This window comes from Thamnophis elegans, chromosome 6 (assembly GCF_009769535.1).
Source record: "Thamnophis elegans isolate rThaEle1 chromosome 6, rThaEle1.pri, whole genome shotgun sequence".
Taxonomy (NCBI): domain Eukaryota; kingdom Metazoa; phylum Chordata; class Lepidosauria; order Squamata; family Colubridae; genus Thamnophis; species Thamnophis elegans.
The window spans coordinates 68,635,656-68,707,744 of NC_045546.1; the positions used below are offsets into that span (position 1 = coordinate 68,635,656).

General features: G+C 38.1%; 6 protein-coding genes and 1 pseudogene across 6 annotated transcripts in view; all 7 read right to left on the minus strand.

The window, feature by feature from the left end:
- The window catches only part of LOC116510750, a 16,403-nt gene extending 2,853 nt beyond the window's left edge, over window positions 1-13,550 (minus strand). The window contains 2 exon segments of the mRNA XM_032220398.1: window positions 2,093-4,641; window positions 10,950-13,550. Coding sequence (XP_032076289.1) covers window positions 2,093-4,641; window positions 10,950-13,380 — 4,980 coding nt within the window. The 5' untranslated portion in view covers window positions 13,381-13,550.
- Window positions 13,551-20,037: 6,487 nt separating this feature from the next.
- On the minus strand, window positions 20,038-22,690 carry LOC116510751 (protocadherin gamma-B5-like). Its single transcript, XM_032220399.1, has one exon. It carries the CDS (start codon window positions 22,540-22,542, stop codon window positions 20,038-20,040), a length of 2,505 nt encoding a protein of 834 aa, XP_032076290.1. The 5' UTR covers window positions 22,543-22,690.
- Window positions 22,691-26,617: 3,927 nt separating this feature from the next.
- LOC116510608 (protocadherin gamma-A6-like) lies at window positions 26,618-29,074 on the minus strand. The gene has a single exon (XM_032220222.1). It carries the CDS (start codon window positions 29,072-29,074, stop codon window positions 26,618-26,620), a length of 2,457 nt encoding a protein of 818 aa, XP_032076113.1.
- Window positions 29,075-29,911: 837 nt separating this feature from the next.
- Window positions 29,912-37,716, minus strand: LOC116510752 (protocadherin gamma-B5-like). The gene is made up of 4 exons (XM_032220401.1): window positions 37,681-37,716; window positions 36,545-36,586; window positions 33,943-36,255; window positions 29,912-29,962 (listed from the first exon to the last, which is right to left on the minus strand). The coding sequence occupies exons 1-4, from the start codon at window positions 37,714-37,716 to the stop codon at window positions 29,912-29,914; spliced, it is 2,442 nt and encodes an 813-aa protein (XP_032076292.1).
- Window positions 37,717-40,357: 2,641 nt separating this feature from the next.
- Window positions 40,358-43,022, minus strand: LOC116510701 (protocadherin gamma-A6-like). Its single transcript, XM_032220348.1, has one exon. The coding sequence runs from the start codon at window positions 42,949-42,951 to the stop codon at window positions 40,486-40,488; it is 2,466 nt and encodes an 821-aa protein (XP_032076239.1). The 5' UTR covers window positions 42,952-43,022; the 3' UTR covers window positions 40,358-40,485.
- A 3,432-nt stretch (window positions 43,023-46,454) lies between these two features.
- On the minus strand, window positions 46,455-48,117 carry LOC116510753 (annotated as a pseudogene).
- An 8,491-nt stretch (window positions 48,118-56,608) lies between these two features.
- The window catches only part of LOC116510754 (protocadherin-23-like), a 26,873-nt gene continuing 11,392 nt past the window's right edge, over window positions 56,609-72,089 (minus strand). Inside the window, 13 exon segments of the mRNA XM_032220402.1 lie at window positions 56,609-56,767; window positions 58,423-60,896; window positions 61,580-61,643; window positions 65,653-65,932; window positions 65,934-66,874; window positions 66,876-67,078; window positions 67,081-67,221; window positions 67,224-67,298; window positions 67,301-67,507; window positions 67,510-67,614; window positions 67,617-67,747; window positions 67,749-67,921; window positions 72,025-72,089. The exon segment at window positions 72,025-72,089 is cut by the window's right edge and continues 31 nt beyond it. Coding sequence (XP_032076293.1) covers window positions 56,609-56,767; window positions 58,423-60,896; window positions 61,580-61,643; window positions 65,653-65,932; window positions 65,934-66,874; window positions 66,876-67,078; window positions 67,081-67,221; window positions 67,224-67,298; window positions 67,301-67,507; window positions 67,510-67,614; window positions 67,617-67,747; window positions 67,749-67,921; window positions 72,025-72,089 — 5,018 coding nt within the window.

Consider the following 72,089-nt stretch of genomic DNA (forward strand, 5'->3'; position numbering starts at 1 on the left):
TTGTTCTCTGGTTGTTGTGGGGATAATAGGAAGATGATGTGTTGAATATATTTTCGGGCTTTTTTCAATGAACTGGAATTTTTTATAAAAGTAATTAGAGTTCCTGAATCATCAGAATTAATTTTGTTCTAGTATGGTTTATTAAGGAGAGAAGATAATTTAAATCTGATATTCTTATCTCTGTTGTTTGAGATCCTTAAATTTAATATAGTTGTTGTTTTAATGCTGAAGACTTAAAATATGAACCCTAGTTAGGAGGCTAATTCAGTAACTCAGAAGCTGGCCTTTGATTGTAATTTTAAACTGGTTGGTATATTATCCAGTATTAGTATAAAAGCAGGTTGTCTCAATTTTGAAAAGATATTCTTTTGGTTCAGAGCATTTGGAGATAGGAGATTCCATTGGAACAACAGCTAGGCTCAGAAAAGCATGGAATCCAAAGCAATAAAATACTGTGTGAAAAACATGAAATATGAAAGTTTTGCAGTTTTGTTACACTTAAAAACTAAACCAAACCTGATGTCCAAACCAAAAATTCAGCCGTATTGATGTACAGAATGGTTTAAAATACAGTTGCTCGCCATGTTGTCTGAGTATTTCACGAATTTATGTTCAGAATGTTTGGATTGAACCATTTACTTTAGTGCAAGAACCAAAATAATAATAATAATTCTACACCTGAGAAATTTACATTCTAAAATTCAGTGCAGGATTGAAACAGCAGATTTATGAAGAATATTAAAGAAATAAAGTAAGAGCAGAACAGTTATGCACAACTTAATCAGTAATGATGTTTTCAGAGAAGTAGCCCATTTCTTTTCGATTTCCGAGCTATACCTACACGGTTCCTGGTCCAACTGCATAGCAATTGGTTGCTGGTCCTTCAATCAAAAGTTGTAAAAAGTTGCATTTCCTCAGTTTTATTTCTTCCTTATCACATTTTTGTTTCTTTGATATGTTTTGGAATGCATTTTAGAGATTTTAACAAATATAAAAATTTGAGCAAATAGTAAAAATCTTGCAAAAACAACCAAGTTACTCTTAGTCTATCCTAGGCCTTTTGCAGGCTTCTTTCATTCCACACACATATATATAATCAAGATATACCCAATATTTTTGTAAGTGACTAGCATGATTAATTAGTATGGCCTAAACCCCCTGTTGGTCTGTATATCAAATGCCATAGCGAACAGTGTAAGCCACCCCAAAATTGTAATCCTTAGCCTGTACTTACTCATAATTTGCATATCCAAATTCAGTATTACTGGTATATAATGAAATGTAGTGAAGTGGGATTGGTTATTTTGTTATTTAAATGAAATTAATATTTAGACTTCTAAATTGCAAGCTGCCTTGACAACTTTATATTAAAAAGTGACATCAGAAAGGAAGGAAAGAAATCTATTTAAAAAGTTTTAAGTTGTTTTGTATTATCATTTCTTTCTTTGAAAAAAAGAGGTATCTGGTAAACTCTAATTTGCTTTTACAATTGTAACAATATTTTTACGTTTGCCAAATTGGATTAGTTCAGAAAATTAGGCTTATTCACATCACATTAATTCATATACCACAAGTGGTTTTAGATAAGCTGTTACATCTCAACCCAAGTTTCCAATAGAATTGAAAACTGCTACTGGAGAAGCATAAGAAATCCATCAATTGTTATTCACGCTTGTATGCTATTTTTGCTCGTTATTTTTCTTTTTCATTCAAAGCATTCAACATGTTATTTGAACTCACAATATTGGGTCCCTTTCCATTTATTTCATTAAATCAAAAGATCTATGAAATAAAGTTTCAAAGAACTGGTAGTCTAAGTAGCTCTCACTTTCCACAACTCTCTTATTTTAATACACAACCCGACATATATGCATTCATGTGTGTCTCTCTCTCATACACAATAAATAATATATTTTCAATTAGAAGGAAACTACACTTACTCCAAAATCTGATCCTGAAATAATTCCAATTTATAAAAGATACATTAGAAACCAATGAAACGGTAGAGGTTTTTCTGTGCCATAAAGCTATAAGAAACAACAGGTGAAAGAGATCGTAATATAAAGTAAAATGTGTATCTAAAGCAATATACCATAATATATTTTAAAGGACGGTTATGACTATAAAGGTAGTACTGGTAAAAAAGAAAAAGGAAGAAAAGAAAACTCACCAAACTAGATTTATCCATCTCAGAATTTAGGATATTGAATCCATTGCTGGCCAAAAGCTCATCAGACTTTTGGTTGCATGAAATATATTCTGTAGGTTGAACTTTGGGTGCTGGAAAAGTAATTTCATGTATCTTGGACTCGGACGATAAACAGAGCTGATAGGAATAAGGAATAGTCCCTTCCTCATAATTGGGTGGGAATATAATGGCATTGCTTGAATGGGGAATGGGAGCAAAGCATGGAAGAAATGTCAGATTCCCCGACTGTCGGAGTTTCATCATAATAACTAGAGTTACAGTCAAGAGGAACAGAAAGGAGATCAAAGTTAAGGCCAGCACTAGATAGAACTGGAGCTCAGACTGTTGCTCTGAATCCATGGTTTGGTTATTTATTTCTGGCAGTGCCTCTTGGAAGTTTTCAGCAAAGATCAGATTGAGACTGACTGTAGCAGAGAGCGGGGGTTGCCCATTATCCTTCACTAAGACCACTAGCTTCTGTTTCAGAGCATCCCTTTCCAGAAACGTCCGCAGTGTCCTGATTTCACCCGTGTGGGCCCCAATTGTGAAGAGTCCTGGCTCAGTAGCTTGCAGTAGATGATAAGACAGCCAGGCATTGTGCCCAGAGTCAGAGTCCACAGCCACCACCTTTGTAACCAGGTACCCCATCTCTGCCGAGCGAGGCACCATCTCAAAGGAGGCTGAGCCCTCTGCTCCTGGAGAGGGATACAGAATTTGAGGGCTTTGGTCATTTTGGTCCTGGATGAACAATCTCAATGTGGCATTGCTGCTGAGAGGTGGGGAGCCTCCATCTTCAGCCTTCACCTGTACTTCAAACTCCCTGAGTTGCTCATAGTCAAAAGACCTTTGAGAATAGAGGGTGCCACTTTCTGAGTTAATGGAGAGGTAAGATGGGAGAGGTAGTGCCTCTATTTTGCTAGTGAGCATGGAGTAGGTGATCCTAGCGTTGCCACCAAGATCGGGGTCTATAGCTTTGATGCTGAAGATGGAGGTGCTAGCAGGATTGTTCTCTGCCACATAAACAGTGTATGAGGATTTCTCAAAGGTAGGGGCATTATCATTGATATCTGAAATCTCCAGTGAGATGGTTTTCTGTGTAGAAAGAGGGGGCATACCTTTGTCTGTGGCTGTGATTGTAAGATTGTATGCTGGGGTGCTTTCTCTATCTAAGGGACCATCTGTTAGCAGCTTATAGTAGCTATTAGCTGCTGATACTATTCTGAATGGGGAAGCATTCTGTAAATGGCAGTTGACCTCCCCATTATCCCCCGAATCTTTATCCTTTATATTGATAAGGGCAACTAATGTTCCTAATGGAGAGTTTTCAGGAATTTCTCTGGATGAGGAAGCGAGAATCACTTCTGGGGCATTGTCATTCACATCTACCAGATTTACTTCAATGTTACAATGAGCCACTAAGCCACCTCCATCTCTTGCTTCTACCACCATTGTGTATTTCTCTGTTTCCTCAAAATCCAGCTCTTCCCTTATTGTTATAATTCCATTATGTGGCTCTAACTCAAATTTTTGATGCACATTATCATCAATGTTGCCAAAGCAATAGTTGATCTGGCCATTGGAACCATCATCTTTGTCTGTAGCTTTGACTTCTATTACAGTAGATCCCTTTGACACATTCTCTTTGAGGCTGATTTTGTACACTTTTTGACTGAAGACAGGTGGGTTGTCATTAGCATCTATGACTGTAATCAGTATTTTGGCTGTTCCAGTTTTTGCAGGGTTTCCTCCATCAAGAGCAGTAAGGGTTAAACTAACAGTACTTTCACTTTCACGATCCAATTGTTTTTCCAGTACTAATTCTGCATACTTGTTTAAAGAGTCTTGCTTGCTAATTGCTAAAATGAAATATTTATTAATGCTTAAATGATAATTCTGAAGAGAATTTGTTCCAATATCAGGATCTTCTGCTTGTCGAAGAAGAAATGTAGCTCCTGGTAAAGAGGATTCACTTATCTCTAGTTTGATATCATCATTTACGAAATGTGGTGCATTGTCATTAATATCCTGGATCTCTACTGTTATGTAAAATATGTCCATGGGGTTTGTACTCACCACTTCAAAACTGATGGGGCAAAGTGCAGTTTCCCCACAGATTTCCTCTCTGTCAATCCTGTCTTTTACATACAGATTCCCATTTTCAGCATTAATGGAAAAGTATTGCTTTTTGCCTAAAGAAAGGATATGCAGGTTGCGATTTCCCACTTCTGCAATACTCAGTTTCAGATCCTTGGCAAGATTCCCCACAACGGAACCCTTTCCCATTTCCTCTGGAATTGAATAGCGAAGATGCTCTGAGACAGTCTGGCAGACGAAAGACAATAAGAAGAGGAGATGTACTTGCCTTTTTACAAATCTGCTCTTAGCTTTGCTCCTGCTGTCCATCTCACCTGCGGTGAAAAGTGCTTTGTGCAATCCAGTAAACTGAGGAGTTTAAATTCCCAGTAGAAAGAAAGCATCAAGAGGTTCCTGGGATTCTCCTGAGTTTTATCCACACTGCAGTGGTTTTCTTTTCTCTGCCATGGTCGGTGAATGTCCCTCAATCCTCTCTTTGACTGCTCTGCACTTGGTGACTGGATAGTCAGAAGGCAGGAAGCCCCATTAGATTTCCAGCTCCTTTCTATGTTGGCCAACAGCGGCGCTCTGAGTCTCAAATGCAGAACTGCAAGAAGCATCTTAAATACATTCAGATTTTTCCCATTTTGATTATTTTGATTGTGATGGACAGCTGAATCTGTAGCGCTTATAGTAAATAATGTGTGTTCAAACAGTTTTTTGTGTACTTTTATCAATAGAACAAGCAATATTTCATCTCCGTATCTAGATAGCCACACTTCATTTCTACAGCATTCCTATCTCCAGTGACCCTTCTCTCCTGATAATCAATGTGCCACAAAAGCAAAATGTATGCAAGTTTCTGAGTGCTCCTGAGCATTTCATTGGATTAAATTCATATAACTGAATCACAATATTGGTGGTACCTGATTATACTGACTTTTCATGAAGAAAAGAAAGATTGTTGTGAAATTACAATGTAATCTATTGAATACCATTTTGCATCTAAAGTAAACTGAGGAAGAACACCAATGCCAGTGTCTAGAAGTGCTGTCCTTGTTATATTGCCTGTGGTGAGTTCACACATTATATGTTAGGGTATTTGGCTCAATTAGTAATTGTATAGTACACAGAAATTTGTAGCTGAAAGATCTTGATGGTGTTCTAATATATTTCATGACTGGTTCAGTGAAATTAAAACTTTGAATTTACAAATATGTATGCATGATAATACAATTCTATTAATAAATATATATTTCCTTGTGAAGGATTTTTAATAAACTTTGTCAAGGTGTTCATTTGAACTCTCTAAAGGCTTAGCACTGTGATGTAGGATAGAATTCCTCCAAACAAGCTGCTATGCACACATTCTATGGGGAAAAATGGAAATTATATCCTTTAAATATAGGATAATGAAATATAAAGATTTTCTTCAGCTTTGAACCCTGTTTTCATCATCTAGCATGTTTAGTTGTGTTGCCAATGCTTCGAACAAGTCTTAGGAAAGTTGGTTAGGTAATTTTAAATTACTTTTAAACCTAATCCTTAGATTTTTGGTTCTCACTTTATAAAGATGTAGAAGAAATGAAGTAATATTCACTTCTTGTCATTAAATTAAACCTTATTTATTTAAAACAGAATATTATAAGGAACAGGAATGATTTAGATCTTGCCAAAGTTTATTGTTGAGTGGTCATCTAAAGCAGTGTTTCTTGACCTCTGTAGCTGTAAGATGTCATAATTCCCGGGTCAGCATGCTGGGAGTTGAAATCCATACATCTAAAAGTTGCTGAGGTTGGGAAACACTGCTTTAAAATGATAGAGTTTTTCTTGGAACTAATCATATTCTTATTAGTGGCCCATCAATAATGTCTGGATGGAAAGAATGGAAGATTTCATCCTCTTCTTACTCTCAACCAGCTGCAGTGCAATCTTTGCCTGCTCCATGTTAAAAGTAGTGTTTTCTGGCTTTGGCAGCTGAAGTCCTGCAATCCAATTTATCTATTGGGGTTTAAATTTTGCTTTGAAGACCCCTTTATTTCAAATGGCTACTGTATGCAGTGACAGGAATATTTCGTCAACTGGGTTACAATAGTATGCTGCCAGTCCTAGGCTGCATCAAGGAAGGAATAGTATCAAGATCAAGTGAACCATTAGTATTACTTTACACTGCAATGGTAAGACCATACTTGGAATACTGCACCTACTTCTGGTCACCACTATACAAATATATATGCGTGCGTGTGTGTGTGTGTGTGTGTGTGTGTGTATGTATGTATGTATGTATGTATGTATGTATGTATGTATATAATTAAATATATATTCTTATTCTCCAAAGCACTAGAGGGCAGGACAAGAAGTAATGGATGGAAAATGTGACATCTGTGTCTCTCTGGGAGATTAAGAAAAAGTGGACTGCAGACATTATTCTGAGAGGTCTTATAATAACTTCCTGCAACCCCATTGAGCATCAGACCTGGATAGTTCCAAAACAAAGGCATTGTGTATGGTCTCTTAAGTGTGGCATGTATCGTAGCAAACATGGATGAATTATTTAACCAATCATTGTGAGTGACTAGACTCAAAAGAAGATTAAATGAGAAATAATATGATTGCTTCTTTTCTCCAAACATGGACTCTGTGCAGAGAAGTGGTGAAACAGTTTAGGAAAAGATGAGATGCACAACAATCCAACCTTCTCAGTCTGACCATTTGGCACATTTTGGGCGGGTAGCTAATGTGTCCCTAGTTTTTTTAAAAAAAACCCAGCAATAAATGATAAACGTCATGAATTGTATCCATTTTTAATCATATTCCTGGCAGATTGTGAAGGTTCAATTTCTTAGTTGGCAAAAGCTCTAATTAATAGATTCCTGAAGAAACTGCAACGACATCTCCAACTTTTCACCAGAATCAAGTTAGAAGCCTAGATGTCTTTCTTGGAGGGTGTTCAGGGTTCTCCGAGACACCTGATCCTTGTCTCAATATCCCAATGTGATTTTGATATCATGGAATGCCTCTGTAGGCATTCTAATGTGTGCAGATTCCAGATTCTCTGTTTCTCTTTTGCCCTTCTTGAAAAGGTCCAGTCTAAATTTCTAAGGGTTGTATTAATGCAGTTCTAAAGGAGGCAGGGCTGTTCAATATCGAAACTAGTGCATGGATCTGCATTATAACACATTGGCTGAAACTACTGTTCTTCTCGACAGGATTGAGCCCTTTCCTTATCAATATGGATTAGAACCATTTTATTAAAACTCCAGCATCTCACCTCTCCAAGAAGGAATTCCTAATGATGGGCTCTAAATATGCACTTAGTGCATTTAAACAAAGTATTAAATATCAGGAAGTTCAATAGGACAGGAAGAATGTTTTCTTGAACAGACAGGGCCCACTTCCCAAACCAGCTAAATATTTATATTATGGTATATAGCTGTCTCCAAATTTTGGAGGGCACTAACTATAGCATGCTGTAAATGCTCTGCTCAGAGCAATTCTGGAGGGCCTATAGAAAAAAGTTCCATATGATCTGGGTCTCTGTGGAAAAGGGGCCATTGAAAGTGCAACCAATATCCTGTTGTATTGTCCTCTCTACAGCGATCCATGGACTCTTAACTGATTAAATATTCCAGGAAACTCTGATTATTTTTATATAAAAGTTTATTGTTGGAGCAGTATGATTCAGTTTCTCTGAATTTAGCTAAGTTTTGTTGCAATGTCTATAAAATTAGGCAGACTTTGGTCACCCATTGATTTCTCCATCAATTGTAATATATTACTATGGCTTGTTCTGTTGTTTTGTTTTATTTTAATGTTTAATTTTTTTGTGCTGGTCCATTAACTGTAATAAAGATCAAATTAGACTGAATAATGCCTGCAGAGTTTTTATTACATGCAAAATGTCCAAGAACTCTGCTTATGTTAATGAGGACTTTATTTTAAAGTGACCAAGATCTGTTTTTTGAGATCTGCATGTTTTCCCAAGTCATTGCCAAATCATTTCATACAAATTAATCTAAATTGTTTTACAGTAGTGCTGTATTTGGTATGTAAAAGCTTCTAAACTATACTTTTTTGTCCTTTCTTCTGTATGAAATTTACATTTCCAGCCTTTGAAATTCATACAATGGCTTTATTGTTTAACTGAATTCTATTTATATCAAGCAGCTGTAATTAGGTTTTGTCACAAAAATCTTTTCACTGATTTTTTTTTCATGTATCTCAAAACTATCTTCTATATTTTAAATGTGGAAGTCTACAACTGCAATAGGCAAAAATCACTATATAGTTGCAGATGTTATAAATGCAACTCATATTTTGTCCCTCTTTGTGAGTTCCTAAGGTTGGGATGGCTTCAACCATTTTCATGCACGTGCAAATAAGAGAGTGATGAAGTGACACAGGTTCTTCTTTTCTTATAATCTGCTGCTTAAGTGTAGTGAATAATGAGGAACTGTCATTTACTGACTTAGACTTGTGAACCTATGTCACATGATCACTCTCTTATTAGCACTATAAAAAAGAGTTCCGAATTGTAAACTGCTTTGACAGATTTATCAGAAAGTGTGGAATATGTTAGGAAAAAAGGAGAACAGCTAACAAAAAGCCCAAGTTGTTTTTCATTATCATATATCACTTGAAAATCAGCATGCCTCCCTGGAGCCATCTTTGAGCATTTTCAGGGTTGCCACAGCAAGGCTTCCTGGAGCTGTGGGAACGGAAGCGGGTGGGGGGGAGTAGAGATAGCTGAGGGGGATATGAAGCCAAAATAACATTATTTCTTCTGGGAACCAAGGACACTCTCACCAGCACCTGGAGAGGTGTGGTAGGGAGGCATCCAGGGTGGAGAGAGAGACCTGTTTGGGGCATAAGATGGATGTGTGTAATGTAGGGGAGAACTTTGGACTGTGAATCGGTTGGGAAAACCTGGGGGATTTCAGATTTGGGTTTTCACCAGCTGTGCTAATAATAATATGCCTAATAAATCTATACTTTGAGAAACTCTGCCTTGGAGTTTTGATTTCCTATGGGTTATTACTTGGAACTCTGATAGCATGTACACTTGATATAGCATTTTTGAATTGTTTTTATGCCTCCTAATTTGTAACAAAATTTCTTCTGTGCTTGGTTGATTAGATTACTCTGTAACTCAAATATAATTACCGTACTATTCAGAGTATAAGATGCTCTGGAGTATAAGACACACATTAGTTTTTGTGTAGGAAAACAAGAAAAAAAATTCCGCCTCTGCCTGCTAGCATCCATCGATATTCATCTAGCTAGCGTCCTTGCAGCAAACAGCAAATAGCCTGGTTAGCTTCAGCATGTTATCACAGCCTGATTCAGCATGAGCAGCTGATTGGTGGTTAGATCGGGCTCCCAGAATACCACTAATCAACTGTTCCAAGTTGTGGGGATCGCCACAGACCATCACTGCCTCTGCATGTTATGTTTTTGACCTACATGCGTCACATTTTTGGCCTTTGTACGTAGCATTTTCTCCCTTTGCGCACTCTATTTTAGATCATTGCAGGCTGCTAGGATTGCCATACCACATCATTGCATTTTCGGCTCCTGCGCATTCCATTTTTGGCCTCTGCGCGTCACGTTTTCGGCTTCCGTATGCCCCATTTTGACCTCCACATGTCATGTTTTCAGCCAGTTCCAGGTGACAGGGATCCCTGTGGCCTGGAACGGGTCTAAAATGGAGTGTGCAAAGGCTGAAAACACGACACATAGAAGCTGAAAACAGTCAAAGATAAAGGCCAGTGGGTGGCCTGGGCTTTGACAACATTTGCTGTATATGATGCACAGTCATTTCCACCCGCTTATACTCCCCAAAATATGGTAATCTGTTAACATAAATATATAGAGAGCAGAAGTGATTTTAAACAAATTATAGTCACAATGGAAAACACGATGTGTTTTCATACTATTAAGTTCATAAAAATACCCAACACTCAATATTGGTATTCATTACTGAGATATTTCATATGTACTAAATAAGGTGAATCATTCTGAATGCTTCAAACGCTCTCTATATTATCAGAAGATTTGTTATAGTAGAAGCATTAAAAAGTTACCTTTCATTATTACTTATTACTTATTATTACTTATTACATTTCATTCAAAAGTTAGATATGATCAAATGTACTTATTTAATTCAATAGAAAAAAAACTACAAAAAACCCATCAATTCTAAGGTTTTTCAATAACTACTTATGAAATACCTATCTTTCTTTAAAAATGAATTAGTAATAAAGTGACAGATAGCTGCATGAACAAAACAGAAAATAATTTTCTTTCTATACAGAACTTAAAGAATTGGCTAATTGGTACAGACACTTGGCAACTGACTCGTAAGACAACTGTAATCCCACAAGGCACTGTGATAATCTTTTGCAAATTTCTGATAAACAAAGTCAATGGGGAAGTCAGATTCACTTGACAACATTAGTAAAGTGACAACTGCACTGATTCACTTACCAACTGTCTGCCAAGAAAGGTCACAAAATGCAGAAACACTTTCTCGCTTAGCAAAAGAAATTGCTGGGCTCAGTGGTGAAGGAGTACTTGTATAGAATAAAACAGATAACCTTATTTTTACACAGAAATCAAAGGATCTGGTAGCTTTTATAGAATCTTTTAACATTTTCAATTTCATTAACAAGATATATTAAGTTGTTACTCTTCAAAAGAAAACTCACCAAATCAATTTTCTCCATCTCAGAATTTAGGACATTAGTAGGCAGAAGAACATCAGAATTTTGGTTGCATGAAATATATTCTGTAGGTTGAACTTTGGGTGCTGGAAAAGTAATTTCGTGTATCTTGGACTCGGACGATAAACAGAGCTGATAGGAATAAGGAATAGTCCCTTCCTCATAATTGGGTGGGAATATAATGGCATTGCTTGAATGGGGAATGGGAGCAAAGCATGGAAGAAATGTCAGATTCCCCGACTGTCGGAGTTTCATCATAATAACTAGAGTTACAGTCAAGAGGAACAGAAAGGAGATCAAAGTTAAGGCCAGCACTAGATAGAACTGGAGCTCAGACTGTTGCTCTGAATCCATGGTTTGGTTATTTATTTCTGGCAGTGCCTCTTGGAAGTTTTCAGCAAAAATCAGATTGAGACTGACTGTAGCAGAGAGCGGGGGTTGCCCATTATCCTTCACTAAAACCACGAGCTTCTGTTTCAGAGCATCTCTTTCCAGAAACGTCCGCAGTGTCCTGATTTCACCCGTGTGGGCACCAATTGTGAAGAGTCCTGGCTCAGTAGCTTGCAGTAGATGATAAGACAGCCAGGCATTGTGCCCAGAGTCAGAGTCCACAGCCACCACCTTTGTAACCAGGTACCCCATCTCTGCCGAGCGAGGCACCATCTCAAAGGAGGCTGAGCCCTCTGCTCCTGGAGAGGGATACAGAATTTGAGGGCTTTGGTCATTTTGGTCCTGGATGAACAATCTCAATGTGGCATTGCTGCTGAGAGGTGGGGAGCCTCCATCTTCAGCCTTCACCTGTACTTCAAACTCCCTGAGTTGCTCATAGTCAAAAGACCTTTGAGAATAGAGGGTGCCACTTTCTGAGTTAATGGAGAGGTAAGATGGGAGAGGTAGTGCCTCTATTTTGCTAGTGAGGATGGAGTAGGTGATCCTAGCATTGCTACCAAGATCGGGGTCCACAGCTTTGATGCTGAAGATGGAGGTGCTAGCAGGATTGTTCTCTGCCACATAAACAGTGTATGAGGATTTCTCAAAGGTAGGGGCATTATCATTGATATCTGAAATCTCCAGTGAGATGGTTTTCTGTGTAGAAAGAGGGGGCATACCTTTGTCTGTGGCTGTGATTGTAAGATTGTATGCTGGGGTGCTTTCTCTATCTAAGGGACCATCTGTTAGCAGCTTATAGTAGCTATTAGCTGCTGATACTATTCTGAATGGGGAAGCATTCTGTAAATGGCAGTTGACCTCCCCATTATCCCCCAAATCTTCATCCTTTATATTGATAAGGGCAACTAATGTTCCTAATGGAGAGTTTTCAGGAATTTCTCTGGATGAGGAAGCGAGAATCACTTCTGGGGCATTGTCATTCACATCTACCAGATTTACTTCAATGTTACAATGAGCCACTAAGCCACCTCCATCTCTTGCTTCTACCACCATTGTGTATTTCTCTGTTTCCTCAAAATCCAGCTCTTCCCTTATTGTTATAATTCCATTATGTGGCTCTAACTCAAATTTTTGATGCACATTATCGGCAATGTTGCTAAAGAAATAGTTGATCTGGCCATTGGAACCATCATCTTTGTCTGTAGCTTTGACTTGTATTACAGTAGATCCCTTTGACACATTCTCTCTGAGGCTGACTTTGTACAATTTTTGACTGAAGACAGGTGGGTTGTCATTAGCATCTATGACTGTAATTTGTATTTTGGCTGTTCCAGTTTTTGCAGGGTTTCCTCCGTCAAGAGCAGTAAGGGTTAAACTAACAGTACTTTCACTTTCGTGATCCAATTGTTTTTCCAGTACTAATTCTGCATACTTGTTTAAAGAGTCTTGCTTGCTAATTGCTAAAATGAAATATTTATTAATGCTTAAATGATAATTCTGAAGAGAATTTGTTCCAATATCAGGATCTTCTGCTTGTGGAAGAAGAAATGTAGCTCCTGGTAAAGTGGATTCAATTATCTCTAGCTTGATATCACCATTTAAGAAATGTGGTGCATTGTCATTAATATCCTGGATCTCTACTGTTATGTAAAATATGTCCATGGGGTTTGTACTCACCACTTCAAAACTGATGGGGCAGAGTGCAGTTTCCCCACAGATTTCCTCTCTGTCAATCCTGTCTTTTACATACAGATTCCCATTTTCAGCATTAATGGAGAAGTATTGTTTTCTGCCTACTGAAAGGATATGCAGGTTGCGATTTCCCACTTCTGCAATACTCAGTTTCAGATCCTTGGCAAGATTCCCCACAACGGAACCCTTTCCCATTTCCTCTGGAATTGAATAGCGAAGGTGCTCTGAGACGGTCTGGCAGACGAAAGACAATAAGAAGAGGAGACGTACTTGCCTTTTTACAGATCTGCTCTTAGCTTTGCTCCTGCCGTCCATCTCACCTGCGGTGAAAAGTGCTTTGTGCAATCCAGTAAATTGAGGAGTTTAAATTCCCATTAGAAAGAAAGCATCAAGAGGTTCCTGGGATTCTCCTGAGTTTTATCCACACTGCAGTTGTTTTCTTTTCTCTGCCATGGTCGGTGAGTGTCCCTCAATCCTCTCTTTGACTGCTCTGCACTCGGTGACTGGATAGTCAGAAGGCAGGAAGCCCCATTAGATTTCCAGCTCCTTTCTGGGGACTATGTTGGCCAACAGCGGCACTCTGAGTCTCAGATGCAGAACTGCAAGAAGCATCTTAAATAGATCCAGATTTTCCCCATTTTGATTATTTTGATTGTGATGGACAGCTGAATCTGTAGCGCTTATAGTAAATAATGTGTGTTCAAACAGTTTTTTGTGTACTTTTATCAATAGAACAAGCAATATTTCATCTCCGTACCTAGATAGCCACACTTCATTTCTACAGCATTCCTATCTCCAGTGACCCTTCTCTCCTGATAATCAATGTGCCACAAAAGCAAAATGTATGCAAGTTTCTGAGTGCTCTTGAGCATTTCATTGGATTAAATTCATATAACTGAATCACAATATTGGTGGTGCCTGATTATACTGACTTTTTCATGAAGAAAGATCGTTGTGAAATTACAATGTAATCTATTGAATATTATTTTGCATCTAAAGTAACCTGAGGAAGAACACCAATGCCAGTGTCTAGAAGTGCTGTCCTTGTTATATTGCCTGTGGTGAGTTCACACATTATATGTTAGGGTATTTGGCTCAATTAGTAATTGTATAGTACACAGAAATTTGTAGCTGAAAGATCTTGATGGTGTTCTAATATATTTCATGACTGGTTCAGTGAAATTAAAACTTTGAATTTAGAAATATATATGCATGATACTACAATTCTATTAATAAATATATATTTCCTTGTGAAGGATTTTTAATAAACTTTTTAAAGGTGTTCATTTGAACTCTCTAAAGGCTTAGCACTGTGATGTAGGACAGAATTCCTCCAAACAAGCTGCTATGCACACATTCAATGGGGAAAAATGGAAATTATATCCTTTAAATATAGGATAATGAAATATAAAGATTTTCTTCAGCTTTGAACCCTGTTTTCACCATTTGGCATTCTACCATTTTTAGTTGTGTTGCCAATGCTTCGAACAAGTCTTAGGAAAGTTGGTTAGATAATTTTAAATTACTTTTTAAACCTAATCTTTAGATTTTTTTGTTCTCATTTTATAAAGATGTAGAAGAAATGAAGTAATATTCACTTCTTGTCATTAAATTAAACCTTATTTACTTAAAATGGAATATGATAAGGAACAGGAGTGATTTAGATCTTGCCAAAGGTTATTGTTGAGTGGTCATCTAAAGCAGTGTTTCTCGACCTCTGTAGCTGTAAGATTTGTAGATGTCATAATTCCCGGGTCAGCATGCTGGGAGTTGAAATCCATACATCTAAAAGTTGCTGAGGTTGGGAAACACTGCTTTAAAAGGATAGAGTCCTTCTTGGAACTAATCATATTATTATTTGTGGCCCATCAATAATGTCTGGAAGGAAAGAATGGAAGATTTCATCCTCTTCTTACTCTCAACCAGCTGCAGTGCAATCTTTGCCTGCTCCATGTTAAAAGTAGTGTTTTCTGGCTTTGGCAGCTGAAGTCCTGCAATCCAATTTGTCTATTGGTGTTTAGTTTTTGCTAGGAAGACCCCTTTATTTCAAATGGCTACTGCAAGCAGTGACAGGAATATTTCGTCACCCGGGTTACAATAGTATGCTGCCAGTCCTAGGCTGCATCAAGGAAGGAATAGTATCAAGATCAAGTGAAGCATTAGTACCACTTTACACTGCAATGGTAAGACCATACTTGGAATACTGCACCTACTTCTGGTCACCACTATACAAATATATATTCTCATATATATAATATATATATTCTTATTCTCCAAAGCACTAGAGGGCAGGACAAGAAGTAATGGATGGAAAATGCGACATCTGTGTCTCTCTCTCTGAGAGATTAAGGAAAAGTGCACTGCAGACACTATTCTGAGAGGTCTTATAATAACTTCCTGCAACCCCACTGAGCATCACACCTGGATAGTTCCAAAACAAAGGCATTGTGTATGGTCTCTAAGTGTGGCATGTATCGTAGCAAACATGGATGAATTATTCAACAAATCATTGTGAGTGACTAGACTCAAAAGAAGATTAAATGAGAAATAATATGATTGCTTCTTTTCTCCAAACATGGACTCTGTGCAGAGAAGTGGTGAAACAGTTTAGGAAAAGATGAGATGCACAACAATCCAACCTTCTCAGTCTGACCATTTGGCACATTTTTGGCGGGTAGGTAATGTGTCCCTAGGTTTTTTTTAAAAAAAAACCAGCCATAAATGATAAACGTAATGAATTGTATCCATTTTTAACCACATTCCTGGCAGATTGTGAAGGTTCAATTTCTTAGTTGGCGAAAGCTGTAATTAGTAGATTCCTGAAGAAACTGCAACGACATCTCCAACTTTTCACCAGAATCAAGTTAGAAGTCTAGATGTCTTTCTTGGAGGGTGTTCAGGGTTCTCCGAGACACCTGACCCTTGTCCCAATATCCCAATGTGATTTTGATATCATGGAATGCCTCTGTAGGCATTCTAATCTGTGCAGATTCCAGATTCTCTGTTCCTCCTTTGCCCCTCTTGAAAAGGTCCAGTCTAAATTTCTAAGGGTTTTATTAATGCAGTTCTAAAGGAGTCAGGGCTGTTCAAGATCGAAACTAGTGTATGGATCTGCACTATAACACATTGGCTGAAACTACTGTTCTTCTCGACAGGAATGAGCCCTTTCCTTATCAATATGGATGAGAACCATTTTATTAAAACTCCAGCATCTCACCTCTACAAGAAGGAATTCCTAATGATGGGTTATAAATATGCATTTAGTGCATTTAAACAGAATATTAAAGATGAGGAAGTTCAATAGGACAGGAAGAATGTTTACCCAAGAATGTTTTCTTGAACAGACAGGGCCCACTTCCCAAACCAGCTAAATATTTATATTACGGTATATAACTGTCTCTAAATTTTGGAGGGCATTAACTATAGCATGCTGTAAATGCTCTGCTCAGAGCAATTCTGGAGGGCCGATAGAAAAAAGTTCCATATGATCTGTGTCTCTGTGGAAAAGGGGCCATTGAATGTGCGGCCAATATCCTGTTGTTTTGTCCTCTCTACAGCGATCAACGGACCCTTACCTGATTAAATATTCCAGGAAATTCTGATTATTTTTATATAAAATTTTATTGTTGGAGCAGTATGATTCAGTTTCTCTGAATTTAGCTAAGTTTTGCTGCAATGTCTATAAAATTAGGCAGACTTTGGTCACCCATTGATTTCTCCATCAATTGTAATATATTACTATGGCTTGTTCTGTTCTGTTTTATTTTATTTTAATGTTTAATTTTTGTGTGCTGGTCCATTAACTGTAATAAAGATTGAATTAGACTGAATAATGCCTGCAGAGTTTTTATTACATGCAAAATGTCCAAGAACTCTGCTTATGTTGATGAGGACTTTATTTTAAAGTTACCAAGATGTGTTTTTTGAGATCTGCATGTTTGCCCAAGTCATTGTCGATCATTTCATACAAATTAATCTAAATTGTTTTTACAGTAGTGCTGTATTTGGTATGTAAAAGCTTCTAAACTATACTTTTCTGTCCTTTCTTCTGTATCAATTTACATTTCCAGCCTTTGAAATTCATACAAGGCTTTATTGTTTAACTGAATTCTATTTATATCAAGCAGCTGTAATTAGGTTTTGTCACAAAGATCTTTTCACTGATATTTTTTCCCCCGTGTATCTCAAAAGTATCTTCTATATTTTAAATGTGGAAGTCTACAACTGCAATAGGCAAAAATCACTATATAGTTGCAGATGTTATAAATGCAACTCATATTTTGTCCCTCTTTGTGAGTACCTAAGGTTGGGATGGATTCTCCCATTTTCATACATGTGCTAATAAGAGAGTGATGAAGTGACACAGGTTCTTCTTTTCTTATAATCTGCTGCTTAAATGTAGTGAATAATGAGGAAGTGTCATTTACTGACTTAGACTTGTGAACCTATGTGACATCATTACTCTCTTATTAGCACTATAAAAAAGAGTTCCGAATTGTAAACTGCTTTGACAGATTTATCAGAAAGTGTGGAATATGTTAGGAAAAAAGGAGAACAGCTAACAAAAAGCCCAAGTTGTTTTTCATTATCATATATCACTTGAAAATCAGCATGCCTCCCTGGAGCCATCTTTGAGCATTTTCAGGGTTGCCACAGCAAGGCTTGCTGGAGCTGTGGGAACGGAAGCGGGTGGGGGGTAGTAGAGATAGCTGAGGGGGATATGAAGCCAAAATAACATTATTTCTTCTGGGAACCAAGGACACTCTCACCAGCACCTGGAGAGGTGTGGTAGGGAGGCATCCAGGGTGGAGAGAGAGACCTGTTTGGGGCATAAGATGGATGTGTGTAATGTAGGGGAGAACTTTGGACTTTGAATCGGTGGGGAAAACCTGGGGGATTTCAGATTTGGGTTTTCACCAGCTGTGCTAATAATAGTATGCCTAATAAATCTATACTTTGAGAAACTCTGCCTTGGAGTTTTGATTTCCTATGGGTTATTACTTGGAACTCTGATAGCATGTACACTTGATATAGCATTTTTGAATTGTTTTTATGCCTCCTAATTTGTAACAAAATTTCTTCTGTGCTTGGTTGATTAGATTACTCTGTAACTCAAATATAATTACCGTACTATTCAGAGTATAAGATGCTCTGGAGTATAAGACACACATTAGTTTTTGTGTAGGAAAACAAGAAAAAAAATTCTGCCTCTGCCTGCTAGCATCCATTGGTATTCATCTAGCTAGCGTCCTTGCAGCAAACAGCAAATAGCCTGGTTAGCTTCAGCATGTTATCACAACCTGATTCAGCATGAGCAGCTGATTGGTGGTTGGATCGGGCTCCCAGAATACCACTAATCAGCTGTTCCAAGTTGTGGGGATCGCCACAGCCCATTATCGCCTCTGCATGTTATGTTTTGGATCTCCATGCGTCACATTTTTGGCGTCCGAACGTAGCATTTTCTGCCTTTGCGCACTCTATTTTAGATCCGTTCCAGGTTGCTAGGATTGCCATACCACATCGCTGATGATCACCACCTCCATGCATTGAATTTTCGGCTCCTGTGCATCCATTTTTGGCCTCTGCGCGTCATGTTTTCGGCTTCCGTATGCCCCATTTTGACCTCCACATGTCATGTTTTCAGCCAGTTCCAGGTGACAGGGATCCCTGTGACCTGGAATGGGTCTAAAATGGAGTGTGCAAAGGCTTAAAACATGACACATAGAGGCCGAAAACAGCCGAAGGGTGAGGCCCAGTGGGTTGGCCGGGCTTTGACAACATTCGCTGTATATATTATGCACAGTCATTTCCACCCGCTTATACTCCCAAAAATATGGTAATCTGTTAACATAAATATATAGAGAGCAGAAGTGATTTTAAACAAATTATAGTCACAATGGAAAACACGATGTCTTTTCATACTATTAACTTCATAACAATACCCAACAGTCAATATTGGTATTCATTACTGAGATATTACATATGTAGTAAATAAGGTGAATCATTCTGAATGCTTCAAACGCTCTCTCTATTATCAGAAGATTTGCTATATTAGAAGCATTAAAAAGTTATCTTTCATTATTACTTATTGTTGACATTTCATTCAAAAGTTAGATATGATCAAATGTACTTGTTTACTTTCAATAGAAAAAAACTACAAAAACCCTGCCTCTTGCCAATTACCTCCCAAAGACCGATTCGATTGGACGGATTAGGCCTTCTCCTGATTCCATCTGCCAGCCAATGCCAGCTGGTGACCTCCTGGGGGAGACCCTTCTCTGTTGCAGCGCCGGCCATCTGGAACAAGCTCCCCATGGAGATCCAGACCCTTACTTCACTCCCAGCCTTCCGTAAAGCTACCAAGTCCTGGCTGCTCCGGCAGGATTGGGGCTGTTGAAGTATCCAGCCCCACTTTAATTGTGAATGTTGTTGTATATTAAATTGTTGTATTGTCTTATTTATCCTGTTTCCCTTTTTATTGTAAGCCGCCCGGAGTCCTTCGGGAGTGGGCGGCATACAAAACTAATAAAACCAACCAAAACCAAACCATCAATTCTAAGGTTTTTCAATAACTACTTATGAAATACCTATCTTTCTTTAAAAATGAATTAGTAATAAAGTGACAGATAGCTGCATGAACAAAACAGAAAATAATTTTCTTTCTATACAGAACTTAAAGGATTGGGTAATTGGTACAGACACTTGGCAACTGACTCGTAAGACAACTGTAATCCCACAAGGCACTGTGATAATCTTTTGCAAATTTCTGATAAACAAAGTCAATGGGGAAGTCAGATTCACTTGACAACACTAGTAAGGTGACAACTGCAGTGATTCACTTACCAACTGTGTGCCAAGAAAGGTCACAAAATTCACAAAACACTTTGTCGCTTGGCAAAAGAAATTGTTGGGCTCAGTTGTGAAGGAGTACTTGTATAGAATAAAGTAGATAACCTTATTTTTACAGAGAAATCAAAGAATCTGGTAGCATTTATAGAATCTTTTAACATTTTCAATTTCATTAACAAGATATGTTAAGTTGTTACTCTTCAAAAGAAAACTCACCAAATCAATTTTCTCCATCTCAGAATTTAGGGCATTAGTAGGCAGAAGAACATCAGAATTTTGGTTGCATGAAATATATTCTGCAGGTTGAACTTTGGGTGCTGGAAAAGTAATTTCATGTATCTTGGACTCGGATGATAAACAGAGCTGATAGGAATAAGGAATAGTCCCTTCCTCATAATTGGGTGGGAATATAATGGCATTGCTTGAATGGGGAATGGGAGCAAAGCATGGAAGAAATGTCAGATTCCCCGACTGTCGGAGTTTCATCATAATAACTAGAGTTACAGTCAAGAGGAACAGAAAGGAGATCAAAGTTAAGGCCAGCACTAGATAGAACTGGAGCTCAGACTGTTGCTCTGAATCCATGGTTTGGTTATTTATTTCTGGCAGTGCCTCTTGGAAGTTTTCAGCAAAGATCAGATTGAGACTGACTGTAGCAGAGAGTGGGGGTTGCCCATTATCCTTCACTAAGACCACTAGCTTCTGTTTCAGAGCATCCCTTTCCAGAAACGTCCGCAGTGTCCTGATTTCACCCGTGTGGGCCCCAATTGTGAAGAGTCCTGGCTCAGTAGCTTGCAGTAGATGATAAGACAGCCAGGCATTGTGCCCAGAGTCAGAGTCCACAGCCACCACCTTTGTAACCAGGTACCCCATCTCTGCCGAGCGAGGCACCATTTCAAAGGAGGCTGAGCCCTCTGCTCCTGGAGAGGGATACAGAATTTGAGGGTTTTGGTCATTTTGGTCCTGGATGAACAATCTCAATGTGGCATTGCTGCTGAGAGGCGGGGAGCCTCCATCTTCAGCCTTCACCTGTACCTCAAACTCCCTGAGTTGCTCATAGTCAAAAGACCTTTGAGAATAGAGGGTGCCACTTTCTGAGTTAATGGAGAGGTAAGATGGGAGAGGTAGTGCCTCTATTTTGCTAGTGAGGATGGAGTAGGTGATCCTAGCGTTGCCACCAAGATCGGGGTCCACAGCTTTGATGCTGAAGATGGAGGCGCTAGCAGGATTGTTCTCTGCCACATAAACAGTGTATAAGGATTTTTCAAAGGTAGGGGCATTATCATTGATATCCGAAATCTCCAGTGAGATAGTTTTCTGTGTAGAAAGAGGGGGCGTACCTTTGTCTGTGGCTGTGATTGTAAGATTGTACGCTGGGGTGCTTTCTCTATCTAAGGGACCATCTGTTAGTAGCTTATAGTAGTTATTAGCTGCTGATACTATTCTGAATGGGGAAGCATTCTGTAAATGGCAGTTGACCTCCCCATTATCCCCCGAATCTTCATCCTTTATATTGATACGGGCAACTAATGTTCCTAATGGAGAGTTTTCAGGAATTTCTCTGGATGAGGAAGCGAGAATCACTTCTGGAGCATTGTCATTCACATCTACCAGATTTACTTCAATGTTACAATGAGCCACTAAGCCACCTCCATCTCTTGCTTCTACCACCATTGTGTATTTCTCTGTTTCCTCAAAATCCAGCTCTTCCCTTATTGTTATAATTCCATAATGTGGATCTAACTCAAATTTTTGATGCACATTATCATCAATGTTGCTAAAGAAATAGTTGATCTGGCCATTGGAACCATCATCTTTGTCTGTAGCTTTGACTTCTATTACAGTAGATCCCTTTGACACATTCTCTTTGAGGCTGATTTTGTACACTTTTTGATTGAAGACAGGTGGGTTGTCATTAGCATCTATGACTGTAATTTGTATTTTGGCTGTTCCAGTTTTTGCAGGGTTTCCTCCGTCAAGAGCAGTAAGGGTTAAACTAACAGTACTTTCACTTTCACGATCCAATTGTTTTTCCAGTACTAATTCTGCATACTTGTTTAAAGAGTCTTGCTTGCTAATTGCTAAAATGAAATATTTATTAATACTTAGATGATAATTCTGAAGAGAATTTGTTCCAATATCAGGATCTTCTGCTTGTCGAAGGAGAAATGTAGCTCCTGGTAAAGTGGATTCACTTATCTCTAGCTTGATATCACCATTTAAGAAATGTGGTGCATTGTCATTAATATCCTGGATCTCTACTGTTATGTAAAACATGTCCATGCGGTTTGTACTCACCACTTCAAAACTGATGGGGCAGAGCGCAGTTTCCCCACAGATTTCCTCTCTGTCAATCCTGTCTTTTACATACAGATTCCCATTTTCAGCATTAATGGAGAAGTATTGCTTTTTGCCTAAAGAAAGTATATGCAGGTTGCGATTTCCCACTTCTGCAATACTCAGTTTCAGATCCTTGGCAAGATTCCCCACAATGGAACCCTTTCCCATTTCCTCTGGAATTGAATAGCGAAGATGCTCTGAGAAAGTCTGGCAGACAAAAGACAATAAGAAGAGGAGATGTACTTGCCTTTTTACAGATCTGATCTTAGCTTTGCTCCTGCCGTCCATCTCACCTGCGGTGAAAAGTGCTTTGTGCAATCCAGTAAGCTGAGGAGTTTAAATTCCCATTAGAAAGAAAGCATCAAGAGGTTCCTACGATTCTCCTGAGTTTTATCTACACTGCAGTGGTTTTCTTTTCTCTGCCATGGTCGGTGAATGTCCCCCAATCCTCTCTTTGACTGCTCTGCACTCGGTGACTGGATAGTCAGAAGGCAGGAAGCCCCATTAGATTTCCAGCTCCTTTCTGGGAACTATGTTGGCCAACAGCGGCACTCTGAGTCTCAGATGCAGAACTGCAAGAAATGTCTAGATCTAGGCTTTTAGAAAGAAATATCAAGGGATCTCCTACATGTAATAATGTAATGTCTTTTAAATTTCTGATTAGTTCTTTCTAGTTATGCAGTAAATAAAAATGTTTTTGTTAGAGTTTTCTTGGTGCAATATATGTTTAATGGAGGAAAAAAGTCTATGATTAGTATAAATATTTTCAATTATTTCATCTGCAATATTTTATTCATGTGTAATATTATAGCAATATTCCTATTTGTTAGATTGTTTTCAGACTTTTAAAGATGTTATATTGTCAGCTTTTTTCAATAACAACTTCCAGAAATACATATGCAACTTCCTTAAATCAATATGGATGTTACTTTAAATTCCTTGTTAATCTTAAAAGATATTGTGAAGTTCATTGTGCTTATCGTAGAGGTCACAGTAGCAGATATTATTTTGACTGGGAAAGCACTTTTAAATGGCAATTAACATACCTCATTACCCTGCCCCCACAAGCCTTATATTTTACATATAGTGATACAAATCTAAAGCAGAATCTTCAGGTATTTCTTTGAATAAGGAGGCAGAAAATCAGTCCTGATGCATCCACATCTAATAGGTTTGTTTCAACAGTGCCATTACCTAGCTTTCTCTAACTTTAATTCATTCTAAGCATTTGCTTTCCTTATACCAGCTGTACACTCTAAGTTTACCTGTCAGAACTCTTCCATTGTAATCCCTTTCATTTCTTTTTTGTGTGTGTTCAGATCTTCAGTAAGCTCTTTCTGTAGCTACACTGGTTTGCTGTTCTGGAATGGTCTCCTGTCCTGCATTTTTCTTCCCAGTGGAATTGTTTTCAATTCTGTTTTCTCTTTTAAGAACTTATCCTGTCTTGGCTTGTCCCTGTCCTTTTCCTTCCTATCCCATGCAATCCCATTTATCCTTGCTCTGACTATGGTTAGTTTTTAGCTTCCCTTAAAATCAAGAACATAAGAAATACATTGCCATTCCCTCAATATTGTGCTTTGCCCACTTCCTCAGTTAAGCCATTTCTATGAGTTAGAACCTTGACTCTTCCTCCTCTCTCTGAAGGTGAAATTTGTCAGCAAAACAAATCAGAACTTTCCTGGAAGGTCTATACTTGGCTGGGCCTCCCAACAATTGGAATGATTTCCCATTTGTATGACTTCATGACTCTTTGAATAGTTTCTGATAATATTGACCAGTTCATTCATTTTGATTTTTGAGCATGAAGGAATATTATTAACAAATAATGCAATTCCTCCCTGCTTTCTGTTGCTTTTTTCCCCCCTTTTAAATAATCTGCATCCTTCAATTGCTATATTCCAGCTACTAGGTTTCTATTTTATGAATTAAATGAAACTTGCCTTCCTATTTTAAGGGCTCAGATTCAGTTTGTTTCCAAAATTCTGGGCATTAGTATATAGAAAATGAGATTTTCATTTCAACTTCCAAAGTATTTAAGGACTTCTAATGAACTTGCTTTGTTCAAACACATTTTTGTCGATCCTTGTGAGGTATAACCGATTTTGTGCCAGCAGTCAGACCATTCAGACCATTTTCAAGAATTCAGACCTTGTTTCCAGAAACCAAATCTCTCCTATTGATACCATTTGCATAACCCATCATTGACCTGAAGAACAGATTGGAAGACTGGATGATAATGTCTCTTGAATCCCCAGGCTTTTGAACTTCCTTCTGAAAATTTTATTTTATGGTGAATTAGCTGTAGCTGTTCTTTACCAATAGCAATAGCAGTTAGACTTATATACCGCTTCATAGGGCTTTCAGTCCTCTCTAAGCGGTTTACAGAGTCAGCATATCGCCCCCACAGTCTGGGTCCTCATTTCACACACCTTGGAAGGATGGAAGGCTGAGTCAACCTTGAGCAGGTGAGATTAGAACCGCTGAACTGCAGGTAACAGTCAGCTGAAGTGGCCTGCAGTACTGTACCCTAACCACTGCGCCACCTCGGCTCTTCTTTACAGTATCATTTGTATTAGCAAGAAGAGATAATTATCACTGGGCTTGATGGTTTCAGTCATATTCTTGTTCTTGACAAAGCATATGCTTCATGAATGGATGTTTCTGGTCATTTGTTTTAATTCCTTTGGGCCCCTTTTTAGAACTGAAGATAAATGTTTGCATAGTTAATTTTTGAAACCATAATTTATGTCATGATTGATTACTTCATCAAGATTACTGAATTTTATTGTTCAGACTATGGATTCCTTTAGGATATCCTCAGTGACACTTATTTTATATAAACGATTAAAAACCAGTAAACTGTTACTTAAATATAAAAGAATTATTTAGAATAATACAACACCATATGGACAGATAGCTCTCATTAATAGCTATTATTATAAATGGAGTCCCCTTTATTATTCAAAGAATTTTCCCAAAACAGATCAATATTTATGACACCTAGGAATTTTGCTTAACTTCCAGACAAAATAGTACATTTGAAATATATCATTGGGCAATTAATTTAATTATTTTGTGGGTTATGAAAATATTTAAAGAAGTCTGGATACTGGTTTTCAATTATCTTATTAAAAATGGGGTGCATTATCATCATTTAATCCAGCTTCAGCTCCAGAGGTTTATATGGAAAAAGCACACTTCTTAGGTCTCACTAAATGGTAGCATTTAAGAAAAGGGACATGGAACATACTCACTTTATCAGTTCCAATGCAGCAGGCAGATAATCTCAAATGGAGATGGCCCCACAAATAACCTAGCCTCATGCCATGTAAGGCTTTAAAAGTCAGCACCTTGAATTGCACCCAGAAAGAAACTGGGAGCCAGTGCAGCACATCAATCAGCAGTGTAATATGAGTAAATAGCAGGAAGCCCAACACTATACATGCTACCACATTCTGTGCCAATTGTAACTTCCTGGGGAATCTTCAAAGGCAGCACATGTGCAGCATGTTAATTAGTCCAACCAGGAAAGGGCCATGAGCAAGGCCTCCCTATTCTGGAATGGGTACAATTGGCGCACAAATGAAATCTTAACAACGATTGTCACATACTCAAGCAGGAACCATAAATCCAAGACAACTCTCAAAAATGGATTTTTAATCTATGTAAAATGAGCAGAATCCCAAGTAAAGTTCCTTTTAGAGGTGCTTTTATTAGAAAAAAGAAACTAACCAATTTTTGTGTAAAGAAAATCTGCAGAAATGCTAGCAAAAAGCTCACATTTAGCTACAATGGAATCTACACGGAAATTCTTTTTCATTCCTTCTTCTCAGATTAAGGCCTCAGTGACTAAGAATCACATTTGCACTACAACCAGAGTATTTATTTACAGATTAACATCCAATGTTATGTGATATATAAATAATTCTGTGGTGCCATAATTCCTCAACAATTCCTCAGATCATCATTGAGAATTCTAGAAGATATCCTATTATACATTCAGCCAAACTCACTGGAAGACTTTGGATCAGTCGCCATCAACCTGAACTCATAAGGTGACAGTAGTGGGAAACCATAGGAAGAATGAGCATTATGAATAGAAAATCAATACATGAGGAAATTAGCCAGCCTTATCATATCACAAGAATAATGAAACAGTGGCAAATATGGCAGACATAATATTCTGCATTCATTTTGGAACAGTGTTCATTTCAACAGTATGAACATTATCCTAACACTCCAGGACAAAGCTGAAGGATCCCAGTAGAATAAAAACAAAATGTGAAAACATCTAGTATTAACATTCAATAAACAGAACAGACTGATGGGAAATCACTGTTGAGATAAATAAGGGCTTATAGGATCAACAAAACAGACCATTACTCTGAAATATTAAACTCACCTTGGCTAAGATTTGCTCATCATTCTTCAAATTTAAATCCTCACAGGCTAGGATAGGGTCACTCACCCCACAGGTTAGAGGTTGATTAGTCAGAGTATTTGAACAGTTTTCCTCATGAAAATTGCAGTGGCTTTTTCTAGAATCTCTGGTGAGTGAAATAGTGTGGCAGTAAGACTGAAGAAAGGCTCGGACTCCATCCACCCCAACAAATTGTGACACTGGGACACCACTGAAATGTACACTTTCTGACTCTAACAATTTCAAATTCTTCCACCTGTACAACCGGACGGCCAATAAGACAAGGAGGAAGGTAAAAAACAAGCAGGAGACAAACGCCACACCAATCACTAGATAAAATGTGAGGTCGGACTGAGGATCTACAGGAGTTGAGATGTTGCTCAGATCTGAGAGTATTTCAGGGATGCTGTCAGCCAGAACAACCGTGAGAGTGACTGAGGCAGAGAGAGGTGGTTGGCCGTTGTCCTTCACTAAAACCACTAGGATTTGCTTCAGGGCATCTTTCTCCAGAAAAAGCCGAGCAGTCCTGATTTCGCCAGTGTGGAGTCCCACAGTGAAGAGCCCTGGTTCTGTTGCTTTGATCAGCTGATAGGAGAGCCAGGAATTCTGTCCAGAATCTGCATCCACTGCCACCACTTTAGTGACCAAGTAACCCGGCTCAGAAGAGCGAGGGGCCAGCTCAATTCCAGTGGAGCCATCAGCCGGAGGAGATGGGTACAGGATCTCTGGCATATTGTCATTCTGGTCCAAGATGAAGAGAGTCACTGAGACATTAGAGCTGAGCGATGGGGATCCGCCATCCTGAGCCTTGACCTGGAACTGAACCTCTTGAATCTCCTCATAGTCCAAGGAACTTAGGGCATAGACGGTCCCTGTCTCAGAATTAATGGAGAGGTAGGAGGAGAGGGGTGAGTCCCGCATTCGGCTATCAATGATGGAGTAAGTTATTCTGGCATTTTCTTCCCAGTCTGGATCATTTGCTTTAAGTGAAAGGGCTGAGGCACCTTTTGGATTATTTTCTAGAAGGTAGGAGGTATATTTTGATTCCAGAAACTGTGGAGGGTTGTCATTTGTGTCTAACACCTGGAGTGAAATAACCACAGATGTAGAGAGTGGTGGTGCCCCGTCATCCACTGCTGTAACAGTGATAGAGTAAGTTGACAATTGTTCCCTGTCAAGGGTTTTGTCTGTCTCTAAACTGTAGAAACTCTCCATTGTTTTCTTGAGCTGAAAAGGGAGGTTGCTTGGAATTGAGCATTTAACCTCTCCGTTGTCTCCTGAATCTCTGTCTCGGGCATTTAAAATGGCAATGACAGTTCCAGCTGGAGAGTTCTCAGGCACCAAGTTGATCACAAAGGTGATGGCTAATTCAGGTGCATTATCATTTAGGTCTGTAACCAAAATCAGAACCTTTGACCTATCACTCAGCCCACCCCCATCCATGGCTTGTACTTCAAATTCATATGTTGACGATGTTTCAAAATCAAGGCTCCCCACAAGGATAATTTCCCCCGAAGTTGAATTTATCATAAATTTTTGGGAGCCTTTTTTTGATATTTTCTGCAAAGAATATTTTATTTCTCCATTGATTCCTTCATCCATATCAATAGCCGTCACTGTAGCCACTATGGATTCTTTAGGCATGTTCTCCTTGACATTTACTTCATAGATTGGTTGGCTAAAAACTGGTACATTATCATTTGCATCTAGAACAAAGATGTTAATTTGCAGTGTACCAGACCTGGTAGGTTCACCCCCATCAAAAGCTGTAAGGATCAAATCATACACTGACTGCTTTTCCCTATCCAGGGATTTTTCCAATACTAGTTTAGTAGATTTGACATCATTTTGGCTGTTTTGCACTTCCAAAGAAAAATGGTTACTGGCTGTGAGTTCATAGTGTTGTATAGAATTTCCCCCCAGATCTGGATCTTGAGCCTCTGGCAGAAAGAACTGAGAACCAGGAATAGATGTTTCACTGATTTTCAGTTCCCATCTTATTGAAAGAAAGGAAGGAGCATTATCATTTATATCCACAATTTCTATTTCAGTGACATAAAGCTTTAACTTGCTTTCAGCAAGGATTTGAAATTTTAAGATGCATTTCTTTTCTGTTCCACAGATCTCTTCTCTATCTATTCTCTCACAGGTTTGTAAATGGCCACTGTTGGAATTAAGTTCAAAGTACTGAACTGTACCTGAATTAGAAATAATGCGTAGTCCATGGTTAAAAGGCTGCTTCCCATCTATTCCCAGATCCTTCACAACATTTCCCACAAAAGTACCTTTGCGTACTTCCTCTGGAATAGAATAATGGAGCTGACCAGAAATAATCTTCCAAGAATTCACCATTATAAGGCATTGTAGTAGAATTCCTTCTCTGTAGCTTCTTTTCTCCATTTACTTCCAGCAAGCAAGAATTGCCTGTGCTTGTATGTCTCTTCCTTATGATCCTGCTGTTCTGTAGTCTAGGTATTTGAGTAGCACAGATATGAAGGTTCAGCTTTCTGAGCAGTTCTCTGCCCGACTGGTAAACAGCGACACCCAGAGTCACAATCCAAAAATTACAGGTACTTTTTGTAATGTTTCTTTGCTTATGTTAATACTTTACCTGTAGTCACAAATCAGGCTGATTGTCTCAATGAAAATTATGCTTTCCATCCTCCAAAGATGAAAAAGTAGAACAACAGTAATAAAATAGAACCTGGTTACTGTTTGGTGGCACACAAAAGCAGAAGTCTACCTAATATTAGAAGCTAACATCCATATATGTATTCTTTACTCTATGTTACAAAAAATTGCAATTAGTCACAAATGATAAGTTTTTCACTGGAAACTACATCAAATGAAAAAGGAAAAGTCTTCAAAGACTTGACCGGTGTATTTGAGTTAATAGAATAGATTGCAAATGAGATCCTACTCCCACAATCCCATTACTTGCAAATAGAATAGTTGCAAAATATGCTGGCCATATCTTGGTGACTTGGATGGATAAATTACTCTTAAGTTTGTCCATTTAGGGTTTCTGGAATCAGTAGGCAAGACAAAGCAGGGTGGGGGCAATGAAAAGGCAGTTCTGTGGCATAAATTCTAACTGAAGCACTAGCATATCCAACAGAGATGAAGTGGTATTTAATACTTTTATTTCATAAAGTTTAACTTTTCCCCCTTGGAAAATTGGTGGTAGATTATTGGTCTTTTGATTTTGCATGAGATAAATGAAGTAAATATGTTTCTTCAAGTTATTAAGACCATTTTTCTTATAACAAATTCTAATGGTGCTATATTCTGTAATATAATGGAGAAAAATTATCAGTCTTTATTCTAAGGCTTTATTAAGCATTTTTTCTATTCTATATTTTTCAGACTGCATCTGATCTGTATCTGTTTACAAAATGAACACTGATGGATATTTATCAAATGTTTTTTTCATTCCTAATTCTTCCTTAATTTTTTCTCCTGAACTTCCAGGTCCTTCAACATTATAATTTGTCTATCATTGTCTATCATTTTCCATAAACCATGATGTAACTAAAATCCTTGAATTCTTTTTTATGTGACTCTAGCACTGTGCTATGTTCAATGAAAACCGTGTCCCCTCCAAATCTTCTTGAATGCTGACAAATGCCATTCTATTCCATTGATGTGGCAAAAGATACAATCCTTTTATGTATTTCACATGCTAATTGGCTGAAGACCAGGTAGTGATGGGGAACAGCCCTCCTGCTAATTTGCCTTTCAGTTACACTAATCCATTGAGCCCTTTTCTATTACTTACTGGATGTATAATTATTACCTCATCATTATTTTAACATCAGTTAGCTTGCTGTTTTACCATTTATATTTTGTTTTGCAGATGTCAAGATAAAATGGAAATAAGAAATCAAAGCTATAATCTCAAACACAGTATGCTCAAAGCAATGTCTATGACTCATAAGCCTGTGTCCCACAAGGAAATGACAAGTGAGCAGAAAGCTTAATACATGTGCTGAAATAGGGTGGGAAAGTGGAAATCTATTCACAGTTTACATGGGCTGAGCATAAATTAGTCCATTAACCAAGATGCAGGAGAACATTTTTCCTTTACTCCTGAATGTGAGGTGGATTTATTTATAATAATTTTTGCTTGAAGTACAGCTGTTTATGACCAATCTGTTTTGAACTAAACCCAACTCCTAGTATCTCCATGAACATATTCAGTTTTTCAGCAACAGAATGGAAATGGTTTGTTATAGCTTTCTTCTGGGATGTTTCTCAATTCCCATACTAGCCTATGTGCTGGTATTTCCCAAATGTCTCTCATTCATATATTAATAAGGTTTTGTATAGATGAAGGAAGCTCCATTAAATATAAGGACATTTATAAAAGTGAAAGAAAAGAAGGGTAAGAAAAGGAAAAAAAGAACGTAGAGAAAGCACTTTGTTGCCTCAACAACATCATCTGTGGAAACATGTACTCCCTTCACTCCACCATGGAATATTATAAACAGTAGTAAACCATATTAATTGATATATGGCACAATCAATAGCATAATGCATTGCTCGGGCCAAGTTTTTCCCCCCACCAAATTTACCAAAGTGGTCCGGAAGAAGTTATTTGATTATCTAGTTGAAATACTTGCAGGAAAATTACACTCATGTTCAAATAGTTCACTAGCCTACTAGTGGATTACTAATTATAGGAATGAAAAAGTTGTTAGGTCACCACCTATATTTTAAAATTGCCTGTAAAGCACTTCCAGTCATCACAAAATGTTGTACCATTACTCCTGGAGTCACATGAACACAATCTGGGTGCTTGACGATCTTATTGCACTTACAACTAGTTGCCTCATAATCATGTGCTCACCATTTGCAATTTTTTCTGCCAGCTAGAAAGTCAATGGGGGAGCCAGCAGGGAAGGTTACAAGCTGCTGCACTTGCTGAGAGGACTCACTCATATCTCTGGTGGCTTGTGAAAGAGCTACCTGCCAAATGAAGTCCTTTGACAGGGTGTAAAAATGAAGTTCAAATCCTGAAGATTTCCACATATAGAGGAGCTGGAGTCCTTTGGTGTGGTGCAGAAACAGAACTCAAATCTCTGTACTTGCATGCTGCCAGAGTTCCCTCTTATGCACGGTGGGAAGCTGAACTTCTTCAGCAGGCAGCTCTTTCAGCCAGAGTTTGTCACCCAAAATCCAAGCAGAGAGTGAAGAGGCAACATGTTAAGGGAAGAAGTGTGGGGTGCCTCAGGTAGGTAGGAGAGGCCATGGCAGACCTGGCCCAGGCCATGCCCTGGTGTCTCTCCACCCAGGTGCTGAAAATCCTACTTGGATTTTAGTATGGAGGATTTTTAGCTCCTGAGCAGACTTCCCATGGTCTCCCACTTCCTCTAAGGTACTTCTTACCTGAGACAGCGTCGGTTTAATGACCCATGAGATTGCAACCACAAGTGCTGGGATTGCCGTTGTTGAATGAAGCAGTTACATGGGGATCTTGCTTAATGATCATTTTGCTCAATGACTGAGATTCGAGTCCCAATTGTGTCATAAATCAAGGACTATCTGTATATATTGTGACTCATCCTTAGACATTATTCCCATATTTTAGTAAAAAATAAATGAAACTGATGGAAATCATGCTGAAGAATTTGTTCTTGTTGATAACCAAAAGACCGCAAACTCAGGTATTCATCTTTAAGAATTGTGGAATTTATAGTTTGGGTGGAGAACAAATAAAACCCAAGAACAAATAAAATGGTTTTATCTTTTGACGATGCATCCTTGCCAGCCTTATTACTATGATTACAGCAGAGTGTCTTTCACTCAATTTTGATATTTTAATTTAATTTAAATAAATAATTTAGATATGGAATGGGTACAGAACTTCTCTTAATCATTTGTGCAAACGATTTTATTTACTCTTACTAAATTGGTCCAATCAACCCACAGTTTTTAATGAGAGGTACAAATGATCAGGCTCAAATTATCCAACTTTGGACAAAGACCTAGCTCTCCAGAGAAAGCTCTATTGCTGTATGAAAACAGGATGGAAAGAAGAGAACAACCAGCAGCAAGGTAAGTGGACTCAGATACAGTCAATATACAGTGGTAGTGAGACACAGTCAACATATAATGGTGACAAGTGCATCATTAGAAGACCTGAAAGACTATGTTAAAGTCAGATTGTCATAGAGGAAATTTATCTAGGTGGCTACTAAGACTTGATGTACACTCCATCCATCCATCCATCCATCCATCCATCCATCCATCCGTCAATCAATCAAATTGGTTCCCCAAATGATGAATGTTAAGATATATGATCCAGCAAATGGGTGAGAGAAGAACAAATGTTTTACAGTGCCTTTAACAACCCGAAAAAGGCAAAGAAAAACAAAAACAAAAAAAATGAACAAGCAAATAGGCAAAAATGCCCTTTCCTCTTCCACCAAGTTACCTTAGGATTGGAAGGCAAAAAGGTGATGTGATTTGGAGTTTATCAACCCTTGAGAAGGATTAAGGCATAATTATATATCTATTTAATACACAGTGTTATCTGAACAAGAATAATATTTTAATGTTTTAACTCATCAAAATATTAACTTTGCTACTAATAAAAACTGTACTTGCCTTCTGATGACTCATAAGGAGAGGAAGATAAAGAAGAATGAGAATTTTTATTGCCTGCCTGAGATAAACTGGTTATCTGTGGGATATTTTGACTAGAGATCTTCTGAGAAAACTATTCTGGATTCAATAGAAGAGAAAGCTATTTTGATTTCAAGAATTTGATTTTCACCACTCCTACAATGGTGATAAATATATAAGACAAAACAAATTTGGAATTAATGTTCTTTTTAGAGCTTTTCCTTTTAAAACATGTATCCTTTAACTTTATTGAAATCAGTTCAGAAGCAGAAGGCATAGTAATAATATTCTCAGTTGAGTGCTTCTAATTTTTGAAGAGATGGCACTTAAAGGCAAACGTAGATCATTACAATGTCACATTTAACACAAATATTACTACTATAAATATTAGCTAAATATATAATAATTCTGATTTGCATTATTTATAATTCATACACAAACACACACAGTCAATGCAACATCAACTGAATAAACTGAAGCAAAACAGACATTGAAGTCTGAAATGAATCCAACATTTAACCAATAATTGATAATGATAAATCCATCTTATTTGCTTGTATTATATTTATAAAAGTATCAGCAAAATGGAAACAAATATTAGAGCTTGATTTTAATTTATGAAGAAAATGAATAAAACTCACCATGCCCTTTCCAGAATCAAAAATGTTACCTTCGCTGACCATAACAGAGGTATCACGTTTATCCTTGCAAAGAATATCCTCCACTATTTGGACATTGGGTTGCAGAAAAGTCAGTTCATTTCTCCTGGACTCACTGGATAAACAGATCTGATAAGAATAAGGCAAAGTCCCATCTTCATAATTTGGAGGAAATACAGTACCAGTCTTTGAATGAGAATCGGGAATGAAGCACTGAAAAAAAGTGGGGTTCCTTGATCCTTGAAGTTTCGTAATAATGGCCAAAATCACTGCCACCAGGAACAGAAAGGATACCAAAGTCAAAGTCAGAACTAAGTAAAACTGGACCTTGGACTGATCTTCTGAGTTACTAGGTTGGGCATTCATTTCAGGAAGAGCCTCCTGGAAGTTCTGAGCAAAGACAAGGTTGAGACTAGTGGTGGCCGAGAGAGGTGGCTGTCCGTTATCCCTCACCATGATGACCAGCCTCTGCTTGGTAATGTCTCTGTCAACTAACGCTCGAGCTGTTTGGATCTCTCCTGTGTGGGAGCTGATGATGAAGAGCGAGGGCTCTGTGGCCTGCAGGAGATGAAAAGAGAGCCAGGCATTATGTCCAGAGTCAGCATCCACAGCCACAACTTTTGTCACCAAATAACCCGAATCGGCTGAGCGAGGCACCATCTCGAACAATGATGAACCCTGAGTTGTTTGGGAAGGATACAGGATCTGGGGAATATTATCATTCTGATCCACTACAAACACTTTGACTGTGGCACTGTTATTGAGAGATGGAGAGCCTTCATCCTGGGCTTGCACTTGCAGCTGGAAGTCTTTGAGCTGCTCATAGTCAAAAGATCGTTGAGCGTAGAGAGTTCCTGTCTCAGAGTTAATGGAAACATAGGAGGAGAGAGGCAGGTCCTTGAGGTTGCTGTTGAGAATGGAGTAGATGATTTGGGCGTTACGATCCAGATCTGGGTCAAAAGCCTTAACCTGGAAAATAGACATTCCGGATGGGTTGTTCTCAGGAATGTAGGCAACATAGGAAGGCTTTTCAAATGCCGGAGGGTTATCATTGATATCCGAAATTGGTATTGAGATGGTTTTATCTGTGGAAAGAGGAGGTATGCCTTGGTCTGTGGCTGTAATTGTTAAGTTATACACTGGTGTTTTTTCTCTGTCAAGGGGGCCATCTGTGAGGAGTTTGAAGTAGTTATCTGATGATGAGACCACCTGGAAAGGTACCGTTTCTCTTAGGTAACAGGTGACTTCCCCATTAAGTCCAGAATCTCTGTCATGGACTTTGATGAGAGCAACCACTGCTCCAGGTAGAGTATCTTCAAGAATGAGGCTGGATAGAGATGTAATAATTACTTCTGGGGCATTGTCATTCTCATCAAGAACCTCAATCTCTACATTGCAATGTGCAAATAGTTCACCTCCATCATTTGCCCGTATTATCATCATATAACTTCCTTTGTCTTCAAAATCAACACTTTCCTTAAGATAAATTGTTCCATCGGTGGGATCCAAAATAAATTTCTGATTCACGTTTTCTGGATTTTCCCAGAAAATATAAGATATCTCAGCATTTGACCCTTCATCACTATCAGATGCTTTCACTTGAAGCACAGAAGTCCCTCTTGGTGTATTCTCTTTCAGACTTGTTTTGTAAGTTGCCTGGGAGAAGACTGGTGGATTGTCATTTATGTCAATAACATTGACTTCTATATTAAGAGTCCCAGTTTTCACTGGACGTCCTCCATCTGAAGCTGTAAGAATCAAGTGGTGTGTGTGCTCTTTCTCCCTGTCCAATGACTTTTGCAAAATTAATTCTGCATATTTGCCACCATCTTTCCTCTCTTGAACTTCTAGCTTGAAATACGGGGTTGAGCTCAAATGATAATCTTGAAGGGCGTTGATTCCAATGTCCTCGTCTTCAGCATTTCCCAGAGCAAATCGAGCTCCTGGCAAATGAGACTCACTCAAATTGAGACTGATATTTTTCTTTCTGAAATATGGGGCATTATCATTAATATCTAGGATGAAAACTTTTATGTGGAAAATATTTAAAGGATTATGTGCCACAACTTCTAACTGCAGCATACAAATAGGTGAGTTTCCACATATTTTTTCCCGATCTATCCTGTCATTCACATATAGATCACCATTTCGCTCATTGAAAGCAAAATACTGTTTTTCTGAAGAGACAGCAAGTTTGCATTTTGGTAACTGTTCGACATCCAGCTCTAAATCTTTAGCAAGGTTCCCCACAAAGGAATTTTTTTCCATTTCCTCTGGAAGTGAGTACTGAACCTGCTCGGGTATCACCCAATTGACCAAATCCCAGAATATGAACAGAAAAAATACTTGCCTTAAATTGAACTCCTTCATTCCCTTTATGCAGCTTGCTTCCATTACTGTCATTGTCTTTCTTGTTTGTTTTTCTTTCTTAGTGTAATACCTTCCAATTTCACACTATTTAGCAATAATATTGGAGAAAATAATGGTCTTAATGAGTTGATTCATGAGAAAAATGTTTTTCCCCCGGAATACCTTTTAGAATAAAGCTTTCTGGTGCATCTTTTCTAGTCAACTGCCGGGATACAGCTGCAGAAGAATAGAAGGCTGATCCAAGACTCCTATTGTCCTATAGTGACACTCTGAGTCTATACTGTGAACTGCATTTCCTGATAAAGTTTTATTTTAATCCGATGGGTTTTTTTTTTTGTTACAAAAACATAGAATATTATTCAAGCTGTAACTAAGTTGATTTGTCAGTAGCATTGTAACACCAATAGCTGAACAAAAGATATACATTTTTTGACATTGTTTTAATTTTCTGACCAATGGAACTGGGGTACTTGATTCCTTTTCACCAAATGAAACAGTCACAATCTGTATTTCATCTTCTTAATTCTTGAAGGGTAGAAGATGAGGAGAACATCAAGGTAATCAAGTGAGTAGAGGATTTACGATTCTCAATAAGCAACAATATGCACTTGAAAGTCAAAGCCCACAATTAATCAATCATCAGTTGGGATATAGATTACTGTTTAAATAAATGAATCTTCTAAATTACTGCAAACTTGCAATCCTTACTAATAAATGTACATCTACTATTTAATCCCAACAATAAGTTCCATTTATTTATTTCATGTGTGCTCCATAAACCTTTGTACAATGTGTGAGTTAGAGGACATATACTGAATTTCATCGTTCATCTTAAACCTATGTTCTTTGAAATAAGTCCTGATTTAATTGAAGCCCTTGCATAGTAATTAGTCCTTTTAGTTCAATCAAGCTTTTGCCACCAAATTCCATGGAACATATCTTCAAAGAACTTTGTTTTTAAGCAAATAAGTGAACATGTTAAACTAAATATTTTACATAAACAGAACAAAATAAAACTGTAATCTATTTCTTTAAAAAGTATAGTTGCTTTCTTTTGAACTAGTACAGGCACATTTTGGACTAGTACAGATGCATATCAATGGGAGGAAACTGAGACATTCCCCTGGCCTGGAATTAAGGATATTTTTTTTAATCCAAGTTCTATTTGATCAATTAATTGAGTAGGAAGTCAGTGAGAGGAAGAGAACAAAAGCAGAGAACAAAGGCAGAATGCACATATACAAAAATGCAGTCTGCCAATTCCTACACATTTCTCAAAGTAGTGACTACCTCAAACGCAAGGGCTTTGAAAGAGGCACTTTTCTAATGCTAAATGCTAGTGTTACTTACAGTAGATGTTCCTAATGTATCCATACTCTTCCTCATATAGGATTAATTTGATGTAGACACAAAAGTAGTGATATCGTGATTTGTTGGAGGCATGGGGAGGCAGTAGCAATAGCAGTTAGACTTATAGCAATAGCAGTTAGACTTATATACCGCTTCATAGGGCTTTCAGCCCTCTCTAAGCGGTTTACAGAGTCAGCATATCGCCCCCACAGTCTGGGTCCTCATTTCACCCACCTCGGAAGGATGGAAGGCTGAGTCAACCTTGAGCCGGTGAGATTAGAACCACTGAACTGCAGATAACAGTCAGCTGAAGTGGCCTGCAGTACTGCACCCTAACCACTGTGTCACCTCGGCTAGATAAAGGCACTTATTTATTCCAATAGATTAAACCCTTGGTTCCAGTAGGTTAAACCCATACTTTTACAAAACCTTTAAAAATAGTCCCAGTTGTGTTTGATCCATCCATATCATTATTTTAAAGGCTTGCAAACATACTGAATTTCTCCAAGTCAAGAAAGTAATGCAATGTTAAACTCAGTGCATTGATATTATCTATATGGATATCATCTATAAATCATATACATTCACTGCTTATATATTACCTACTATATAGGAATACCTTTACATTAAAATGACCAGTTTTTGGAAATATAATTTCTCCTGTGTTGTACTAAGTAACAACATAACTTAAGAAATTGTATGCCATATATAGGAGGTGCAATTTCTTTACATACATGATTCCCAAAATGTGTGCAGTGGTGTTTCAGTGCACTACAGTAAACCTATAGGGATGTCATGGGATATTTTAAATTTTTGTGGGAAACATACCATATTTTTCAGAGTATAAGATACACCTTTTTCCCTCAAAAAAGAGGCTGAAAATCTGGGTGCATCTTATACACTAAATACAGTATTTTTGGCCACCCAAAACCCCGCCCCCTTCACAAAAAGGGCCGTGCAGAGCCTGAAGAAGGCTTTCAGAGAGCTCCTGGGGACTGGGGAGGGCAAAAATGGGTGAAAAATGGGCTGTTTTTTGCTCAATTTTGCCAGCCAGACCCCAGGAGTACTCTATAAACTTCCTAAAGGCTATGCATGCAATTATTTTGACAAAAAATGGGCCTATTTTTACAAAAAATGGGTGGTTTGGGGGAGGTTTGCAAAGTGCAAAAACCTTTTTTTTATTTGCCTCTTCAAAACCTTAGTGCATCTTATACTCCAGTGCATCTTATACTTCAAAAATATGGCATTTGTTAGATATCTTTTTTAGCCTAGAGGCAGTGCAATAAAATTACTGAGTACCAATAAAATTTGGGAACTGTTATTTCTTATGTCATTTTCTTCTTCAATAATATTTACAACAGTCATAATTTTCTTGAAATTCTCCTCATGGTTCATCACTTAGTTAATAAAGAAGCAAGTTTCTGTATTAACTATTACAATATTAAAATCCAATATTACTTTTTTAACTATTAAAAATATTACAATCCAGACTTCTTAGAAACAACATGAGACAGCTGAAGATACTGTATATCACGAGACTAGTCAGTAGGGAGAATATGAATGTAATTCAGTTAGACATCTGAAAGAAAATATTTCTGTCACCAAGAGAGCCTAACATTAATCTAAAGTGGGGGAAATCATTGCATGTACTGCATTTTTCAGATTATAAGACACTCCAGACTATAAGACACCCCAGACTATAAGACACATATTAGCTTTAGAGGAGGAAAACAAGAAAAAAAAATCTGCCTCTGCCTTCCAGCATCCATCCGGTATTCATATATACATCCTTGCAGCAAACAGCTTCAAAACATTATCGCTGCTGCAGCCTGTTTGCCGCTGCATCCCATTTGCAACTGCGGCCCATTTACTGCTGCCGTGCACCATTTGCCATGGACCATTCACTGCCACCCATTTGCCACTGCCCGTTAACCATGGCCTGTTTACTATTCGCCATCCCCTATTGCTGCCTGTTTGCTGCCGATCGCTGTGATCAGAGGTGAATGGATGGTGGCGAATGGATGGTGGCAATAGGTAGTAGTGACGGTGATTCCTGCTGACTAGAACAGCTGATTCACACCGCACCAACCTCCCCCCTGCTGCAATATTCACTCTACAAGATGCACAGACATTTCCACCCACTTTTCGGGGAGGGGAGAGTGTGTCTTATAGTCTGAAAAATATAGTATTTTCTTTCCTCTTTTCTATTATATTCCTAGAAAATTAAAACATAAATTGAAAGGGAGAAGAATAAAATGCTTGAAATATTATGTCTATATCTTTCTAACATTTTCATATAAAAGATGAAATATATTAAGAAAATCTAATACAAAAATGAAATGAATTCCTCAGAAATTTCATATAACCAATATAATAGAAAATGGTAAACGAACAGATTTTTTTACAAGGAATACAAATCAGACATTTAAAATATCTACTTTTAAGCTTCATTAGAGAACACAGACTGATGGGAAATCACTGCTGAGATAAACAAGGTTTATAGGATCAACAAAACACACCATTACCATAGGAAGTATGGTAGAAAATCAATACATGAGGAAATTAGCCAGCCTTATCATATCACAAGAATAATTAAACAGTGGCAAATATGGCAGACATAATATTCTGCATTCATTTTGGAACAGTGTTCATTTCAACAGTATGAACATTATCCTAACACTCCAGGACAAAGCTGAAGGATCCCAGTAGAATAAAAACAAAATGTGAAAACATCTAGTATTAACATTCAATAAACAGAACAGACTGATGGGAAATCACTGTTGAGATAAATAAGGGCTTATAGGATCAACAAAACACACCATTACTCTGAAATATTAAACTCACCTTGGCTAAGATTTGCTCATCATTCTTCAAATTTAAATCCTCACAGGCTAGGATAGGGTCACTCACCCCACAGGTTAGAGGTTGATTAGTCAGAGTATTTGAACAGTTTTCCTCATGAAAATTGCAGTGGCTTTTTCTAGAATCTCTGGTGAGTGAAATAGTGTGGCAGTAAGACTGAAGAAAGGCTCGGACTCCATCCACCCCAACAAATTGTGACACTGGGACACCACTGAAATGTACACTTTCTGACTCTAACAATTTCAAATTCTTCCACCTGTACAACCGGACGGCCAATAAGACAAGGAGGAAGGTAAAAAACAAGCAGGAGACAAACGCCACACCAATCACTAGATAAAATGTGAGGTCGGACTGAGGATCTACAGGAGCTGAGATGTTGCTCAGATCTGAGAGTATTTCAGGGATGCTGTCAGCCAGAACAACCGTGAGAGTGACTGAGGCAGAGAGAGGTGGTTGGCCGTTGTCCTTCACTAAAACCACTAGGATTTGCTTCAGGGCATCTTTCTCCAGAAAAAGCCGAGCAGTCCTGATTTCGCCAGTGTGGAGTCCCACAGTGAAGAGCCCTGGTTCTGTTGCTTTGATCAGCTGATAGGAGAGCCAGGAATTCTGTCCAGAATCTGCATCCACTGCCACCACTTTAGTGACCAAGTAACCCGGCTCAGAAGAGCGAGGGGCCAGCTCAATTCCAGTGGAGCCATCAGCTGGAGGAGAGGGGTACAGGATCTCTGGCATATTGTCATTCTGGTCCAAGATGAAGAGAGTCACTGAGACATTAGAACTGAGCGATGGGGATCCACCATCCTGAGCCTTGACCTGGAACTGAATCTCTTGAATCTCCTCATAGTCCAAGGAACTTAGGGCATAGACGGTCCCTGTCTCAGAATTAATGGAGAGGTAGGAGGAGAGGGGTGAGTCCCGCATTTGGCTATCAATGATGGAGTAAGTTATTCTGGCATTTTCTTCCCAGTCTGGATCATTTGCTTTAAGTGAAAGGGCTGAGGCACCTTTTGGATTATTTTCTAGAAGGTAGGAGGTATATTTTGATTCCAGAAACTGTGGCGGGTTGTCATTTGTGTCTAACACCTGGAGTGAAATAACCACAGATGTAGAGAGTGGTGGTGCCCCGTCATCCACTGCTGTAACAGTGATAGAGTAAGTTGACAATTGTTCCCTGTCAAGGGTTTTGTCTGTCTCTAAACTGTAGAAACTCTCCATTGTTTTCTTGAGCTGAAAAGGGAGGTTGCTTGGAATTGAGCATTTAACCTCTCCGTTGTCTCCTGAATCTCTGTCTCGGGCATTTAAAATGGCAATGACAGTTCCAGCTGGAGAGTTCTCAGGCACCAAGTTGATCACAAAGGTGATGGCTAACTCAGGTGCATTATCATTTAGGTCTGTAACCAAAATCAGAACCTTTGACCTATCACTCAGCCCACCCCCATCCATGGCTTGTACTTCAAATTCATATGTTGATGATGTTTCAAAATCAAGGCTCCCCACAAGGATAATTTCCCCTGAAGTCGAATTTAACAGAAACATTTCTTTATTGTTCTTGTTTATTTCCTCAAAAGAATATTTTACTTCTCCATTGATTCCTTCATCCATATCAACAGCTATTACTGTAGCTATTGTGGATCCTTTGGGCATGTTCTCTTTGAGATTCATTTCGTAGATTTGTTGGCTGAAAACTGGTACATTATCATTTGCATCTAGAACAATGATACGAATCTGTATTGTGCCAGACCTAATGGGATCGCCACCATCAAAAGCTGTAAGGATCAAATCATAAACTGATTGCTCTTCCCTGTCCACTGATTTTTCCAACACCAGTTTAGTATATCTGGTGCCAGTTTCACCTCTTTGCATCTCCAGGGAAAAATAATTACTACCTGTGAGTTGGTAGTTTTGCACAGAATTCATCCCCAGGTCTGGATCTTGAGCTTTTGGTAGAGGAAATTGTTCTTTTATTGCTGACATCTCACTGATTTTCATTGTCCATTCCTTTGAGAGAAATTGAGGAGCATTGTCATTTACATCTGTGATTTCTACTTCAATTCCATAAAGCTTTAGTTTACTTTCAATAAGTATCTGGAATTTTATTAAGCATTTTTCTGTCTCTTTACATATTTTCTCTCTGTCTATTAATTGGGAAATTTCTAAATGTCCACGGTTGACATTCAGAATAAAATATTGAATTGTACCTGCATTAATGACGACACGAAGTCCATGATCTAAAAGCTGTTTCCCATCCATTCCCAGATCCTTTGCAATGTTTCCCACAAAAGTACCTTTTGGCATCTCTTCAGGAATGGAATAATGGATCTGTCCAGGAACTGCTTCCCAAACAATCATCATAATAAAGTATTGCAGAATTCTCTGTTCATAATTCCATAATCTCTTGGTTTTCTTCATTGTTTTGCTACAATATAAATAGCATCCACACAGGATTAAAAGCTTTTGATAGTACTTACTGACTGCTGAGATTCTTTTGTGCTGTGTCAAGTTCCAGTTGAAAATATATTGTATCCAGGTTTGGAAGCAAAATATGCTTCTGTTTCACTGTTGCCTGATCTCTGTATTGGTGTGCTTCACTGTATTGACAAATCTGGAGTGGCTCATTCTTACGTTTTTGTTCTTCAGTGGTAAATAGTGACACCCAGAGGCTCAATCCAAAACTGGAGAATATCCTTGGTCATAGAAATGATATACAGTATTTGCCACCATTTGTTTTAAAAAAATCTATACTGTTTTTTATTTTAAAAAAAATAACACAGACAGTTACAATTCACAAGAAAATAAATAAATTTTAAAAGAAACAGTAAAGCAGGTTAAAACCACCAACAATGCATACAAGGGAGCCAATGGCTAATCAAATTTAGAGAGGAATAATGCCCACAAGGGGAAAAAAAGCTGAAGAACAAGAAGATCAAGGAATACCTAATCAAGAAATATTACTTAGAAACAAGGAAGATCACTGGAAATAATAAAGCAGCAAATAACAGCTATAGCCAAGGAGATTAGCAGCTACAAAGCTGGAATTGCAAACTATAGGCAGAACCTGCAATTTCAGAAGACCTCCAATCAGAAGACTTTCTACCAAACCATCAATGGAGAAACTGAAGGGAATCAGTCAATATCTAACAAGGAAGAAACAGTTCTGGGTGCAGAAATGGGATAACCCAAAGAAATACAACAATGATGTAGCTTGGTTAAAAGAGGTGGATAAAATAAAAAAGAAATTGAAATGAAAGAATTAGCAGAAATGATAGAGAAAAGAGCATGGAAGATCAAGAATTGACTGGATCCAAATGACTGATCCAAATGACTGGATAATCAAGTGCTTAGAAATAACAGGAGTCAGTCAAAACTTCATCAGAAGCTTTGTGCAAAGATTGATGGCACAATACAGTTACAGGTCAATGATGAGAGATTGGGAGAAGTTAATATCAAGAGAGGAATATTTCAAGAAGATTCACTATCATCACTACTATTTGTAAAATCCACTGACAATCCAAACTGCTGACTTTGTAATGACAAAATCGAAACTGTTTCACATTTAATATATGAATGCCACAAAATTGCACAAACTGATTACAAAGCTAGACATGCTGTAAATATAAGTATAATCTTTATTGTCATTGTACTTAAATACAACAAAATTGGTTTTAACCTGGTGCAAAATTATAACAGAAACGAAAAAAGAAAGAAAACGAAAAAAACTAGTGTGTGCATGTGATTGTATTTAAAAGTCTCACAGCCCAGGATATAAACTATCTTTAAACCTGTTTGTTCGGCTGGCTATACTTTGATGTCTTCTGCCTGATGGACTTGAAAAATGTGCTATAATATCCATGCAGTGAGGAAAAATGAAAAAAATAGAATAGAACTAGGAAATGGAAGCATAGTGAAAGCATTAGCATTAGCTAATTTATTTATTAGCATTAGCAAAGGATGAAGGCTACAAATACCTAGCCATATTGGAAGCAGATAACAAAAGGCAAAGAGCAAAAGGAATATATCAGAAGGGTCCGCAAAATATTAAAATCAAAACTAAATGCTGGAAACATAATTAAAGCCATTAATATATGGGCAGTTTCAGTGATATGCTACCCAGCTGGAATCATCAACTGGACTGTGGCTGAACTGGAAAACTTGGCTCGGAAAATGCATAAACTTTTGAATATGTATCACACTTTACATCCACAGTGGCATTGAAAAGTTGCACAGGCCAAGAAAAAAAGGGGTTAGCAGGCTATTGCAAATCCATCAAACTGTAGAAGAATAAAATTGAAGTTTGAATGACTAGGTGAATCAAAGTACAGAAAAATTGCTACAAGCTGTGAAAATGGAGAACATTATATAAACAATAGAAACAAAGGCAGAATATAAGGAAAAACAGATGGATGACAGATTAAATGGATGGAAAATCAACGCTTTGCATGGACAGCACTTGAAAAACATTGAAGGAAAATGTGATAACAACTTGACATGGGCATGTCTTAAGATGGGAACCATCGGGAAAGAAACAGAAGGCCTAATACTTGCTGCTCAAGAGCAAGCTCTACAAACTAATGCTATGAAAGCAAAGATACAAAAATCCACTGACAATCCAAACTGCTGACTTTGCAATGACAAAGTTGAAACTGTTTCACATTTGATATGTTAGCGCTGCAAAATCACGCAAACTGATTACAAAGATATGTCTGAATTGCTAAATTAATCCACTGGTCATTGTGTAAAAAATACGACTTACCTGTATCCGAAAAGTCATGGGAACATAAAGTGGAAAAAGTCACCAAAAATGAGAAGGACTTTCAAATACAGATGGATTGTCATTTGGAACAAAACATGCCAGATATCACAGTTGTTGAAAACCAAAATGTACAATTTATTGATATTGCTGTACCAGAAGATGCCAGAGTCAAAGAAAAAGAACTGGGGAAAAAAAAATCACAAAATATCGCAACCTGACCATCGAAACTATGCAATTATAGATGAAACATGTAATGATACCCATTGTCATCAGGGCACTTGGTACCATGTCCAAGAATTTTACTAAATACATCAAGAAATTGCAGCTTCCTGCAATAACTCCCGCAGAACTGCGAAAACGGTGTAACTCAGAACATCATACATCTTAAGAAGGTACTTGGTTGATACCTAGTATACCTATAATGCTGGCAGCAACCTGTATCAACCATTAGCACCAGTCAATGATATTTGTAACACATTTTTGAATGTTCAGTTGGCTGAGTTTCATGTTTAATGAATAAAGCATATAATAATACTAACAATAACACACAGGATATTGGGTGATTTTACAATATTAAGCCCCACAAATTATAAAAAGATGTTATTGAGGTTCTGATTGGGCATGAAATAGCTATTCTCCTTATTTGGAATAATTAAATTTACATCTCTGTACCAAATGAAACAATAGAAATAAAATGTATCTAAGATATAATCTGGGTAGGTCACCAGGACCAGAGGTTTATTCTTCTGAGCTATAGCAATAGCAATAGCAGTTAGACTTATATACCGCTTCATAGGGCTTTCAGCCCTCTCTAAGCGGTTTACAAAGTCAGCATATCGCCCCCACAGTCTGGGTCCTCATTTCACCCACCTCGGAAGGATGGAAGGCTGAGTCAACCTTGAGCTGGTGAGATTAGAACCGCTGAACTGCAGATAACAGTCAGCTGAAGTGGCCTGCAGTACTGCACCCTAACCACTGCACCACCTCGGCGCTCAGCTTTCAGACTCATGCATGATCCCATCCTCAGGGAACGGGTTGGATCAGGTTGGATCTTACAACATTATCCTGGGACATGTATATTTGCCTTTATTTGTAAAATGTAACTATTTAATTGCAAATAAGAAAAAAGAAAAATTCAATAAAAAGTTAAAATCATCTTCACTTAAAATGTGAGACAGCGAGGGGCCAGCTCAATTCCAGTGGAGCCATCAGCCGGAGGAGAGGGGTACAGGATCTCTGGGACATTGTCATTTTGGTCCAAGATGTAAATAATAACAGAAACATTGGAGCTGAGTGATGGGGAGCCACTATCCTGAGCCTTAACTTAAAACTGAATCTTCATAAAATTTTCATAATCAAATGAGGTTAATGCATAGATAGCTCCTGTCTCAGAATTAATGGAGACATAAGAGGAGAGAAATGATTCAGTTATCTGGTTACCAGTGACATAGAAAGGATAAATTGATTTCTCAAACAATGGAGGGTTGTCATTTGTGTCTAAGATGTATAGTTCAATTACTTTGGCTACTGAGAGAGGAGGTATTCCATGGTCAGTAACTATTATAGTTATATTAAAAGCTGATATCTGTTTCTTGTCAAGGGCATTATCTGACATCAAACTATAAAACTTTTCAGAGGACCTATTTAATTGGAAGGGGAGGTTGTCTGGAATGGAGACTGTGATTTCTCCATTGACTCCAGAATCTCTGTCTCGTACATTTAAAATGGCAATAACAGTTCCGGGTGGTGAACTTTCAACTATGGAATTGGTGACAAAAGTAATTGCTAGCTCAGGTGCATTATCATTCAAATCTGTAAGATAACAACCATTGATCTATCAGTAAAACCTCCCCAATCTTTGGCCTGTACTTCAAATTCATAGAAAGTTGATTCTTCATAATCAAGATTCCCAGTGAGTGTAATTTCACCCGTTGTGGAATTAAGGTGACATATGGGAACATCTAGTTCTGTAGTCGTTTTCAGGAAGTATTTCACCTCTCCATTAAGCCCTTCATCAAGATCAGTGGCATGCACAGTAGCAATAACAGATCCTTTAGGAATATTCTCTTTGACATTCACTTCATAGATCGGTTGGCTGAAAACCGGTACATTGTCATTTGCATCTAAAACAATGACTTTGATTTCTGCAGTGCCAGTTCGGATAGGATCTCCTCCATCATTAGCTGTAAGGATTAGATTATAAACAGTTTGTTCCTCTCTGTCTAGAATTTTTTCCAGTATCAGTTCAGTATGTCTGAAGCCATTTTTTCCCCTATTTGTGTATCCATAGAAAAATGACTGCTGCCTCTGAGTTGATAGCTCTGTATAGAATTTATTCCCAGATCTGGATCTTGAGCTTCAGAAAGAGGGACCTGGAATCCAGGTGTAGATGCCTCACTAATTTCCAACTCTTGTTCCCATAGAGGGAAATTAGGAGCATTGTCATTTATGTCAGTAATTTCCACCTCAATTGCATAAAGCTTTAATTTACTTTCAAGAAGAATTTGGAACTTCAATATACACTTCTCTGCCTGTCCACATATTTCTTCCCAGTCAATTCTCTCAGATGTTTCTAAATGACCACTGTTGACATTGAAAGCAAAGTACTGGATCATACCTACAATGGGAATAATGCGGAGTCCATTTTCTGAAATCTTCATCCCCTCCATTTCCATGTCTTTTGTAATATTTCCCACAAAAGAGCCTTTGTGCATCTCCTCAGGAATCAAACAATGAATCTGCCCAGAAATCATCTTGCAAGCAAAAATAATAGCAAGGTATTGCAGGATCCTCCTTTTAGAGATGCAGGTTTGTGTGTCTTCCATTCTCTTGATGAAAACAATTACTTCAAAGCCAAATGGAAAATGCACCTCTTGGTTTTTAGATTGTTCTTTCACTCACTTGGTAAATGAACAGCAAGAGCAGGACTCCTGACTTTTGATTTCTTTTCCTTCTTAAAGAAGGTGACACCCAGAAGCTCAGCTCAGAATGACAGAAAGCTTACTTTGAACATCCAAATATTGTTTGACCATTGCTACTAAAAAAATTGAATAAAAGTGAAATCTTATCTTACATATTGTATAAAGAAGCTTTTGAAATAAAGATGTAAGGAAGAACTTTATGTTAATTTCTATATTTTTCTACTTCATGTTAATTTCTGTATTTTTCTACAGGACCTATCTACTTTTCTTTATTCAATCCAACAGAAGGAAAGCAGGAAGGACATTGTGATTCCTGTATTAAACGGACTTACTAGAATGAATATTTTGTATTTTACCAGGCAATGTCCTCCAGCGGGTTTTATAAGGAGATTAGAAGGAAAACAAGAATTGGAAAGTGCTGGGTGCTTCTTGTTTAATTGAAGTTAGCTAAAACCCAGAATCTATACAAACTTTTAACATGAATAGCTTGGTATACAGTGCATATTGCATTAAATTAATGCTTCTTATCTTATATTCATAAATAGTCATCTCCCACCAGGCTCCCCATTGTAGGGCACAAAGAAGCAAGAATTACACAGACTTCAATAAGCTATTTTATAGGTAAAATATAGAATTTTGGAACCTGCTCCTGTAGCCATTATTATTAGGGGATTCATAAAGAGAGAATATTTGAATATTCTGAATCTCTTCTTCCTAAGAGCTGAATTGTGCTGGCCTTTCTCCCAGAATTACAAACAAACTCTTATCCCATCTATGGGTTGTTTATGTCTAGCATGGTCTCATTTTTTTCTCAACTTCACCACAGTTTCACCATTTTCTCATTCACCTCCTCTTCCTTTCATCCCAGGACCTACCTACCTTATTTACTTACTTAATTTACTTACTTGTTTATTTTCTAAATACTAGTCTTCATCCATCTCATGCCTCTAAATCTCATGATTTCTTCTGTTTATGATTTCTATTATGTTCTGTTCTATGTTCATATTTTTGCTTGCACATTCATTGTCTTCAATACTACAGGGCGGGGCATAACCTTTTCCTAGGGGGTCACAGCAAGATCGACAGCAGTTTACAACTTCCGTGACACCTCATTTTAAAGCCCATAAAAAACTGAATTGAATGAGCTATTAAATGTTAAATTTGCTTTAAGAATGGCTGGAAAATTCGATTCGGAAGAACAAAGGATCATTGACAGAATAAAATGCATTGCCTTTCGAGAGGCTCGCGATGCTGGAGCGACGTTTATCAATCGAAAATGGATTGCAAACAAATTGAAACGTCATCCGGATTGGGTTACTGATAATTGGAACAAAACAGCCCAAGAATGTTTCACAAAATTTGGAGAAGGGCGTCCTCTGCAACTGTCCCAAGAAAGCAAAGCCATCATTGCAACTGGCAGTCGCAAACAACGAAAAGGAAACCGAAAAGTGGCCCAAGAAATCCTTCAAATTCGTGGAAAACGAGTTGATCAAAGGACAATCGGCCGATATCGAGAACGAGAAGGTTTGAAGCCATTCCACGTCATTTGCAAACCATTGAAAACTCAAACACACGTTCAAGATCAGCTTTGGTTGTGCGATTGGTTGTCTGAATGGACCGAGGAAGATTTTCTTCATTTGGCGCCATCTGACGAATTCTTCGTTTATGCCATTCGAAAACCGAATTTCCAGAACGATCAAATTTGGGCTAAAGACGTCGACGACATCACCAAACATGAACGATATCGACAAATCGTTCGCAATCCGACTTGCATCGGGATTTTCGTCATTTTCACAGCCAAGAAACTGCATTGGGTTTTGAAGGATAAAGGGGAATCCTGGGATGGCAGTTATTTCCGTGAGAAAATTTTATTGGAGAATGTCATTCCATTTCTCAGTGATCCAGACAATGTCTTGGTGGTTGGTGAGGCTGTCTTTCTTCATGACAAAGCTCCTTGCATGCGTGCAAATGCGACTCCGCAATTGTTAAAGGAAAACAATGTCAAATTTTGGGGCAATGACGTCTGGCCGGGAAATTCGCCAGATCTCAATCCGGCAGAGAACATTGGGGCCATAATTAAGGATGAAGTGGAAGCTCTGATGATTCAGGAGCAAGGTCAAAATCGATATTCGGTTGAAACTTTGAGAATGAATTTGGAAACTGTGTTGAAAAATCTGGAAAATCGAACGGAACTGTTTGAAGATTTGTTGTGTTCTTATCCACCTCGTTTGAATGCTGTTTGAAGGGCTAATGGTGGTCATACTGACTATTAAATCGTGTCAATAAACTCAGTTTTTGATGGGCTTTCGAATGGTGTATGAATTATTTGTGTTGTTATTACAAGTGTTGCTGTGACCTCCTAGGAAAAGGTTATGCCCCGCCCTGTACATCATCTTTATTATGTACAGCTTAGAGCATAAAAAGCAGCTTCCCCATCCCAAAAGCTGTATCAACATTTCCTCTGAGGGAACCAGACAAATCCACTAAGCTCATTAATAGCAACCCATTGGAGGATGTGACTACAATTGAATTTGCAAATTTCTTAAATATATATTCCCCCTTTCATAAGAACTCCACTTCATCATATGGAACATTTTTTTTTATTTCAATCCCTGGTTTGATAGCGAATGTGTGGTTAGAAAATGAAAACAAGCATCCTATGCTTTCCCCACTACAAAGACCTTCTTAAGAATCAAGAAGAAAAATCATGGCTGGAAGGACTTCTGGCATCAATTAGTGAAGTTTCTAGACCAGGAGTGTCAAACTCATGACGTCATGATGGCATCACGTGACATATTGGGATTTTCCCCCCTTCACTAAACCTGGTTTGAGTGTGGCCAGTGTTTGATGCATCTGGCACACGGCCAGGAGTTTCACAGCCCTGTTCTAGACCTAACTATACAACTGAGTTTTATTATGTGATAGCAGACTGTTGGCCGGATAAGGGTATGATAGCTACCAGGGAAAATTATTGTGATCTCTGTGCTACATTTTGATAATCTCTAAACTACTTTAGACTAATTTTTTATTTGCTTCATTGGACTTGTCAGATCCCTAAAAATGATACTGCCATTCAATTGGGAAGAGGGGGGCAGGGAGTCAATTTATTGACAGTGCCTGTGACAAATGATATTTTATAACTGGTTTCCTGGCGCCGAAATGCCTGAGATCCCATCATCTTTAGGGGAATGTTTATGAGGGCCATGTGGGATGTTTTACTTTAATGGCTAATGGAAGATAGCCATGGGAATGTATGTTTATTTGGCTCTCAGGGCAGTTGATAAAGGAAACATTTTCACACTTGTATATTGGCTAGAATCTGCATTCTAACAAAGTGGAGGGGTCACTACTACTTTAATTCTACTTGCATTGCCTAAGGGGATTCAGATGTTGCTTTGCCTTTAATTACTTCCATTCTTCTTAATTAAAGGTTCCTTTTGAAATAATCCATTTCAAGAGTCTTCACTTTCTTAAGTTAGGAGAGGAACCCTCACATAAAGCAACATCGGCAAAACGGTCAACCCGGAGAAGCAACATTTGCTCTACCGAGGGGATCCTGCAAACCATGTCTGAGCACAACAGTGAACAAGGGGAAGCTGATTGCTGGAGGGAGACGTCAACCCCCCCCCCCAACCAGAGACCTGCTCTGTGTACCTTGTCGGAGAGGATGAAGTGAGCCTGGAAGACCTCAAAAAGCCCCACTGGTCGATCAGCATTGGGACAAAAAACGGCTGGGAAGGGGGAACCAGAGGAATCACTCTTACCCTTGGTAGTCAAAAACCAGGGTGGCAATTGGAGCTAGAAACCCCCTCTGACCAGGAGGAGCTAAATGAAGCGTCACTGAGAGAGGATCATCTGAAGAGACATGTAACCCAGTTGGTGGTGGAGATTTTGGAAAATGACAACATCCAGACGGAGCCAGAACGGCAACCAAAAGGTGTTGGAAGGGCGGCAGTCGCAGATAACACCAGGGGGCTAACCCCCCTTTGGGCCCTGCTGATAAAACAGATGGCACAGCAGCAACAGCAAGGAACCCAGAAAACCCTCCCCCCAGTTGGCGCATGGATTGGGGGCCGCTCCCAACCAACCCCAAAACCTGAAATTAGAAAGAAAAACTCCTTCCCTTGGGGTAAAGTTTGATGGCAACCCAAAAAAATTGGGATTCTTTGCGGCACATGTGCTCACCTACATACAAGAATACGGGCATGATTTTCAAACCCAAGGATCCCGAGTGCAAGTGGTTACTCTAGCCCTGGAAGGAGCTGCCACCAGATGGATGGTGACACTACATGATGCTGATGTGCCAGAACTGCTGGACTTCAACTGTTTCATGATGGCCCTGCGATGATGTTTCAAGGACCCTCTCGCAGATGGCAAATCATGTGACTGCATTAAAGTTGTGAAGCAGGGACGTTGGCCAGTGGCAGAGTATAACAAAGAATTCCAAGGCCTGGTGTGTCATGTGAACTGGCCAGAAGATATCCTGGTAAGATGGTTCAAGGGCAGGCTGAGTGATGACCTCTACAATGCCTGCATGAGTAGTATCTCCCTAAACCACCTACATGAGTGGTATCTCACAGCTGAAGAGGCAGAGATCGACGTGGTCAGTAACCAGTACTGAGAGGGGCGAATGTGGAAGAAATCCCCACTCCAATGGAAGCAAGAGCCTTTCAACCTGCAAACGGCATCTTCTCCGAAACCCTCAGCCTGCTTTAAGTGTGGAAAGGAGGGGACCATGCTGCAGAATGCCATTCTCAAGCACCAGCTAGAAAACCAGAGTGCCCATGGGGGAGGGGGGAACATATGAAACCTGGCTATTGCAGGAAGGAGATGGCCCTGAGGAGCAGGGAGATCATAGAATCTCCACCCTCTCCCCTCTTTGAGGAGGAAACCCTGGCTTCTCAGCAGGAGGAACCATACTCAGCCGGAAGCAATCCAGAGGATGAACCACTGGTAAGCAAACCAATTAAACCACTTCCCTCCCCCTAAGACTATTTATCCCCAACTGGGAGAGGGGGATAAAAATCTCTGCTTTAGTGGACTCGGGGTGCACCCGCTGTTTGATCAGCCCAACCCTGGTAAGAAAGTTGAGGATTAATGTAAGGAAGCTGAAAAGCCCTATAGCTTTTTGCCAACTAGATGGGTCAATAGCAGGGGAGGGGGGGAGCCAGCTTCATTTGCCACTGAGCCTCTACAGGTAGGCAGCAGAAGCCATGAGGAAATGCTTACATTTATAGTGACGCCTGGCATGGAATGGCCACTAATTCTGGATCTTGCATGGCTGAAAAAATGGAACCCCCAAATTAACTGGAAGCAAGACACCATAAGAGTGCAGATGCACGTGACTTTTGCTGAGAATCCAGACAAAGAAACTGAGGGAGCAGAGCACCTAGAAACAGCAATGTCTGCTTACACTATGCCAACCCAGGGCATATCCAAAGAATATAAGGACTTGGCTGAGGTTTTTAGCGAAAAAGCATCTGATCAGTTTCCACCCCACCACTCCACTGATAGATAGAAATCCTACCCGGAGCCAAACTCCCTAAACCCAAGATGTATAGCATGTCTCCACAGGAGCTGGAAGAACTGAGGACATTCATTGAGAAAAACCTAGCAAGGGGTTTCATTGAGCCAGCCCGACCAAAAATCGCAGCCCCAGTGTTATTTAGAGAGAGAAAAAGATGGCTCTAAATGTCTTTGTGTCGATTTTCAAAATTTGAATTCCATCAGCATGGAGGAAATGTACCTTCTCCCCCTCATGAAAGACATGCTAGCACACCTCACTAAAGGGAAACAATTTTCAAAGCTGGATTTAAGGAAATCTTACTACCATATCAGAATTAAGGAGGGAGATGAATGGAAAATGGCATTTAACACCCCTCTTGGTTGCTATCAATTCAAAGTGTTCCCATTTGGACTACAAGGGGCCCCTGCAGTATTTATGCAATTAATAAATGAAGTGTTACAGTATATAAGGGCTGTTTGGTTTACTTAGACGACATGTTGTTATATTCTTTTTTTTTGAGAACTTTTTTTATTGTTTTAGTTAAACAGAAAAAAAATAAGAAAAAAATCATCTTTCGTTACATCTTGTTGAAAGTGTATCTATTGGTTACAAATATATTCTGTGCGTTTCTGCCACAGTCCTTACATATACTTCATTCAAATCATGTTGTACATTTTAAATCAAGAAAGAAAAGTTATATATTTTACTATCCCTGTACCATAATTCTCATTTGTTTACCATTGTTTAAACATGTTTTTATCTAGAATCATTTATATTAGAAGACACAACCACCTACTGGCGTTCATTTGCAATTTCAATAGATCTCCAATACCACTACTTAATAATCATCAAAAATTAACTAGCTTTTTTCCATCAATTGGCATTATTAACCAGTATCTTTCCAGTAACAAAATAGTCTTTCATCTCTTGCCAGTTTTTGTGTCAATTCTATATCCAGAACCTTTCCAGGGTTTAAAACTTCTCTCCGCAGATTGAAGCTTAAACGATCTCTCATGTAGTTTTGTTGCCCTTGAGTTGTTATTAATGTAAGCTTAACTTTAGTTGTCAGGTTTGTTTCTGAATAGATTTATATTAGAAGACACAACCACCTACTGGTGTTCATTTGCAATTTCAATAGATCTCCAATACCACTACTTAATAATCATCAAAAATTAACTAGCTTTTTTCCATCAATTGGCATTATTAACCAGTATCTTTCCAGTAACAAAATAGTCTTTCATCTCTTGCCAGTTTTTGTGTCAATTCTATATCCAGAACCTTTCCAGGGTTTAAAACTTCTCTCCGCAGATTGAAGCTTAAACGATCTCTCATGTAGTTTTGTTGCCCTTGAGTTGTTATTAATGTAAGCTTAACTTTAGTTGTCAGGTTTGTTTCTGAATAGATTTATATTAGAAGACACAACCACCTACTGGTGTTCATTTGCAATTTCAATAGATCTCCAATACCACTACTTAATAATCATCAAAAATTAACTAGCTTTTTTCCATCAATTGGCATTATTAACCAGTATCTTTCCAGTAACAAAATAGTCTTTCATCTCTTGCCAGTTTTTGTGTCAATTCTATATCCAGAACCTTTCCAGGGTTTAAAACTTCTCTCCGCAGATTGAAGCTTAAACGATCTCTCATGTAGTTTTGTTGCCCTTGAGTTGTTATTAATGTAAGCTTAACTTTAGTTGTCAGGTTTGTTTCTGAATAGATTTGTCTTATTACCTCCATCTTTTTCACTCTTTCTTTTTCTCCTACATCTTGAAGTTTGGGGTGGAGCACCAAATTATCAAAGTCAGTTTTCCAGCTTCCCTTCTTTCCACTTTCACTCACATTTACTCCATTTATAAGTTCATCTAGGTTCTTATCTTTGTTTTCTGTATTTCCATTCACTTCCTTAATTTCTGGGGCTATAACCCCATCATCTTTTTTTGTAATATCCCATAGTCTGTCCCATTTCTTGTAGAATCTCTCAAATCCTTCTGAGATGTTTTGAAGTCCAGCCAAAATGTTTTGAATTAACAAGTTTTCTTCATCTGAGTATTGCTCCATTTTTTAGAATAAGGAATAATATAGAGAAAGAGCAAGAAGAGGAATTTGGTACAATCTGCCACTCTAGCCTGCCATAGATTTTGAAGAATATAACTATTTTTATTTTAGATGAATGTTCTTTTATGGTTTTCAAAGAAGAAGGTTCTAAAGTTTTTCTTTCCTTTTCCAATTCTTGTCAAAATATTTTCCACACACCACTATTTGTGACCTTGAGTCTTTATCAGGTTTTAAAGAAATGTTCCAAACCCTTTTATTGCACAGTCACAGTCAGTATAGTCAGATAAGAGTGAACAAAGAAAACATTGTTACAGCAGCAAAGGAAAAAAAGCTTCAAATTTGGGCTTTCAAGTGGCAGATTCGATACTTTTAAAACCTCTTTCCTTAAGTATCTCCAATATAATATTGCAACAAGTAGAAGAAGAAATTTATTAAAATAAAAAGAGTTTTAATTTCAGCCAAAAAAAATTAAAGTAGTAAAGGAAAATAAGGAAAAAAGAGATCGCTTCACCTCAAGTGGAAAAAACAGGAGTGTTGCAATCACTCAATCCACAACAGATTACAAGCAAGAGCAAAAAGGTTTCTAAGGCAGTCCAATGGGGATTAAGTATGCCGCTTTGTTCTTGCTTAATGGACTAATTAATCTTAAAAGCATCTATATAAGGGCTGCATAGTCTATATTGATGACATTTTGTTATATTCTGAGACCAAGGTAGAACATGTAAAACTAGTCTGGGCAGTTCTGAACAAACTTTGCTCTGCCAAACTGTATGCTAAAGTCTCTAAATGTGAATTCCACCAAGGAAAAATTGATTACGTAGGATACCACATTTCACACCAGGGCATAGAAATGGATCCTTCGAAAGTGCAATCGGTACTTGACTGGGAACCACCCAGAACATGCAAACAGTTGCAAAACTTCCTGGGATTTGCAAACTTTTACTGCCAGTTTATCCCTGCTTTCACCCAGATTGCTCTCCCCATCACCAAGCTTTTAAAAACGAAGAGGGAGGGTTACCCAAAACTGAAGCAGCTTCTGAATTGGACAATGGAATGCCAAGCTACATTTGAAAAACTTAAATGGCTGTTTTCAGCAGAGTCAATTCTAAAGCACCCGGACACAGAGAAACCGTTCGTCATACAAGCAGATGCCAGCAATGTAGCAATACGAGCAGTCCTGCTTCCGAAAAATTACAACCATGCGCTTACACATCCAAAAAAATTGAATGAATCTGAACAAAGGTGGGCCATTTGGGAGAAAGAGGCTTATGCAGTTCAGTGGGGTCTTCTAACCTGAAGGCATTTCCTAGAGGGGAGTAAGATCCCTTTTGAAGTCTGGACAGATCATTAAAATTTAGAAGCCTTAAAGACCCCAAGGAAACTCTCCCCAAAACAAGTACGATGGGCGCAGTACTTTAAATGGTTTGAATTTACATTGGTGGCCATCACTAAAAAAGGACATAGAGAACTATTTAGCTAGCTGCCCTATTTGTGCAGCAGCTAAAAGATGCCAAGGAAAAATCCCAGGACTGTTACAGAAGGTAGCTGAACCTTCAGCACCCTGTAAAGAGATTGCTATGGACTTTATTGTTGAACCACCAGAAAGTGCAGGAAATACTGTCATTTGGGTCGTAACAGACTCAAACTGGTTGGAATTAAAAATGGAGAAAACCCTCTAAAAGGGACCGTCTATCTACTGGAATTGTTTCAAGGAATAAGCATTCTAGTAATTTCATCATGCAAAAACTTTTTTTTTTAATTTGCTTCTTCAAAAACTTCGTGCGTCTTATATTCCAGTGTGTCTTATACTCTGAAAAATACGATACCTAAAAGCAAGCAAACTTATAAATAGAAATCAATATGGGTTTGTAAAAACATATCATGCGAAACAAATCTTATTTCTGACTTATTGATTTTCCAAATGTTTAACCTCTCTTAGGAGTTGAAGAGTTGTCTTCACTGCCACAATCCACTTAACCTTTTCCTTAAGCATTGTAAGTTTGCTGTTTTGTTGTTTTCAGAGACACAAGCATACCTGCAAAACCATCTCCATCAATATGGAGAATACAACTGTTCACTTAAACAGAGATCTCCCCACGACATCCCCACCCCTTGGACTCATTTGACAAATTTCTTCCAGTTTGTCTCTTTATCACTGAATTTACTCTTTAGAAACACGTCACCTTTATAACATCTTCTCCTTGCTCAACAAGAAGCAATCAGGTCGTATGCAACAGTCAGTCAATTGCTCTCAGAATATACCCATTGCTGTTAATGCTGTAGTGATCCAGGACATATTTTCATTCCAGGCAACTTATGCTCACATAGCGCCTCAGAATATATAATTTCTCTAGCCCCACTGTTCTTTTCTTTGTCATGTTGAACTCTGCAGCTAGTCTCTTATTAATATTCCCTGTTCATCCAGTTGGGGCAACACATTGCTTCATACAGAAATATTTATTTAGTCCTACATTTGATTTAGTGCTTCAGAACTTCCATCCTATAGTACTTCAACTTTATGTAGTCAGTAAAACAAAATCAAAAATGCTAAAGATAATTATTCCATAAATAGTTGCTGTTTTCACATATACCATTAAAATGCTGTTATAATGACAAATCTTACTAAGAAAGGAAAAATGAACTTACCAAATTTTCAGAATTATTTTTAGAATTTAGATAACAGTCTCCATTGAGCATGATACAAGTATCAGGTTTATCCTCGCAAAGAATATCCTCCACTATTTGGACATTGGGTTGCAGAAAAGTCAGTTCATTTCTCCTGGACTCACTGGATAAACAGATCTGATAAGAATAAGGCAAAGTCCCATCTTCATAATTTGGAGGAAATACAGTACCAGTCTTTGAATGAGAATCGGGAATGAAGCACTGAAAAAAAGTGGGGTTCCTTGATCCTTGAAGTTTCGTAATAATGGCCAAAATCACTGCCACCAGGAACAGAAAGGATACCAAAGTCAAAGTCAGAACTAAGTAAAACTGGACCTTGGACTGATCTTCTGAGTTACTAGGTTGGGCATTCATTTCAGGAAGAGCCTCCTGGAAGTTCTGAGCAAAGACAAGGTTGAGACTAGTGGTGGCCGAGAGAGGTGGCTGTCCGTTATCCCTCACCATGATGACCAGCCTCTGCTTGGTAATGTCTCTGTCAACTAACGCTCGAGCTGTTTGGATCTCTCCTGTGTGGGAGCTGATGATGAAGAGCGAGGGCTCTGTGGCCTGCAGGAGATGAAAAGAGAGCCAGGCATTATGTCCAGAGTCAGCATCCACAGCCACAACCTTTGTCACCAAATAACCCGAATCGGCTGAGCGAGGCACCATCTCGAACAATGATGAACCCTGAGTTGTTTGGGAAGGATACAGGATCTGGGGAATATTATCATTCTGATCCACTACAAACACTTTGACTGTGGCACTGTTATTGAGAGATGGAGAGCCTTCATCCTGGGCTTGCACTTGCAGCTGGAAGTCTTTGAGCTGCTCATAGTCAAAAGATCGATGAGCATAGAGAGTTCCTGTCTCAGAGTTAATGGAAACATAGGAGGAGAGAGGCAGGTCCTTGAGGTTGCTGTTGAGAATGGAGTAGATAATTTGGGCGTTACGATCCAGATCTGGGTCAAAAGCCTTAACCTGGAAAATAGACATTCCGGATGGGTTGTTCTCAGGAATGTAGGCAACATAGGAAGGTTTTTCAAATGCTGGAGGGTTATCATTGATATCTGAAATTGGTATTGAGATGGTTTTATCTGTGGAAAGAGGAGGTATGCCTTGGTCTGTGGCTGTAATTGTTAAGTTATACACTGGTGTTTTTTCTCTGTCAAGGGGGCCATCTGTGAGGAGTTTGAAGTAGTTATCTGATGATGAGACCACCTGGAAAGGTACAGTTTCTCTTAGGTAACAGGTGACTTCCCCATTAAGTCCAGAATCTCTGTCATGGACTTTGATGAGAGCAACCACTGCTCCAGGTAGAGTATCTTCAAGAATGAGGCTGGATAGAGATGTAATAATTACTTCTGGAGCATTGTCATTCTCATCAAGAACCTCAATCTCTACATTGCAATGTGCAACTAGTCCACCTCCATCAGTTGCCTGTATTATCATCATATAACTTCCTTTGTCTTCAAAATCAACACTTTCCTTAAGATAAATTGTTCCATCAGTGGGATCCAAAATGAATTTCTTTTGACTGCTATCTAGGATTTTACTGACTGTATAATGAATTGCAGCATTTGACCCTTCATCATTATCAGATGCTTTCACTTGAAGCACAGAAGTCCCTCTTGGTGAATTCTCTTTCAGACTTGTTTTGTAAGTTGCCTGGGAGAAGACTGGTGGATTGTCATTTGTGTCAATAACACTGATTTCTATGTTAAGAGTCCCAGTTTTCACTGGATGTCCTCCATCTGAAGCTGTAAGAATCAAGTGGTGTGTGTGCTCTTTCTCCCTGTCCAATGGCTTTTGCAAAATTAATTCTGCATATTTTTCACCATCTTTGCTCTCTTGAACTTCTAGCTTGAAATATGGGGTTGAGCTCAAATGATAATCTTGAAGGGCGTTGATTCCAATGTCCTCGTCTTCAGCATTTCCCAGAGCAAATCGAGCTCCTGGCAAATGAGATTCACTCACTTCCAGTTTTACATCTTTTTCTTTGAACTGTGGGGCATTATCATTAATATCTAGGATGAAAACTTTTATGGGGAAAATATTTAAAGGATTATGTGCCACAACTTCTAGTTTCAGGATGCAAGGAGATAATTTTCCACAAATCTTTTCTCGATCTATTCTGTCATTCACATATAGATCACTATTTTGCTCATTAAGAATAAAATACTGTTTTTCTGAAGAGAAAGCAAGCTTGTGTTTTGATAGCAGATCAACAGCTAATCCTAAATCTTTAGCAAGGTTCCCCACAAAGGAATGTTTTTCTGTTTCCTCAGGAAGTGAGTACTCAACCTGTTCAGATACCACACAGCTGATCAAAGAACATAATAATAGAAAAAGTACTTGCCTCACATTTGGTTCTTGTATTCTGGTTTTGTATTTTGCTTCCATCGTCATCTTTTGTTTCCTCTTTTTTCCTAGTTTGTTTTCCATATAGAATTTCCCAGCTAACCCAATATTTTACAGTAGGATAATAAAAATAGGATCCTTTGTTGAACAACTTTTAACACAATGCTTTCTGCTGCATCTCCTTGCCCATCTGCTGAAATATGGAAATGGTTTGCTGGCAACTTACAGGCAACTCCCTTGCTGTCCAACAGTGACACTCAGAGTCCATATGAAGAATTTCACTAATTTTGCTCTCTAGATTGAGAGAGACAGAGACAATGAGACAGATATAGTAAATTAGATAGATAGCAAAGAAATTTTTCTAATTCTGTTTTCATTATGGATGCTCAAAGCTCAAAGTCCTGATTTTTTATGACAAAAGCACTACAAGACTCTACAGTCAATTGAGTTTTATTATACTGCTTATTGCCTTGATGCAGACTCTTAAAGCAACTACAATGGAGACACAACACACTCAGAAATCTTCAAACTTAAAGAGAATGTTTAATATTTTCCCAAAAGTTTTAATTTCAGGCTATGAATTTATCAGAGTATGGTTAACATCTTTCCTTTTCCTGCAGTTATATTTAATCACATGGGAATTAAAACCTCCTATATATCAACTCTGTAATTTCTACTGTATTGTATTGTATCGTATAGATCTGACAATTGTTGATCTTTTTTCCCAAGTTTTCCATTTTTGCAGAGTTTTTATTTAAAGCTATCTGAATAATTTCTTTACCATAAGAATTGGTCATGTTGTATTTAAAAATGTTTGTATTATGTTGCTTTTTATAAGAATATACCTGATTACAGAATGTATAACACAATTTCCCCCCAAAGAATTGGAATCAACAGCAGTTATAGCCATTCAGTTGATGAATCTGTGAAGACTTTATGGTAAATGATCTCATAATTTCCCCCTTTTTCAATGATAAATCAGAGATCAAAGAGTTTACACATTAGTTCAGTGTTTCTCAACCTTGGCGACTTTAAGTCCTGTGGACTTCAACTCCCAGAATTCCCCAGCCAGCATAGCTTTGAAGTCCACAGGACTTAAAGTCGCCAAGGTTGAGAAACACTGCATTAGTTGATTGGGAAAGATAGTCCATTCAATTAAGAACTGATGATTTATTAAATATAATCAGGTAAGGGAAATCAGATCTTGAGTTTGTGAAAAATACTAAATTTGATTTTCTTGACACCCCCCCCCCCCCAAATGAATATAAACTGATGGCCTAAGCAGGGATATTTCAAGAGGAACTACTAGTTTTACAGCTACCATCAAACTTTTGTCTGGTTTCAATATTCTTCTATTTTTTCCTCTATTGCTTTATATGTACACTATCTGGGAAAACATATTAAGATTGAAGGTGGGAAAAATATAGAAATAGCACTGTCATTATGTCAACATTTAAAAAGAAATAAAATTAACCATTATTAATAATAAAAAATGAGTTATAAAAAGCTTCCTTAATATTACAATTATATCTCTAAGCTGCAAATCCTTGCCTTCCTTGGCATTAAATATATATTCATAAACTATCACTGAGGTTTTTTTTCTGATGTATCCTTCTACCCCATCCCCAAATCCCTCACTTCTACATCTATAAACTAGGAGGAAGTACTTTGCATTCGTATGCTTTGAATGGTAGTTCTAATATTACAATCATCACAATCATCAACAGAATAGAATAGAAAGGAAAAGAAAAGAATAGTCACAGAGTTGAAGGGACTTTTGAGGTCTTCTAGTCCAACCCCCTGCTTAAGCAGAAAAGCCTATATTCAGACAAATGGTTATCCAATCTCTTTTTTAAAACTTCCAGTGTTGGAGCATTTATAACTTCTGGAGGCAAGTTGTTCCATTGATTCTGCCAGGAAATTTCTTCTTAGTTCTAGGTTGCTTCTCTCCTTGATTAGTTTCCACCCATTGCTTCTTGTCTTGTCCTCAGGTGCTTTGGAGAATAGCTTGATTCCCTCTTTTTGGTGGCAGTCCCTGAGATTGGAACACTGCTGTCATGTCAACCCTAGTCCACCTTTTCATCAAATTAGACATATCCAATTCCAGCAATTGTTCTTTATATGTTTTAGTCTCCAGTCCCTTAATAATCTTTGTTACTCTTCTCTGCATTCTTTCTAGAGCCTCTTTTTTACATCATGGCAACCAAAACTGGATGCACTATTCCAAGTGTGGCCTTACCAAGGCATTATAAATTGCTATTAACACTATTAACACATGGTATTAACATTTGATCTTAATTCTAACCCTCTGTTTATGCAGCCTAGAACTTTGTTAACTTTTATGGCTGCTGCAGCACACTACTAGCTCATATTTAAATAATTGCCCAAGATCCCTCTCACAGTTACTACTATTGAGCAAGGTACCACATATACTGTACCTGGGAATTTTGTTTTTATTGCCTGAATATAGAACCGTACTTTTTTCACCATTGCATTTTATTTTGTTAGATAGTGCCCAATGTTCAAGTCTGTCAAGATCTTTCTGTATCTTAAGCCTATTGTCTAAAGTGTTGGCTATTCCTCCTAGCTTGGTGTGGTCTGCAAATTTGATGAGTTCCCCATCTATCACCTCGTCCAAATCATTGATGAAATTATTTAAGTGTACTGGGCCTAAAACAGAGACTTGGGGTACTCCACTGCATACTTTCGTCCAAGTAGATGTAATTCTATTAAGGACTACACATTGAGTGCGGTTGGTCAGCCAGTTACGAATCCATCTGGTGGTAACACTGTCTAACCCACATTTTTCTATCTTATCAAGCAGTAGGTTATGGTCTACTTTATCAAATGCCTTATTGAAGTCTAAGTAAATTACATTGACAGCATTTCTCTGACCCACTTATTTTGCCACCTTGTCAAAGAATGCAATAAGATTAGTCTGGCATAATCTGTTTTTGACGAACCCATATTGGTTTTTGGTTATGATTTTGTTTGCCTGTAGGTGTTCACTGATCATTGCTTGATTATCTTTTCCAGAATCTTCCCAGGTATTGAGGTTAGATTGATAGGTCTGTAATTTCTTGGATCTATTTTTTCCCTTTTTTGAAGATGGGAACTACATCAGCTCTTTTCCAGTTCTCTGGCAGTTCCCTGGTCCGCCAGGATCTTTGAAAGCGAATATAGTTCAGTGGTTTTGAGATTACGTCTGCCAGTTCCTTCAGTTCCTGGTGAGTTGAACTGGTCTAGAGTGGACAGGTGCTCATTTACCATTTTCTTACCTATTTTAACTTGTATTCCTAATCTGCTTTTTGTGGTGCTGTTTTTGATAGGTTGGACTTTTTCCGCCCTTTGTGTAAAGACAGATACAAAAAATGGATTAAGTAGTTCTGCTTTCTCCATGTTGCTTGTCACCTTCTTGCCACTTTCGCCCACCAATAAATTATGCCAAGTAAGTACAATTGATTTTGAATTAATTAAATATGTAAGAGATAACTTTCTTTCTTTCACTAAAAATGTAATTTTAAAAAATCCCTATAAAAACATCACGTTCAAATTTTGGATATGTTTCTTGGGATGGTTTCTCAAGTACAAAAGTCCTGTGTCAGTATAATTATAGATCATTCGGAATTATTTTTTTTCCCTTTGACAAGTGCCTCATTTCTTGATTGCTAGAAAATCTTGTCTTTTGGCTACAGAGGATAGACTCCAGTTATGCAGATTGAATCATCCTAATCATGGATTGTTTTATTACTGCATTATTAATTAGCAAGAGCAGAATGGAACCCCTGATCTATGGAGAAGACGTTCCCTTCAACCTATATGTTACTTAGTCCTGTTTCCCCTAGTGATAAAAATACCAACCCCTCTCCACCAAACAAAAGCAAGTATAGTGTTCTGAACTCCCAAACTGCATATCAAAGCCCCTCACCTTGATGAATGCCATCTCAAATCATCTTAGTCCACATCAAGTTCAGGTAATTGCTGAGCTGCTGCCTACATTTTAGCATAAAGGGAATATATTCCAAAAAGCCTCTTGGCAATATAAAATCATTTTAGACTGTTAAGCAAATAACATAAAATGAGAGAGTTGAAATAGCAATAGTAATAGCAATAGCAGTTAGAATTATATACCGCTTCATAGGGCTTTCAGCCCTCTCTAAGCGGTTTACAGAGTCAGCATATCGCCCCCACATTCTGGGTCCTCATTTCATCCACCTCGGAAGGATGGAAGGCTGAGTCGACCTTGAGCCGGTGAGATTAGAACCGCTGAACTGCAGATAACAGTCAGCTGAAGTGGCCTGCAGTACTGCACCCTAACCACTGCGCCACTCTCGGCTCTATATGAAAGGGACCTTGGAAGTCTTTTACAGTAAAATGTAATTCATTTAGAAATATATCCTAAATGTAAAATGTAGTTCATTCTAGAAATATATTTATATATTCATTTTTTGTTGAAATTCAATTAATCAACAGTAGAATTGCATCCCTTTTCAATTGGTTGATTGGACAGAGTAAAAATGTATTTAGAAGTGTAAAATTAGTTTTTTCTGAAAATTCTTTCAAAGAAAGATATCATGTTAGTAAAATTGGTATAATAAAGTACCCACAGTTTAGGATCACACATAAAAATCTATAGGATTTTTCTAAAACATTTTTTAAAAAAGATTAGTATGTGTAATTTATTGTATTTTATTCCTTTCCTTTTATATCCTCAAGGCTCATTTTCTCTTTCTGCCAAGGGTGTGGTCAGTTATATTCTGAAGTTTATATTTTTTGAGACAGTAAATATTTTCTGTACTTTAAATAGAAGAAAGTAATTGAATAAAATAGGAATACTGAAATATACATCCTCACCTGATAGTTTGTGGTCTCCTCGTTAGTAAGAGTATAATCACCTTGTAATAACAAAGAATTAGGCTCAGCGGAAGCCTGCTGTAGTTTAATTATATTTGTACAGTTTCCAGTTGGAAAAAGAAGCTGATTTTTCTGAGATTCTGAAGACAGCAAAATGTCATGACAATAAGACTGAAAAAATGCTTGAACTTCATCAATCCACAGAAACTGTGTAAGAGGAACAACAGAACTTCCATTATTACCTAACTGAGAAAGTTTTCGCTTGAAAAATCTAACTGAAGAAGATGAAGAAAAAGGTAAAGAACAAACAGGAGTCTAAATCCACTGCAATTACTAAGTAAAATGTGAGCTCTGACTGTGAATCTCCAGAGAATGAAATGTTGCTTAGTTCAGTCAATATGTTAGAGATATGGTCAGCCAGTACCACCATGAGAGTGGTCAAAGCAGAAAGAAGAGGGTGCACATTGTCCTTCACTAAAACCACTAGGATTTGCTTCAGGGCATCTTTCTCCAGAAAAAGCCGAGCAGTCCTGATCTCACCAGTGTGGAGTCCCACAGTGAAGAGCCCTGGTTCTGTTGCTTTGATCAGCTGATAGGAGAGCCAGGAATTCTGGCCAGAATCTGCATCTACTGCCACCACTTTAGTGACCAAGTAACCCGGCTCAGAAGAGCGAGGGGCCAGCTCTATTCCAGTGGAGCCATCAGCGGGAGGAGAGGGGTACAGGATCTCTGGCATATTATCATTCTGGTCCAAGATGAAGAGAGTCACTGAGACATTAGAACTGAACGATGAGAATCCACCATCCTGAGCCTAGACCTGGAACTGAATCTCTTGAATCTTCTCATAGTCCAAGGAGCTTAGGGCATATATGGTCTCTGTCTCAGAATTAATGGAGAGGTAGGAGGAGAAGGGTGAGTCCCACATTTGGCTATCAATGATGGAGTACGTTATTCTGGCACTTTCTTCCCAGTCTGGATCATTTGCTTTAAGGGAAAAGGCTGAGGTACCTTTTGGATTATTTTCTAGAAGATAGGAGGTATATTTTGATTCCAGAAACTGTGGAGGATTGTCGTTTGTATCTAGAATCTGCATAAAGATTTCAGTGACTGCAGTGAATGGTGCATTTCCATGATAAGTAGCTGTAATGCTTATTTTATAATCTGATATAAGTTTCCCATCAAAATCATTGTATGTTACCAATCCATAGAAATAATTATTGAGAAATTTTTAAAAACTGGAATGGTAAGTTATTGGGAACTGAGCATGTCACCTCCCCGTTGATTCCAGAGTCAACATCTTGTACATTAAGGAGGGCAATAACTGCTCCTTTTGGTGAATTCTCAGATATAGTATTGATGAAAAAGGATTTTGTTACTTGGGGTATATTGTTACTAAGATCCATTATAATGACCAAAATTTTGACCAATCACATAATCCCCCTCCATCTTCAGCTTTCGCTTCAAATTCATATAAGGATGATTCTTCATAATCAAGATTGGCCATAATAGTTATTGTACCAGATGTTGAATTTAAAGTAAATATTTTGGAATCTTCTTTTGTGATTTTTTGAATGAATAATTTATCTCTCCTTAGAGTCCTTCATCCAGATCAGTAGCTCTTACTTTAAAAATTGTGAAGGCTTTAGAATGTTTTCCTCAATGCTGACTTCATAGATAAGTTGGCTAAAAATTGGCACTTTATCATTTGCATCCAGAACAATTACTTGGATTCTAGCACTTCCAGATTTCACTGGTTCACCTCCATCATTAGCTGTGATAATTAAACCATATATTGATTGCTATTCCAGATCCAGATGGGATTTTTTTAGCACAAGCTCATCCTGTCTGGCACCATTTGCATATCCAGAGAAAAAAAATGACTATTACTGGTAAGTTCATATCTCTGTATACAGTTTATACCCAAATCTGGATCTTCAGCTTCAGGTAGTGGAAACTGGGATCAGGAGTAGATAATTCACTGGTTTTGCTTCCATGTTTCTCAGCTACATTATCATTTATGTCTGTAATTTTCACTTCAATCCTATAAGTCTCTATTTTGCTCTCGATAATAATACAAAACTTAAAACACCGTTCTCTGCCCATCCAGAGACTTTTTTCCTCTGTATATTCTTTCAGAGGGATGTAAATATCCATTATTATAATTCAAAGCAAAATATTGAACACCCATCCTTGTTGCAATCCATAGTCCATATTCTGAAAGATTATTGCCATCTATTCCTAGATCCATTGCGATGTTCCCCACAAAAAACTTTTGGTGTTTCTTCTCTAATAACATAACATCTTTCCAAACAAATATTGTGATAAGGCATTGGAAGATCTTGTTTTTATAACTCTACAGCCTCTGTGTTTCTCCCATTCTCTTTACAATCTGACCAATTCCATATAAAAGTTGCTTTCAGAACATTCCGTGGTGGTATTCTGCCAGTTCACCCCAGTTTGGATGAACTGATAGTGGCGACCGCAGGAGGCTCTGCCCACCTGTCCAGATGTCATCAAAGATGCAGCAAAGGTGCAAAAGGTTCTGCACATACGCAGAAGCACCATGCTTGCATGCTCCTGGTTCCGAACCGATAGTGAAGATTATAGCATTTAATGCCTGATTCCATGCAATCTGTTATATATTTTGTCTTGATGTTTAAGAGAATTGCAAATGAGCTGGTTGGAACTTTGAAATTATTTTCCTACCAGATAGGCGAACGGGGACACCCAGAGGCTCTGTAGAAAACTATAACTGCCATAATATTGCTTCCATGTTTGCCAGCATAAATATTGTTTTTATGTGAATGCTGTGCTGAAATTCGCCTTTCAGTTTTTCAAAGATTTTCCTTCCCTGCAAAAGAGTCTTCTCCTTTTCTACCTTACTCTTCGGATGCTTGAGAATTTCTGTATAATTTCTCTTGCTGGTGGTTTTGAATGTACTTTAGCTTTGGAATTGGTAACACTTCCACTATGAAAAACGCCCATGGAAGAAATTTCTTCATGATTGTTTACTTGGAGATTTCACTGAAATATGGGAAGCCAGTAAGCTTTTTCCAGGTTTTATATTTATTCCTTTTTTTCTCTCAGTTTGTCAGTGAGTTCTTTATGCAACCATGCTGGTTTTATCTGGGCTCTCTTGTTTTTCTATATTTGTGGTATTGTGTTAGATTGTGCTTTTACAATCTCATTTTTCAGAGTTTTCCAAGCATGTTGAATTATTTTCCCTTTAGGATTTCCAACCATAGAATCCTTACTAAGCTCTTTCTAACTTTGTTGAAGGCCATTCTCTTAAAGTCTAAAACACTAGTTACACTTTGTTCTATTGCTTGCGTTGCATTATGTTGAATTTCAGTATGACATGGTCTCTCTCCTCCAAAGTTCCTGTAACTTCAACATCCTCCATTATTTTATCTCTATTAGTAAGAATTAGCTATCCTTGTTTAGCTATCATTAAAAAATCCAGCCCATTTTTACTTGGAAGTGTATCTCTGGCATTAAATAAGAATTCTTCTCATGTACTTATGCAAGCAAGACTATTTTAGTCTTCGTTACTACATTATAACTGATGCCATTTATTTATTTTTATTGTCACTGTTAGAATAAATAGAACCCTCAGAATCTTTTTTCATGAAAAATAATATAGACAGGTTAGAGGAACTAAAAAAAATGTTTTTACAGGTAGTTGGCTGTTGTCCTTCAGTGTGGAGTCCCAACGTGGAGTCCCAGCGTGGAGTTCCACAGCAAAGGACCTGGCTGTGTTGTTCTGAAGAGCTGATAGAAGAGCCAGACATTCCGGCCAGAATCTTCATCTACTGCCACTATTTTAGAGACCAAGTCACCTGCTTCAGAGCCTTGATCTGCAACTGAATCTCTGGAATCTCCCCATAACCCAAGGATTTAGGTCATAAACAGTTCCAGTCAAGGAATTAATGAGAGGTAGGAGGAAAACAATTTTCTGATGTCAGTCTTTGGCATCTTGGAATAAGTTCCAGTAATTTCAATACGATTCAATTGATTTTTGAACAAGCTTTCATAGAATTGGGTCCTTTAGCCTCTCTTTCAATTATAAAATTAGTTATTGTGTCACTTTCTGTACATTTAGGAACAGAGACCTTCACTTCATCATGAAATAACCAGCATTATTATTATTATTTCAAAGCAAACCTTGAAAACTTCAGTTTTAAAAGTGGGTGGATTGTTATTTTCATCTAATATTTCTAATGGGAAGTATGCAGTTGCTGAAGAGGAGGAATCCCTTCGTCACTCACTTGAATAGAATACAATGGAGTGGAATAGAATGGAATAGAATGGAACTGAAAAGGACCTTGGAGGTCTTCTAGTCCAGCCCCCTGCTCAACCTATACAATCTCAGACAAGTGACTGTCCAGTCTCTTCTTCAAAACATCCAGTGGTGGAGCACCCACAATTTCTGAAGGCAAGCTATTCCACTGGTTAATTGTCCTTACAGTTAGGAAGTTTCTCCTTAATTCCCGGTTGCTTCTCTCAGTTTCCAAATATTTCTTGTCCTGACCTCTGGTGATTTAAAGAATAACTTGACCTTCTCTTCTTTGTGGCAGCCCCTCAAACACTGAAATACTGCTATCATGTCACCCCTAATTATTCTTCTCTTTAGACTAGCCAGACCCAAAATCTGCAGCCGTTCTTCATATGGTTGAGTCTTCAGGTCTTTGATCATCTTAGTTGCTCTTCTCTGAACTTTTGCCAAGATCTCAACATCTTTTTTGTAGTATGGTGACCAAAATTGGTTGCAGTATTCCAGGTCTTACTAAGGTTTTGTGATGCTGTATGCTGATAACTATTTCCTTACGATTTCCAAGCTGTAATAACTATCAATGATTTCTTCAATAAAAATGGAAGGCTTGTCGATTGGAAGGATGTGATGTCTCCATTCCAGTGGTGGGTTTCAAAAATTGTTCAAACCTACTCTGTGGGTGTGGCCTCCTTTGTGGGAGTGACTTGCTGCCCATGTGACCGGATGGGAGTGGCTTGCCACCCATGTGACTGGATATGAAGATGCCGACGACACTTGTCAGAACCACCTTAAATTACCTCACACACAGCACTGGCATGCATAAAAATATGATGTAAACTTGTTTTTTAAAAGGCATCTTTGGTTTGCGTTAAAACAACTTCAACACACGCAATGTTCTGATTGCACCACAAACGCAGTAGTCATCCTCAGCTTTCACAGAGGCACTGAGTTTTATAAATATGAGCATGATAGGGTAGAATAATCATATCCAAGGACCAGTGGTGGGTTTCAAAAAATTTTGGAACCTCTTCTGTAGGTGTGGCCTGCTTTCCGAGTCCACTGGTGGAACCTCTTCTAACCGGTTGGTAGATTTGATGAACCGGTTCTACCGAATAGGTGCGAACTGGTAGGAACCCACCTCTGCTCCATTCCCACTGTCATTGTTATGAATGTTGATAATATCTACTGTGCTTCCCAGTTGAAAGTCTTCTGCCATCTTGTTGAATAATGTTGCTATTATGATCATTTGCATCCATGATTCTTATTACACCTTTGGCACTACTGAGCAATCTGGCCCCATCTTGTGTTTGCAGTTCCATTTCCTATTATTTAGATTCTTCAAAGTCTGTGTTGTCAATCTCTGTTATTTGCCCTGCAGAAGATAAATTTTAAGTAGAATTTTTAGAAAGCCTTGTCTGAAACATCTCTTAATGAATAGGTTGCCCTCTGAATTTTATTCTACAACTGCATTCAGTATTAGCAATTCAGATTCTCTTAGGATGTTTTAAAAATATCGCCTTGATATTAAAACTTGCTAAAGTTAGGAACGTTGTAATTTATAGCTGAAAATATTATAGGTGTGCAAAATACCAAACCAGATTGATTTTTCTTTATATACAACAATCAGAATCATAAAATGCATTTTCTGCTCTTTTCAGTCTAGTAACTTTTCAAGGACAATTTTCAGTGTGTGCACTCAAAGAAAATTGTTCACTTTCAATCAACAGATTACTCAGGAGAGAATTAGTCCCAGATCTGGATCCTGAGTTTCTTCTAAGAAAAACTGTGCCCTGAAATCTACATTTTTAGCAATTTTCAATCCCAGTTTTTAATAGAGAAACTAAAAGAGTTATCTTTAATATCTGCTATCTTAATTATTTAAATTCATCTTATTCTTTATGAAAATCTCAAACTTACTGATATAATATACATTTATTAATTTGATAGCATATCTATTCTCTGTTACTTTCTTATTTACAAACAAATAGCCAAATCAAATCAAATTCAGAATATAGCTTCATACCTCTGGAAATTATCCTGATTTTGCCACTTGATGGTTTGTTTATTTCCTGTCCAAAATCCTTTGCAATATCTTCAACAAAAGAGCCTTTCTCTAATTCTTCAGAAATTAAATACTGAATTTGTGCAGAAGGTGTTTTCCAGA

Bases quoted from the DNA above. Each gene is read 5' to 3' on its own strand.
- LOC116510752 (XM_032220401.1), bottom strand. From the start codon at position 37,716: ATGAGGAAGAGTATGGATACATTAGGAACATCTACT. The intron at 36,587-37,680 runs GTAAGTAACACT...GTGTCACTATAG, and splicing joins ATACATTAGGAACATCTACT to GACAATAGGAGTCTTGGATC. The intron at 29,963-33,942 runs GTGAGTTTTATT...ATTATATTACAG, and splicing joins TTGATTCTGGAAAGGGCATG to AATATAGCACCATTAGAATT.
- LOC116510608 (XM_032220222.1), bottom strand. From the start codon at position 29,074: ATGGAGAAAAGAAGCTACAGAGAAGGAATTCTACTACAATGCCTTATA.
- LOC116510701 (XM_032220348.1), bottom strand. From the start codon at position 42,951: ATGAAGAAAACCAAGAGATTATGGAATTATGAACAGAGAATTCTGCAA.
- LOC116510751 (XM_032220399.1), bottom strand. From the start codon at position 22,542: ATGGACGGCAGGAGCAAAGCTAAGATCAGATCTGTAAAAAGGCAAGTA.